This window comes from Canis lupus, chromosome 20 (assembly GCF_011100685.1).
Source record: "Canis lupus familiaris isolate Mischka breed German Shepherd chromosome 20, alternate assembly UU_Cfam_GSD_1.0, whole genome shotgun sequence".
NCBI classification, from domain to species: Eukaryota; Metazoa; Chordata; class Mammalia; order Carnivora; family Canidae; genus Canis; species Canis lupus.
In genome coordinates this window covers 47,883,143-47,955,231 of record NC_049241.1, presented here as the reverse complement: position 1 = coordinate 47,955,231, position 72,089 = coordinate 47,883,143, and the positions used below count along the sequence as shown (strand labels likewise).

The 72,089-nt window shown below is 38.6% G+C and overlaps 3 protein-coding genes and 2 pseudogenes across 3 annotated transcripts; 2 read left to right on the top strand and 3 right to left on the bottom strand.

The window, feature by feature from the left end:
- Positions 1-6,331: 6,331 nt before the first annotated feature.
- On the bottom strand, positions 6,332-7,279 carry OR7A58 (olfactory receptor family 7 subfamily A member 58). The gene has a single exon (NM_001388665.1). It carries the CDS (start codon positions 7,277-7,279, stop codon positions 6,332-6,334), a length of 948 nt encoding a protein of 315 aa, NP_001375594.1.
- Positions 15,779-16,358, top strand: OR7T1P (olfactory receptor family 7 subfamily T member 1, pseudogene; annotated as a pseudogene).
- On the bottom strand, positions 25,174-26,106 carry OR7A66 (olfactory receptor family 7 subfamily A member 66). Its single transcript, NM_001388664.1, is given in 1 exon segment — positions 25,174-26,106. A coding segment is annotated over 1 exon segment (933 nt).
- A 21,508-nt stretch (positions 26,107-47,614) lies between these two features.
- On the top strand, positions 47,615-48,544 carry OR7A74 (olfactory receptor family 7 subfamily A member 74). The gene is given in 1 exon segment (NM_001013422.1): positions 47,615-48,544. A coding segment is annotated over 1 exon segment (930 nt).
- Positions 64,474-65,427, bottom strand: OR7A280P (olfactory receptor family 7 subfamily A member 280, pseudogene; annotated as a pseudogene).

The following is a 72,089-nucleotide window of genomic DNA, read 5'->3' as shown; positions in this document are numbered from 1 at the left end:
CCAGGAACCTGGAGGCTCCACTGCCCCTCCTGCAATCTTGCCCGAGTTCCCTGCTAAGCCCCTTTCAGTCCGGGAAGAATCCCGTGTGGATTTTTTAAAGGTCCTGCTTTCCTGTCCTGGAGGCTTTTGCCTACCGGCCTTAGTCTGGCTCCTCGCAGTGCTCCTCCCAACTTGATTGTTTTTATTTTATTTTTTCCCACCTTCCTACCTTGTTAGAAGCGAAAACCCTTCTCTCTGTAGCATTCTGGCTGTTCTTTCTTTAAAGCTCAGGTCGAATTTGTAGATTTTCAGTATGGCTTGAAAGTTATCTAGGCTTGTTGGTGGGGCCAGGTGAGTTGGAAACCCTGCTCCTTCGCCATCTTGCCCCGCCTCTCTCTCTCTCTCTTTCTCTCTCTCTCTCTCTCTCTCGATTTTATTTATTTATTCATGAGAGACACAGAGAGGCAGGGACAAAGGCAGAGGGAGAAGCAGGCTCCCTGTGGGGAGCCCGATGTGGGACTGGATCCCAGGACCCTGCAATCAGGATCGCACCTCTGATGACTTTCTATTCAATTTTCCATCCCTTCCCCTATGATCATCTACACTGTTTCTTATATTCCACATATGAGTGAAACTATATGATAATTGTATTTCTCTGACTGACTTATCTCACCCAGTATAATATCCTCCAGTTCTAACCTCATCAATGCAAGTGGTAAGTCATACACAGCTGATAAATCATTGCACACTACATCTGAAATTAAGTATGTACTTGATGTTGGCTTATTGAATTTAAATTTTTTTAAAAAAGAAATAATATAGAAAACCAAAAATCTTAGGTACTGCACTCCTTGACTGCATGATATTTTGACCAAAACAATTAGAAATTTCGTAGTTAGATCACAAGCTAAGAACTGGCAATTATTCATTAAGAAATATTTATTAATTATAAGAGATATATTTACATTACATGCACCACGACCTAGCTTAGCACATTATATGAGGTGTCACATTTTTTTTTGACAAATATGCATTCTGTGAAGTAGTACCTTTATGAACTCCTTTCTCTATTGTAGAAATGGAGCTCAGAGGGATTTTATGTTTTGCTCTAATGTATAAACCAAGGAGGGGATGGAGTTTTGATTACAGTTATGTCAGGATCCTTTCAGTTCTGAAGTTCAGGCATGGTGGTTCTCAACTGGGACTATTTAGTCTGAAGGGCTGCTGCCAAACACTGTAACCCACAGGCCAGCACCCAGAAAAGTAATGATCCAGCCACAGTGTCAACAGTGAGAAGGTGGGAAATAGAATTCTAGACCAGCTCCTCTCTACCTTCATTGTATATACAAATCACCAAAGTTTGTAGTTAAGATGTAAATTCTGACTCATCAGGTCTCCAGTGGGCCAGAGACTCTACACTTTTTAAAAAGTATTTATTTGTTTATCCATATATTTATTTATTTGAGAGTGAGAGTGTGAGAAGGTAGAGGGTCTGAGAGAGGGAGAAGGAGAATGTCAAGTTGACCTGCGCTGAGCACAGAGCCCAACAATGGGCTCCACTCATGACCCTGAGTTCATGACCTGAGCCAAAACCAAGAGTAGGTGCTTAAAGGACTGAGCACCACAGGTGCCCCTAGAGATTCTGCATTGCTAATAATCTCCAAGGTGGTATTGATGCTGCAGGTTCTGGTCTGAGGAGCACAGTTTGAGAGCCAAGCTGTGGTCCTGTGTTAGAGCCAGGTGTAGTTAGTTTTAGATCTTCACCAGGGATCTTCCTTGCACATTTTTTGAAAGATTAATTTTTCACTCACTATGTGGGTGGTGAAAAATTCTGTGCTCGATTGTTAAATAGAAGGGCTATTATGGGATATCAAATAAATTATGTGAAAAAGATTTTGTGGTAAGCACAAGAAGGACCTCCAAAAGATGTCATCCCTAGGGGATCCCTGGGTGGCGCAGCGGTTTGGTGCCTGCCTTTGGCCCGGGGCACGATCCTGGAGACCCGGGATCGAATCCCACATCAGGCTCCCGGTGCATGGAGCCTGCTTCTCCCTCTGCCTGTGTCTCTGCCTCTCTCTCTCTCTCTCTGTGACTATCATAAATAAATTTAAAAAAAAATTAAAAAAAAAAAAGATGTCATCCTGAGGAATGTTTGAAACTGTTCACTTACTTAGCAGGGCAATTAAGATAGCAGATGGAATAAAGCTACTAGTCATTATCTTACAATAATAAACCTGGACTATCCACATTGGACTAGTGTAATAACAATGGTCCTTTAACTGTGGAAGAGCCAAGAACAAGAATGGAGTCAGAGAGACATTTGAAACTAACATTGTGTTGGTTTTGCAGATGGAGGAGAGGCCATGATCCAAGGAATGTGTCTCTCTTCCAGAGCATTCAGAAGGCTCACTGCCCTTAGACATCATTATTTCAGTCCAATGAGATACCTTTCATGCTTCTGATCTCAAAAACTTTCAGAGAATTATTTGTATTGAGGTGAGTGTAGATATTTGTGACAACAGCGAAATCTAATACAGATATCTTATAGGATGTTGTTCATAGGAATTGAGTTTAAGCCTCTCAAATCATTCAGTTAGCTTCCTTTGTGCCAAGGCATTTTATGTTGAAATCTCACATTAGTAGAGAATGTGGAGTTGTTTTGGATATATTTGGGTCTATTAGATGGTAGAGAGAATTTCCTACTACATAAATGTAAATATGGCCCTGACTTTGAGGCCTATGGGACGTTTAGATAGGAAAAGTAATTCATTATTAGAATTAAGTTGCCCTAAAATTTTTTTAAAGATTTATTTATTTGAAGGGCAGGGGAGAGAGAGAAAAAGAGAGAGTGAGCAAGGGAAGGGGCAGAGAGAAGGAGAGAGAATCTCAAGCAAAATCTGTACTGAGCAGGGAGCCCAACTCGGTGCTTGATCTCAAGATCCTGAAATCATGACCTGAGCAGAAATCTACAGTTAGATGCTCATGGAACTGAGCCATCCACTCACCCCACAATAAGCATATAACAGTGAACCTGGTGAAGAAGTACATAAATATTTGTTAAAATTTAGTAATGGTTTAAGAAAACAACAAGAAACCTTTTGCACACCCATCAGCCTGTGGAACAATGTAAAGATCTCACACTGATTGGGTTCAAAGTTTTAAAGTGCTAGCAAAAGAAAATTCTCTAATTTTGCTGGCAGAAATGTAAACTGTTACAATGTTGGGAAAACAACCTAAAGACAGGTATAAATATGAAAATAATTCATCATCATATTCATCAGCTCAGGGATTCTCAATCTCAGCACTATTGACATTCTGGTGCAGTCCATTCTCCATGGTGGTGTGTGTCTTGGGCTTTGTAGGATGAGAGCATCCCTGAGAATCCCTGGCCTTCCTGACACCTCCCATGTGACCTCCAAATTGCTCAGTGTCTCCCTGGGGAACAATATCTCCTCCAGTGGAGAACCAGATTTTTAACATGACAATCTCAAAATATTTTTGTAGAATTGTTTTAATAGCAAGGTACTGAGAAAGAAAACACTTTCAATGTGTGAGCGCCACAGCCAGATCGTGAAATATTATGCAAACCTTGAAATAAAGAATCAGAACCACCCTAGTTGATTGAGAGAAGTGCATAAGGTATTACTGAGTAAGAAGGAAGAATGGACACAGGTAGAAAAAAAAGACTACCTCAGAGATTAAAGAGCATTTATGATGAGCACAGGGTACTACTTACCCATTTGTATGGTCTGTAAATGTGTATGTGTGCATCATCTAGGAACTGAAGTTTTAAAAGACACTAAGAACATAAGGAAGAAAGGATGTCAGGAGGAATGAAATCAGGTCAAGTATAGTGGTTTCAAAACAACTATGTGGAACAAAATAATATGAGGATCTAAAACTCATGTATGTAGACATAAAATAATAATTGAGTGCTATCAAAATGAGTTACTGATTCCAGATTAAATGTCCAAAGACTTGGGATAAAAGAATATGAGAGAATGACCTTTACAGCTGAGGAGGAAGCAGGATCTAAGTGATAATGTTTTTCTTACATAAAGGTATATGGATTCAAATATACTTAGGGAAGGTAAAGGCAATGGGCACTTGACGGGATGAGCACTGGGTGTTATTCTGTATGTTGACAAATTGAACACCAATAAAAAATAAATTTATTTTAAAAAAGATATGGTCAAATGATGCAACTTTTAGAAATAGATCTCATCACAAATAGACAAAAATGTCATTGGGGAATGACATAAATGCAAAAGCAAATGGGAAATACATATAGAGGTGATTTATTAGTGCCCAATGTACAAAATGCCATTTATTTTCATTTTTTATTGCAAGGATTGGCAAACAAAGAATATTAGTGACAGTCAATTTTTAAGTAAGTATAATAAAATCAAAAAAGCAATGTAGAGGGCGGCCCGGGTGCCTCAGCGGTTTAGCGCTGCCTTCAGCCCAGGGCATGATCCTGGAGTCCCTGGATCGAGTCCCACGTCGGGCTCCCTGCATGGAGCCTGCTTCTCCCTCTGCCTGTGTCTCTGTCTCTGTCTCTGTGTCCCTCATGAATAAATAAATATTTTTTAAAAAAGCAATGTAAAGAAAACCATATAACTGAGTGACAGATTTGAGCCCATACTAAAACGCAATTCCTCACATATACATCTACACAATAGAACTCAATGCAAACAGCGAATTTGGTAAAATAAAAACAAAAACCCAATGCCTTGTTTGAAAGAATGCAATCAGAAAAGGGAAAGAAACCCTTGGACCCCTCTGTACAAATGCAAAGACCTGGTAGACACAATGCACTATACAGAAAACCAATGAATAACTAATCCACAAATATGTTCAGCTCCCAGGTGATGAAATCATTGCAAAGTAAAGTTCCTTCACATAGTTTTCACTTGTCAGATAATTGTTTTCAAGTGGTTACCCAGAGTACCAGGGGATGCTAAGTAAATGGATGACTCATGAATTACTGTTGCAAGGTCGGATCTGCAAGCCATGAATCAGTCTAGATCTTTCTCATCAATATGGAAACAGAAGTATGCTGCATTTAATGGTTAAAAAGAAATGCCCTGACTTCACTGGTCATCCCTCCATCCCTAATATTCCTATTCCCTTTAATTGCAAAACTCACTGATTGTGTTCTACTTTTACTGGAAGTATTTTAGCTCCTCACTTTATTGTCAACAATTACCCATGTGCTGCTAGCTCTGTGTCCACTTCTTTCTTTAATATCATCAGTGGATCCATTATTTCATCAGGTAAGCAAATGAGCATAGAGATCTCTAGGTTCTGGGCTAGGTTGGTGGCTGTCAGCTGACCTCAGGTAAATGCACCTGGCTTGAATCATCTCTGACCCTTTTCTGCAGGACCTGCTGGGCTCAGACTCACCTGTGTGGGAACTCTGAGGAAGTCTCTGTGTAGCAGTCTGAATTCCTCCTGGGTGGGAATGATGATGATTAAACTCTGTCCCCACACAAGCTTAGGACTCCAGAGGCAACTGCTAGGTCCTATCCAGCTCATGACTGGCACAGGCAGAGGGGCTGCCACACAGGAGATATTCAGAGCTTCCTCTGTCTATTCATGAGGCATGTTTCCCTCCTGCTCCTCCAACCTCTAAGTGCATGATTTCCCTGTGGGACACTGGTGGACACAAAGGAAAGTTTTTCCGGAGATTGTGTTCTCAAAAGACCAGGTTATAACCAAGTGAATCCAGATTTATTACTAATTCCTTAGGATCTCTGCTGTTCCCAGAGTTTGGACCTCTCAGCACCATATCCCAACCCTGACTTTAACTTTTCCACAAAGTCTAGGACTGAGCAATCCTTCTGGATTAGATCTCTCAGATCTCCAAAATGTCGACTGTGGTGAGCATACAACCCTGCCACCAACAGAATACTGCTGTTTTCCTTTTCAACAAGGAGAACTAACTTTGTTGACATAAACCTTGAGAAAGACATACCTTCGCTTCATGACACATTTGCCAAACTATTAGGAATTTCATACTTGTGTAATTAAGAGCTTTCATTTGGTCCCTCATTGTGAAGCATTTGTTAAAGATAAGAAGGATATTTCTTGCACTATTTTATAAGCTTGGAATAGAAAAGTAAATAGATTCTTCCCTGTAGCTTTGAGGATGAACCAAGCCCTGCAAACATCTTTTTACCCCAATGAGAACCATTTCAGGCTTCTGATTTCTCAAATTATAAGAGCACAAATGTGTGATAAAACACCAATGTAGTCACTTTACAGAGCATTAGGAATTGAATACAAACATTTGTCTAATAAAATTATGCTCAAGAACTGATATTAAGCAATCTTGGGGACTTGTTCAGTCCTATGACAATTGGCCATGTAGTGTCTCCTTTACTAAGAATGCTCTTAAAGCCTTCTTTATGTCTCTGTTCCTCAGGCTATAGATGAAGGGGTTCAACATGGGTGTGACCACTGTGTACATCACCGAGGCCACTGCACTTGAGTGAGAGCTCTGAGGAGCAGCAGAGCTAAGGTACACACCTAGGATTGTACAATAAAATAAGGAGACAACTGAGAGGTGAGATGCACAGGTGGAAAATGCTTTATACTTGCCCAGGGCTGATGATATTCCACATATGGTGGAAACAATCTTAGAATAAGAGTAAAGGATCCCAGCAAAAGGACCCCCACCCAGTAAGACAGCTGCAAAATACATCACCATGTTATTAAGAAAGGTGTCAGAACAGGCTAGTTGGATCATCTGATTGAGTTCACAAAAAAAGTGGGGGATTTGGAAGTGTGTACAGAAGGAAAGCCGCAACATCATTAAACTCTGTAACAAGGAGTTCAGGATACACATGATCCAAGACACCAGAACCAGAAGTCCACAAAGTCGGGAGTTCATGATGACTGTGTAGTGCAGGGGATAACAGATGGCCACAAACCGGTCATAGGCCATCACACTGAGGACAAAGAAGTCTGAGACAGCAAAGAGTATAAAAAAATAAATCTGTGTGACACAACCTGCATAGGTGATGACTTTGCTCTGAGTCTGGATATTCTGAAGCATCTTGGGGACAGTGGTGGAGGTGAAACAGATGTCTACAAAGGACAGGTTGGTGAGGAAGAAGTACATGGGGGTGTGGAGGTGGGGGTCACAGCTGACAGCCAGGATGATGAGCAGGTTTCCAAAGATAGTGATCAGGTACATGGAGAGGAAGAGCCCAAATAGGAGGGGCTGCAGTTCTGGTTCCTCTGACAATCCCAGAAGAAGAAACTCTGAAATTTCTGTATCATTGCCTTGCCCCATGTGGTGGAGATGACTTCAAGAAAAGAAGCAAATAGCATGACTAATTTTTATATAAACTTGCATTACTCACAGATTTGAAGTGCTACTCTTAATATTTTGTAGTCTAGAAATTCATTTTAATATGCTGTGCATGGATATAGTCCCCTGCAAGGCATCCTTGTATCAGCATAGTGATGGAAATTTTCTTCCAATCCCCTTTTTTCAAAAGGCCATGTATTCTACAGTTTTAATTAAAAAACTATTCCAAATTTCAGAAATATAATTGAGTGTTGCCATGTTTTAGGCATTGTCTAGGCAAAGAGTATAGGGTGCTAAAAACAAAATTTCCTATCACTCAATGATAGAGAAAGAATAATTAACAAATAAGAAAATTAAATAGCATTTCAGATAGCAGTAGGTGGTATGAAGAAAAAGAAAACAGGGATAAAGCAGAGAACAGAGCATGGTATTTAGGCCAATTCTGTTAACCAAGGTAACATTGCAACACAGACTTCAAGTAACAGAGGGAAGTAGATCAAAGATTATGGGGGAGTGTGTGCCCGATAGAGGGAATGGCCCAAGGAAGGTACTTGTTTCCAATGTTCAAGTCAAAGAAGCACAGCCAGTGCTGCAAGGGAATTAGCAGGAGGGAGACTGAGGAGAGACATTGTCAGACATACTGAGGAGGGAAGTGGCCTCTCTACTTCCTCTGGAACCTCATGGCACAGGAACTTCCCTGTCCACACTGCCTCTCCCACTGTGTTCATCCTGTTGCAAAGGCATCCCGGGAATTGAACCAGATCCCCTTCTTAATGGCCTCTCTTAACTGAGTCCTGGTCCCTGTATTGTGTCGCCTTCGGATTTATGAGGATTTCTCTGTCTCTGCACCAAGGACATTCTGGCCAGAGTCTGCGCTGGGGTGGGGTGTGTCCTGTGCATTGTAGGATGTTTAGAGAATATCTGGCCTACACCCACCCCTCTCCAGTATGACAGGCAAAGCTGGCTCCAGACAGTGATCAGTGACCCCCAGGGGGACAAAATGACACCCAATTAAAACCACACATTGAGTTTAACAATCTCAACTTACTTTTCTAACATTGCTATAATAGCAATTTAATGGTAAAGAATATGAAAGATCTTCAAAGTATGAGCATCAGCCACTCTCTGAAATTGACATTAGCACTGAATAAATTAATTATTTAATCAAGCCAAATAACAAACGCAGTGATCACTGGTTCTGGGCTAAGTTGAATTGGCTCTCAGGTGATGATGGATCCATGCTCTTGGCTTCCATTCTCTCTGACACTGCCATCCATAGTCCTCTGGGGTGTTGGACTCACCTGGCTGGAGTGTCTGACAGGAAGGTTACTTTGTGGAAGTCTGACTTCCTCCCTGGATGGCAGATGATAGGGACTCAAGCTCTGTCCTCAGTGGGGGCAGCAGGAAGGAGTGAAGCATCAGTCCCCAGCCAGAATTGGGACTCAGAACAAACAGACAAGAAGCATGGCCCTTCCTGTCCAAGGTTACAGGGGTAGAGGGATTAGAGATGAGGAGGTATTTACAGCTCCCTGTGTCTGCTCATTAGACAGATTTCCCTCTTGTGACTCCAACCTCTAAGCACATGATTCCCAAGTGGAAAATTCATCTGGACAGAAAGGATATTTTCCTAATGAATCCCAGTTCCCAAAAGACTAGGTGAGAGGTCAAATCAATTCAGTTTTAGGTTTTTTTTTCTTACCCCTTTCCTTTGACTTTACTCTCATCTCGATGTGTGAAATCCTAGCACCTTATCTCAGCTCTGAGTTATAATGTTCTCCAAGTCTAAGAATGAGGACTCACCTGGATTAGTTCTCTTTATCTTCAAAGCATTAACTTGTGGTGGGGAACTAGCCTTGCTATCTCCAGACAGGGTCTATTCTTCTTTTCAATAAAGCAGAGAAATAGATTTTTCTGGTAATAAACCTTGGCCACTACACACATTAGCTTCAATACAGACTTGCTGTTACCATTAGGTATTTCTTACTTTATACAAGTTAGGTGCTGTTACTTCTTCCTTTGCCATAAAATAGCTATTTATTATAACAGATGTCTTTAGATCTTTTCATATATTATAAAATGAGCTTCACATCTCATGTGGATTGTTTGATTTAATTCTATAAACATCTTCTCCCTGAGGAAGTACATTTATGAACTCCAATCTACATTGTTGACGTGGTGCTTGGTGCAGTCTTGTGATTTTTCCACATTTAATATCCAAGTTTGTGATGGGCCTTCAGTGTCATTCTGTCAGGATGCTTCTAGTTCTCAAGCTCTGGGACAGTTGTTCTCAACCAGAAATGAATTTGCCCCTGGAGATGTCTGGTAATGTGTGAAGTTATATTGTTGAACATGTATAATACAATGGAAAGCACTCCCCAAATTCTATCCTGTCACAAATGTCAACCATAAAAGGTGAGAAACCCACCTAGACCAGCATCAATGTGCCTGTGAATCCACATGGATCCCACTACAAATGCAGAATCTGATCACTGGTCCTGGTGGCTCTGTGATTCTGCTTTTCTAAAAAGTCCCCAGTGATGTTTATGTGCAGATCCTGGTGTTAAGAGTTCATGAGATAGGTAGTCAGGGCCAGGATCTCCAACAAGAAAATATGGAGTCAGGAGAACTAATATAAAATAGCACTGAGATCCGGTTTTTCAACTTAGGTAGGCACACTGATATTCTTCTTTGCACCCCTTGCAGAAATAACTTATGCAAAAGGTCCTATAATAAGACAATTAACCACATACATTTGTCAACATCATGGGCAAGTGGCAGGCAGGACATAAGCCCCCAGATGTCAGAAAAAAAGACTATCTTTTGGGTTTTCCGAATAGAGTATCATATCATCTACAAAGACTGAGATTTTGTCTTCTTTGCTAATTTGGATGTGTTTGTTTCTTTTTGTTGTCAGACTGCTGAAGCAAGATTTCTAATACTATGTTGAGCAAGAGTGGCAAGAATAGACATTGCTGTCACGTCCTGACCTTAGGGGAAAAGCTCTCAGTTTTTGAAAAACTTGGCCATATTAGCTGTGGGTTTTTCATATATGGCTTTTATGATATTGAGGTTTGTTCTCTCTGTCTTTACATTATGAAAACTTTTAATCAAGCAAGGATGCTGTACTTTGTCAAATGCTTTTTATGCATCTATTGAGAGGATCATATGGTTCTTGTCCTTTCTTTTATTAATATAGTGTATCACATTGATTGATTTGAGGATATTGAACCACATTGACAGCCCAGTACATCCAAGTTGGTTGTGGCAAACAATTCTTTCAATGTATTATTGGATCTTATTGGCTAGTATCTTGGTGAGAATTTTGGCATCCATGTTTGTGAGAGATATTTGTCTGTAATTCTCCTTTTGGGTGGGTTTTTTTTTTTGTCTGGTTTTAGGGTCAAGGTAATGCTGGCCTCATAGAAAGAGTTTGGAAGTTTTCCTTCTATTTCTATTTTTTGAGGCAACTTCAGAAGAATAGGTATTAATTCTTTAAATGTTTGGTAGAATTCCCCTGGGAAGCCATCTGGACCTGGACTTCTGTTTGTGGGGAGAGTTTTGAGTACTGTTTCAATTTCCTTCCTGGTTAAGGGTCTGTTCCAATCTTCTATTTCTTCCTGTTTCAGTTTTGGTAGCTTATACAGGTCTAGGAATGCATCCACACCCAAAATTGTTGAGACTCATACAAGAATTCAGCAAAATGGCAGGATGTAAAATCAATGCACAGAAATAAGTTGCATTTCTATACACTAAGATGAGACAGAAGAAAAATAAATGAAGGAGTCAATCCCATTTATAATTGCACCAAAGCCATAAGATATCTAGGAATAAACCTAACCAAAGAGGTAAAGGATCTATATTCAGAAAACTATAGAACACTCGTGAAAGAAATTGAGGAAGATACAAAGAAATGGGAAAAACTTTCCATACTCATGGAATGGAAGAACAAATATTGTTAAAATGTCTATGCTGCCTAGAGCAATCTACACATTCAATGCAATCCCTGTCAAAATACCATCAGCTTTTTTTCACAGAGCTGGAAGAAATAATTCTAAACTTTGTAGGGAACCAGAAAAGACACTGAATAGACATAAGAATGTTGAAAAAGTGAAAGAAAAGCTGATGGCATCACAATGCTGGACTTCAAATTGTATTACAAAGCTTTGATCATCAAGGCAGGATCAGCACACAGAAAGACACATAGATCCAAGGAACAGAATAGAGAACCCAGAAATGGACCCTCAACTCTATGCTTAACTCATCTTCAACAAAGCAGGAAAGAATATCCAATGGAAAAAGGACAGTCTCTTCAATAAATGGTTTTGGGAAAATTCACAGTTATTTTTAAGTATTCTTTATTGTTGGACATATAGGCTTTCTCACACTGGAATCCATTCATTATTGTTCTCAGATCTTTTCCTGATGTCTGTTTTATGTTCAGAGGATTAATATAATTGGTCTTTTAGAAGTCACTGTTATTTTACATTTTTTCTACAAGTTCATTTTAGTCATTTCATTTTCCACAAGTTCACTCACTTTATGCCAACAAGTTCTAGGCATTAAGATAGAAATTTAATGTTATTTTCCTTCTAACTAAGAACAAATTCTCCAAGCACTGTTTATTACCAAAACTTCGATTTCTTCATTGGTTTTGATTCCTTTTTTATAATATAACATTTTTTTCCTTGTAGGATTTGTGTTTTTCTATACTCCTATCTTGATACCAATTTAGGCTTAGGCATTCACAAAATTTTGATAAACAGAAGTTTATTGCACATTTTAATCATGAACAGAGGTTAGGTTACCTTAATATGGATTCTGTACTATTCCTAGTGACAGGACACTGATTTGATAGGGGTGGCAATATACTCAGATTAAAACACCAAAATATGGGTGATCATGTGCCTTGGCTGTTGCTCTTGTAACCACCAATCACAGACTTGGTGGCTTAAAAAAATACAAAGTTCTGCAGATCAGAAGTTCAAAATGAGTCTCCCTGAAATAAAAAGTTGTCTGCGGGGCTGTATTCCTTGCTAGAGACTCTAAGGGATTACCCACTAGGAGTCTTTTCTAAAGACCACCCTCATCCCTTGTCCCGCTCCTGCCCTCCATCTTCAATGCCTACAGTGCCTGGCTGAGTCTTTCCTGTGTCTCATCTCTTGTCCTCTTATTGCTGCCTCCATTCAAGGATGCTTGTGATTTCATTGGCTTCATATAGATAACCTCTATTTTGAAGTTGGGTGACTAGAAATCGTAAGTCTTTTGATAACTATAATTCCTTTTCTCTTATAATCTAATATATTAGCAGGTTCTGAGGATTGGGATGCAGACATTTTTGGAAGGCCATCATTCTGTCTCACATCCCATGTTGCACAAATTTGCCCAAATCTATGCAAGCTGAAGTCTGTTAGTGGAGCTTCTAGGAAAACATATGTTTTTCCTAATGAAAAAAAAAAATGTTTCCCAAAATGGTGAAATAGGAGTTTTCTTACATCTTTTTCCCTCAAAGTACCACTTTTGACAGTAATTAATGGTTGAGAGTACCTTTGGGGAAGTCCAGGGATCTCACTAAGAATCTCAAGTCCAAAATTGGTGCAAACAATACTCAATATTGACACATTAAAGAGAGTAAGAGGAACAACTGACCCATATACCCTCTATCACAACACAGCATGCTCAGTACAACAGATCTTCTCAGCCAGAGACTTCTTCTGGGGATGAATGTGAGAGTGTATGAGTGAACACTTGGCTTCCCAGCTGGGCAGGATACTGCCAGTGACACCCACTGCATTCCCAACCCACCTAGAAAACTGTCTCAGAGGCAGAGGAAACCTGGACTTACTTCCTGTCCTAAAAGAAACTTTTTTTGGTGTCATTATGAGCAGAGGAAATGTGGAACTTAGATGGTCACAATAGTCCCTATAGATGGAGCACCTACTCTGTGCCACGGAATTTCCTGTGAACTGTAAAATATACTAGTTCTCAGACTGAATCCTTAGATGGAATTTCTTCAGTTTACAGATAGGGGAACAAAGACTTGCAAGGTTCTTTTCCTGTTATCAGGAAAAAGAGACACCTGTAAATTGTATGACCACCTAAAGTCAGATCTGAGGTGGGTGAGGGGATTCTGGGAGAAGAACACACCTGATGCTGACACTGGACCACAACCTTTCCATGCAAAAATATCACATACCAAGACAGGCAACATCCATGTATGGGAGCTAGTTACAGCTGCAGACTCTTTGGGCCACCCTAGACATGCCAAATTAGTAGTAGCACTTCCCAAGCTATGACAATCAAAAATTTCTCCAGATGTTTTCAAGTGTCCTCTGGAGGCGGAATCTTCCTTGGTTGAGAACCACTGGCCTATTTGTTGCATTCCAGTCAAAACATATTGGTTCATAATGACCCAGTTCATACTTCTGGGTCAAATACTCAATGCTTCCAAGTCACATTTCTACAAATGTGGAATGAGGCTTATAATTTTACAGTCCTCATAGAATGGCTATTGCAAAAATAAGTGAGACAATCTTATAATATTCAAAGCTCAGCCCACAGTGCATTAAAAGGTCTAAATAGATCTCTTATAATACCAAATGTTTTATAAGTGAAGGACTAAATGTCAACTTTTAAGGTGTATTAAAAACAGTATAGACTCCTAATTGACTTGTCAAAAGAATTATGAATCCAAGGATTATTGTACCCATCATTTTATAGCAATGAAATACTTTCCTTGTTGGAGAAGAAAGATCAGTTTTCTAGAGCTATCAGGAGTTGTGCTCCCACCACAAGTCAATGGTTTGCAGACCCAGGGACATGGTCAAGACAGATTCCTCAGTCTTAGATTTGGAAAAAAAATTCACTCAGGGTTGTGGAAGTGTTCACTGTTAAAGTTCTGGAAGCCAAGCAAGTGCAGGGAGGAGTAGTAAACATTGGATGCATCTGAATTCTAAGCTGGTCTCTTGGGAACAGAGAATCTACAGGAAAAAAATTTCACTCTGTCCAGATAAGTTCCCATGAGGAAAGGTGCTCACGGGTTGGAGTAATAATGGGAAATGTGTGTAGTGAGCAGGGATAGGAAACACAGACTGCAAACAGAAGGAGCTATAAATACCTCCTCTGCTGCAGCCCTTGGCCATATTCAGACTTGAGCTGGAGGAGACATTTATTTTTATTTTTTTTATTGGAGTTCAATTTGACAACATATAGCATAACACCCAGTGCTCATTCCACCAAGTGCCCCCTCATTGCCCATCACCCAGTCACCCCAACACCCTGCCCACCTCCCTTTCCACTACCCCTTGTTCGTCTCCCAGAGTTAGGTGTCTCTCTCATGTTTTGTCACCCTCACTTATATTTTCACTCATTTTCTCTTTTCCCTTTCACTAATTTTTAATTTCCCCAAATGAATGAGATCATATAATGTTAGTCCTTTTCCGATTGACTTATTTCTCTCAGCATAATACCCTCCAGGTCCCTCCACATCGAAGCAAATGGTGGGTATTTGTCATTTCTAATGGCTGAGTAATATTCCATTGTATACATAGGCCACATCTTCTTTATCCATTCATCTTTCAATGGACACCGAGGCTCCTTTCACATTTGGCTATTGTGGACATTGCTGCTATAAACATTGGGGTGGAGGTGTTCCAGCATTTCAATGCCCCAAGATTGCTAGCACTCATACAGCAATTCGGCAGTGTGGCAGGATACAAAACCAATGCCCAGAAATCAGTGGCATTTCTATACACTAACAATGAGACTGAAGAAAGAGAAATTAAGGAGTCAATCCCATTTATAATTGCACCCAAAAGCATAAGATACCTAAGAATAAACCTAACCAAAGAGGTAAAGGATCTATACCCTAAATACTATAGAATGCTTCTGAAAGAAATTGAGGAAGACACGAAGAGATGGAAAAATATTCCATGCTCATGGATTGGAAGAATTAATATTGTGAAAATGTCAATGTTACCCAGGGCAATTTACACGTTTAATACAATCCCTATCAAAATACCATGGACTTTCTTCAGAGAGTTGGAACAAATCATCTGAAGATTTGTGTGGAATCAGAAAAGACCTCGAATAGCCAGGGGAATATTAAAAAAGAAAACCAGAGCCGGGGGCATCACAATGCCAGATTTCAGGTTGTACTACAAAGCTGTGGTCATCAAGACAGTGTGGTACTGGCACAAAAACAGACACATAGATCAATGGAACAGAATAGAGAATCCAGAGTGGACCCTCAACTTTATGGTCAACTAATATTTGACAAAGGAGGAAACACTATCCACTGGAAAAAAGACAGTCTCTTCAATAAATGGTGCTGGGAAAATTGGACATCCACATGCAGAAGAATGAAACTAGACCACTCTCTTGCACCATACACAAAGATAAACTCAAAATGGATGAAAGATCTAAATGTGAGACAAGATTCCATCAAAATCCTAGAGGAGAACACAGGTAACACCCTTTTTGAACTTGGCCTATGACCATTTTGTGGCCATTTGCCACCCCCTGCATGGTCATCATGAAACCCACCTACTGTGTACTGTTGGTTCTGGTGGTCTGGATGATAAGTATCCTGAATTCCTTATTACAAAGCTTAATGGTGTTGTGACTGTCCTTCTGTAGAGAGGTGGAAATTTCCAACTTTTTCTGTGATGTCAAACAAGTGGTTCAACTTGCCTATTCTGACCTTTCTTAATGACATGGTGATGTATTTAACAGCTGTGCTGCTGGGTGGTGTCCCCTCACTGGGATCATTTATTTTTACTCTAAGATAGTTTCCTCCATACTTGGGATCTCATCATCCCAGGGCAGGTATAAAGCATTTTCCACCTGTGCATCTCACCTCTCCATTGTGTTCTTATTGTATTGTACAATCCTGTACCTTAGCTCTGCTGCTCCCAAAAGCTCCCTTTCAAGTGCTGTAGCCTCGGTGATGTACACAGTGGTCATACCCATGCTGAACCCCTTCATCTATAGCCTGAGGAACAGAGATATAAAGAGAGATCTGAGTTGTAGGGGTTCCAGTGATGTAAGGACCAGTCATCCTGTAGCTGAAGACCCGCTCATGATTGCAGGGCTCACAGCCTCAGAACTGGGAACTACTATTCTTAGATCAGACTAGGGAACTAGAACATACACCTTCAGTTTATTTCCTAGAATTTCCATGTGTTTGAATTCTACATTGCCACACATTTAAGTAACTCACTTATTAATCTTCTGCTCTGTCTGATGTATAGACAGCATTCCACTCTGTCTGTTTTCATATGTTCCAATGTTTTCCCCAAACTTGGATCTCAAATGCCTGGAATTTTCTGTATCTTACATGGGGCAAATTGAATTTCTTAAAAATAATTTAATTTCAAATGACTTAAACTATGCCAAGTAAATTTTCCCTAGATTTAGCAAAAGAATAATCATGAGTTGTATTCTTCATATGGAAGATACTACATTGACCTCTAAGCTCTTCACATAACTTTACTGGAAAGGAGAATACAAAACCTCTGTTTTTTACCTAGAGTCTGTCAATATTTTTACATCTCTACTGTTACTCCTTTTTCTGATAATGTAGACTCTAGCATAGTTCCCTTTACATCTCAGGCAACTGACAGGGATACACTAGCTTGGAAAGTGTGAGCACTCCCCCTTCCCCATGTGTTTGTTGACATTGCCCCAGAGTCTTGCCTGACCAGAACCTCTGCTGAGGCTGCACCAACCCTTGGATTCTTATTCTGATGCAAGACACACCTCAGCAATACCCATCAGAGAATTCTAACAAAACCAGGTATATTAGTCACAGAGGCTGGATGACAGAGATAGAAAGTGCAGAGGTTAAGATTCAGAACAAGAGAAAGAAAACCTGGAACTGGGGGCCCTGCCTTTATTGGGGCCTATGTGTAGAGTGGCTAGGCATTCCTAGGTTCACTCTTTATTGACCAGTTTTAAAACATAAGAATGAAAGTCACTACTGGTTCAGTATCAAGGTTACCCAGAGCTTTCTGAAGAGGTACTTCATAAATGGAGGCAGCCTGAGTGCTTTTCTGGTAATAGTTTCCCGTATCTAATGATGTTTATTCAGCATGGTTGTCCTTGAAATAAATGCCTCAGAAATCAAAAGCTTCATGTCAGGCACTTTCTCTTCAAACATGCTACTATGCTTTAAAAATAGTCTTCTTGGGATCCCTGTGTGGCGCAGCGGTTTGGCGCCTGCCTTTGGCCCAGGGCGCGATCCTGGAGACCCAGGATCGAATCCCACGTCAGGCTCCCGGTGTATGGAGCCTGCTTCTCCCTCTGCCTGTGTCTCTGCCTCTCTCTCTCTCTCACTGTTTGCCTATCATAAATAAATAAATAAAAAATTAAAAAAAATAAATAAAAAAAATAAATAAATAAAAATAGTCTTCTTGTTTTATTCTAGTATTCATCTAGGTGTCCAGAATGCCTACCATAGCCACTAGAAAACACTGATTAGCAAACCTACATGTCCCAAAGGAGTCTACATGGAAAGACACATACGAATAAATAGATTGACCTGATATGTTCTTCATGTCAGAGAGGATCGCAAATATGAGGATGCATTTTATGAAGTAAATACTCAGTAATGGGATCCCTGGATCACAGGATCTTTCTATTTTTATTATTTTTGTGGAACTTCCACACTGTTTTCTGAGTGGCTGTACCAATTTTCATTCCCACCAACAGAGCAAGAGGATTCCCCTTTCTCCACATCCTCTCCAACATCTGTTGTTTCCTGTGTTGTTGATTTTAGCTATTTTGACAGGTGTGAGGTGATACCTAATTGTGATTTTGATTTGCATTTCCCTGATGGTGAGTGCTGTTGAGCATCTTTTCCTGTGTCTTTTGGCCACCTGTATATATCTTCTTTGGAGAAATGTCTGTCCATGTCTTCTGACCACTTTTTACTGTAATTATTATTAATTATTTTAGTATTAATATGTATAAGTTCTTTTTGTATGTTGGATTTTTAACCCCTTATTGGATATATCATTTGAAAATATCTTCTCCCATTAAGTGGGCTGCCTTTTTGTATGGTTGACTGTTTCTTTTGCTGTGCCAAAATGTTTATTTTGATGTAGCCATTTACAACATGGATGGATCTAGAGGATATAATGCTAAGTGAAATAAGTTAGTCAGAGAAAGAAAAATACCATATGATTTCATTCATATGCGGAATTTAAGAAACAAAACAAACAGACAAGAGACAAAGAAAAAAACAGATTATTCAATATGGAGAACAAAGCAATGATTGCTAGAGGGGAGGTAGATGGGGGAAGGGTAAATTAGGTGATGAGGATTAAGGGTACACTTATAGGGTTGAGTACTGAGTAGTGTATAGGGTTGCTGAATCACTATATTGTACACTTGGAACTAACCTGTACAACTATAACTTGGTGGAATTTAAAAAATAAAATATTTAAGAACTAAAAAAAATAGTTAAGAACTACAAAAATATAAACAAATAAAATATTTAAGAGGGTGCAACATTTCAAATCACCCATTTTATTACTATCCAAAATATTTTTTTTGCAGGCCATGCATCCATTTATAATGATGCTTGTCCTTCTCCGATTGATCTACTTACTTCACTCAGCATAATACCCTCCAGTTCCATCCACGTGGAGGCAAATGGTGGGTATTTGTCGTTTCTAATGGCTGAGTAATATTCCATTGTATACATAGACCACATCTTCTTTATCCATTCATCTTTCGATGGACACCGAGGCTCCTGCCACAGTTTGGCTATTGTGGACATTGCTGCTGGAAACATCCGGGTGCAGGTGTCCCGGCGTTTCATTGCATCTGTATCTTTGGGGTAAATCCCCAGCAGTGCAATTGCTGGGTGGTAGGGCAATCAGACAACAAAAAGAAATAAAAGGCATTCAAATTGGCAAGGAAGAAGTAAATTATTTTTTGTATATTTTTTATTGTAGTTCAATTTGCCAACATATAGCATAACACCCAGTGCTCATCCTGGTGTTTCTAAGGCTCAACCATGATGTTGTGTGTGGCTGTAGTGCTCTTCTGTCCTCAGCTGATATGAGTTGGTTTTTTTTTTAAGATTTATTTGTTCATGAGAAACAGAGAGAGAGAGAAAGGGGCAGAGGAGAAGCAGGCTTCACGCAGGGAGCCTGACGTGGGACTCAGTCCTGGGTCTCCAGGATCACGTCCTGGAGTGAAGGTGGCGCTAAACCGCTGAGCCACCTGGGCTGCCCCTGATATGAGTTCTTACTACTACATTTCCATATGTAGATTAATCTTATATTCATTGAAAAACTTGTTTATCATGTGATTTACTTAAATATAATTCCATTGTTCATACATCCATTTTTTTACTTTTTTTAATCTACTTTTATTATTTTTTTATAATAAATTTATTTTTTATTGGTGTTCAATTTGCCAACATACAGAATAACACCCAGTGCTCATCCTGTCAAGTGCCCCCCTCAGTGGCCATCACCCATTCACCCCCACCCCCGCCCTCCCCCCCTTCCACCACCCCTAGTTCGTTTCCCAGAGTTAGGAGTCTTTATGTTCTGTCTCCCCTTCTGATATTTCCTACCCATTTCTTCTCCCTTCCCTTCTACTCCCTTTAACTATTATTTTACTTTTTTTTAATTGGAGTTCAATTTGCCAACATATAGCATAACAACCAGTGCTCATCCCGCCAAGTGCCCCCCTCAGTTCTTCCCCATTTTAAGTGGTATTGTTGTGCCCAAGATTGTGAATCCGAGAAACCACCAAGGAGCCGACACCGATGCAAGTGCAGGAGGGTTTATTTACAAGCTTGAGCTTGGGTCCAAGTATACCCGACACAGCGGAGCAGGAACTTGGACCCCTAGACTAAGAGGTGTAGCAGCTTTATAGGGACCAGTGGCCAATGGGATACGCAGAAAGTTGTACAGTCATGTCGGTCCACCCGCAGGTGGCCAATTGAATTACATCTAATAAGCAGATCGTGTGGGGGTGATACAGGAGGTGGCAGGTGTAGCACAAAATGGAGTTAGTCCTGCTCTGCTTGTCCAGGGGTAGGGGATTTTTGTTAAATTTCCTGGGTCCAACAGTATCTCTCACCCTTCTTAAGTGAGAATCAGTTATCTGTGTTCTAGATCCTACCGGTACCCACGCACCGTTAGATTTTTTCCACTGAGTAAAATCATTGGAGTATAGTAATACACAATAACCTGCCTATGTAAAGGGTATGCTGTGGTTAATTAATGTATCTACACAAAAATGAAAAGTACATATTGCAAGTTTCTTTTCGTGCTTGATTTAAGACTATATATAAGGTTTAACTGGTTTGTTAGGGAATTATTAAAATTCAAGCATCCTGAGTATCATTTTCTGAAGGTAATGTGGGATTCTAAACATAACTTCAGGGCAGCCTGGGTGGCTCAGTGATTTAGCCTAGGCCTTCAGCCTAGGGTGTGATCCTGGAGACCCGGGATTGAGTCCCATGTTGGACTCCCTGCATGGAGCCTGCTTTCTCCCTCTGCCTATGTCTGTGCCTCTCTCTCTCTCTCTCTCTCTCTCATGAATAAATAAATAAAATCTTTAAAAAAATAATAAAATAATAAACATAACTTCATATGGACATTGTGGGGAATGAATAAAATTTATGGAACTTCCTTTTTTACCTCAAAGAAAACATTTGAGGATAATGGTTGTATCTTGGGTATGTGTGTGTCTGCGTATATTTTCTTTCAAACAAGCTCACTCACATGTACACACAGAGATGCATTTATGATTTCATCTTCTTTGTTGAAGGGAATCTTGAGAAAGCTGGAGAGGATAGCACTGAGAAGAATGAACTTTTGAATGTACGTAAAATATGATGCAGAAATACAAAGATGTAAATTACAAAGAGTGATATTAACTTTGATCCTGAGTTCCTTTCTCTTTGTCATTGCCTCAAAGGCCTCAGAGTCAGACCACACTCACCTTTATGTCATAAGGATTTCATGTACCAGCTGGTGGGACAAAATATCTCCAAATCAATTTAATTTTTTTCTACTTAATTGGGTTCCTAGAATGCAAATTGCTCTTATCCAAGCAAGATCCCCATTCTCTGTAGCTTCTTTATTTTTTTTCTGTAGCTTCTTTAATTCATTAAATTGTACACTCTAAATATGTAGTATACTGCATGTCATTATATTCCAATGATTTAATTAAGTGGGAAAATATCTATGCTGTGACAAAGGGAAGGATCTAGAGCACAAGTAGCTGAATCTTCATTGAAGATTTGTGATAGAGCTCTTTTAACAGGGAAGGATAGCAAGTGTTGTATGGATGTAGGAACAGTGGGATGAAATTCAAATAATTCACATGATAACTTCATTTAATTTGTAAATAGAGGAATACCTTACATATAGAAATGTAGTAGCAAGAGCTCATAAATAGCTGAGACAGAAGAGCACTACAGCCGCACATAACATCATGGATGAAACTTACAAACACAATAGTCATTCATACTTGACTTCAAAAGATATCAGAAATGCTTCCCAGATGATGGGCACCGAGGGGGCACTTGACGGGATGAGCACTGGGTGTTATGCTATACGATGGCATATCGAACTCCAATAAAAAAGTATACCAAAAAGGAAAAGAAATGTTTCCCAGAATACAATGCCATTTGATTGTAAAGGCATTACTAATAAGGAGAACAAAGGCAAGAGAAATTTAACTAAAAGTCAATTTCCCTACAACTTGAAGCCCACTGGTAAATCCCTGAGACATGCAGACCATCACACTCCTCCAGGAACTCATAGCTTCCTTAAATTTGATTTTTTATTAGAGACTAAAATTGAGATTATCTTGACAATAGGCCACCCTCACATTCAGCATACAGAAATTCCTTAGAAATTTACATTAGCTCTACCTCTCTCCATCCACAAACTTCAAGGTACAGAATCATTCTCTCCTACAACCCTGGTGCAGCTCTTTCTGCCCACAGGTTCTGTCCCCATGCTATAATAAAAAGCACCTTATTGCAACCATATAAATGTCTCAAGAATTCTTTCTTGACCGTTGTGCTCAGCCACCCTGCATCAGTATGATATCCCATTTGACAATGCCTACCTGTCACAGAGCAAGAGCTGACTGACACAATAATCCATGCAAACATTCATGAAGAAGTTAGAATATGTGCTGCTTTTTATTTGTGGCATATGACCTGACAAACAGACATGATCATTCTATTAGTCAAGTTTCTTTCCAATTACTTTATAAACAAGTGACTACATGGGGGCTCCCTTCAGAGTCACTGGGAGAGTTTGAACAACATGCACATTTGTGCAGAAGAACTGATAATCCTGAACCACACGACCAGCAGGATATCCAGCTCTCCTGTGAAGCATTCCAGTGGAAGAAATTTCTAAGTGGAAAGGAGGCACAAAATGGATGATACTAATATTGTTCATTCACCATTTCTTAACATTTGTGACAAATATTAGGAAAAGGGAGTTATTTTGTGGAACAATAGAGAGAATCATATTAGCAGGCAGCACTGGATGTTTTCAAATAGAAACAGGAAGACAATTTGGTAATAAAACATTCAAGATGGCAAACCACAATGAGATACCACCTCACACCAGTAAGAATGGGAAAAATTAACAAAGCAGGAAACCACAAATGTTGGAGAGGATGTGGAGAAAGGGGAACCCTCCTGCACTGTTGCTGGGAATGTGAACTGGTGCAGCCACTCTGGAAAACTGTGTGGAGGTTCCTCAAAGAGTTAAAAATAGACCTGCCCTACGACCCAGCAATTGCACTGCTGGGGACTTACCCCAAAGAAACAGATGCAATGAAACGCCAGGACACCTGCACCCCGATGTTTCTAGCAGCAATGTCCACAGTAGCCAAACTGTGGAAGGAGCCTCGGTGTCCATCGAAAGATGAATGGATAAAGAAGATGTGGCTTATGTATACAATGGAATATTACTCAGCTATTAGAAATGACAAATACCCACCATTTGCTTCGACGTGGATGGAACTAGAGGGTATTATGCTGAGTGAAATAAGTCAATCGGAGAAGGACAAACATTATATGGTCTCATTCATTTGGGGAATATAAAAAATAGTGAAAGGGAATAAAGGGGAAAGGAGAAAAAAGGAATGGGAAATATCAGAAAGGGAGACAGAACATGAAAAACTCCTAACTCTAGGAAATAAACTAGGGGTGGTGGAAGGGGAGGTGGGCGGGGGGTGGGGGTGACTGGGTGACAGGCACTGAGGTGGGCACTTGAAGGGATGAGCACTGGGTGTTATTCTATATTTTGGCAAATTGAACACCAATAAGAAATAAATTTATAAAAATAAAAAAAATTAAAACATTCAAGATACTAAACAATCCTTCACTTCAATGAATAAACCCCTCAGTTGTGGACTGCAATCTTCCATGCTTCCACAAATACATGAACAGCATGAACTCTGATGTAAAATAAAGCAAAATAAGAAAAAATGAATATTTGTGTAGTAACAAAATGAATGTTTTTAAATTTTGCTTCACCGTATCTATGGTCATCCTCACACTAATTACATATCAGGTCTATGTGTTTATTCAAATTTTTCTTTCCATATAGACTCCACTGGGACATACATGTTTGCTAATCAGTGTTTGCCAGGGGCCATCGTAGGCTTTCTCAAGGAACCTTGCTGAATCACAGAATAAAATCAGGAGACCAGTTAGGACTGATTAAGCTTTTTTATTTTAATGTAAATGTCTGACATTAAACTATTGACCCTGAGGCATCCATTTCAAAGACAATAAGGTCAGTAAACATATTGTCAAGTGCTGGACACAATTAACAGATTAAGGTTTAGTATGCTCCCAGCCATGAAGTACCTCTTCAGAAAGCCCTGGGTAAACTAGATACACATGAGTGACCCTACTTTCCCCATCAGCACCCAAATCCTACTCATATAAAATTGTCCTTTAAAGTGTGAACCCACAAACCCCTAAACACTCTGGCCGTGGACCCCAATAAAGTCTGATCCCTCAGCACGGCTCTCTCTCACTCCCTCTCAATACCCATGTCTCGCCTTCTGAGACCTCCCCTAATGGTCTTTGGCATCCCAAGTGCCCTCCACCTCCTGTAAAGAATAAACCTTGTTTTGTTACAATTCTCAGGTGGGTGTTGATGAGGCCTGTCTCACAGTCACAGTAAGAGCCCAAGGACAAGTCCAGCCACAGCAGGAGCTCTGGTCAGAGAAGTATCTGTAGGAATGTCCATAAGCACATGGGTGCAAGGGAATGACCAGGATTTCTAAGCCTGAGCATGCTTGTCAGTAGCCTGAGATGTAAAAGGACCAGTGTTGGAGTCCACATCATCAGAAAGAGGAGTGAAGGTAATGGTGGAAAAGACTGACAGACTTGAGGTAAAAACTGTGGTTCTGTATTCTCATCTACAATAAAATTATGTGAAGGCCTTAATGGCCAATGTAGTATCTTCCATATGAAGAAAACAACTCATGATTAGTCTTTTTGGGGGATCTAGAGAAAATTTACTTGGCATGGTTTAAGTCATATGAAATGAAATTATTTTTAAGAAATTTAATTTGCCCCATGTAAGATACAAAAATTTCTAGGCATTTGTGACCCAAGATTGGGGAAATCTTTAGGAATGTATGAAAATAGACAAAAGATAACCTGTGTATCAGACAGAGTAGAAGCTTAACAAAATGTATTACTTAAATGCATGGAGAAGTTGAATTCAAACAAATGGAAATTCCAGGAAATAAATGGAAAGAACAGATTCCATATCCCCAGTCTAATCAAAGAATGGCAGTTCCTGACTCTGAGGCTGTGAGCCCTGCAATCATGGGCACTTCGTCAGCCCCAGGACGATTGGCCCTTACATCACTGGAACCCCAAAGATTCTTTTCAGAGCCCTTTTTATGTCTCTGTTCCTCAGACTATAAATGAAGGGGTTCAGCATGGGTGTGACCACTGTGTACATCACTGAGGCCAGTGCACTTGAGTGGGAGCTCTGGGGAACAGCAGAGCTAAGGTACACTCCTAGGATTGTACAATAAAATAAGAACACAACTGAGAGGTGAGACGTACAGGTGGAAAATGCCTTATACTTGCCCTGAGCTGATGAGATCCGAAGTATGGAGGAAACTATCTTAAAATATGAGTAAATGATCCCAGCAAGGGGACCACCAGCCAGCAGCACAGCTGCCAAATACATCAGCATGTCATTAAGAAAGGTGTTTGAACAGGCAAGTCGGACCACCTGATTAATTTCACAGAAAAAGTGGGAGATTTCCACCTCTCTGCAGAAGGACAGCTGCAACACCATTAAGCTTTCTAATAAGGAATGCAGGACACTGATGATCCAGGACACCAGAACCAACAGCACACAGAGCTGGGAATTTATGATGACTGTGTAGTGCAGGGGGTGACAGATGGCCACAAACCTGTCATAGGCCATCACAGCCAGGAGAAAGTCATCCCACCCTGCAAAGAGTAAGAAAAAGTATATTTGAGTGACACAACCTGCATAGGTAATAACTTTGCTCTGAGTCTGGATGTTTTGGAGCATTTTGGGGACGGTGGTGGAGATGGAACAGATGTCTACAACAGACAGGTTGGCGAGGAAGAAGTACATGGGGGTGTGGAGGTGAGGGTCAGAGGTGACAGCCAGGATGATGAGCAGGTTTCCAAACACAGTGATCAGGTACATGGAGAGGAAAAGCCCAAATAGGAGGGGCTGTAGTTCTGATTCCTCTGATAATCCCAGAAGAAGAAACTCTGGAATTTGTGTATCATTTCCAGGTTCCATGTGATGGTGAGGACTACAAGAGAAGAAAAAAAAATAACATAACAAATTTTAAACAAATGGGCTCCTTTTTATTTATTCATTGCCCTTTATTTTTTTCATTTTTTTCAAGTTTTTATTTCAATTCCAGTTAATTAACCTACGGTGTAATATTCATTTCAGGTGTACAGTATAGTGATTCAAACTTTGATACAACAGGCAGTGCTCCTCACAAATGCCCTTCAACCCCATCACCTATTTCACCTATCCCTCCACCACCACCTCTCTGGTAACCAGAAATGTGTTCTCTATAGTTAAGAGTCAGTTTCTTGCTTGCTTTCTCTCTCTCTCTCTCCCCCACTCTCTCTCTCTTTTCCCTTAGCTCATTTGTTTTGTTTCCTTAAATTCTACACATGAGGGCACCTGGGTGGTTCACTGAGTTTGGTGTCTACTTTCAGCTCAGGTCATGATTCTGGAGTCCCAGGATCAAGTCCCACATCTGACTTCCCTGCTCAGTGGGGAGTCTACTTCTTCTACCTGTCACCTTGTTCCCACTCTCTCTCTCTCTCCCCCTCATTCTCAAATAAATAAATAAAATCTTTAAAAAATTCTACACAGGAGTGAAATCATATAGTACTTGTATTACTCTGACTTATTTTGCTTAGTTTAATACTCTCTAGCTCCATTTGTTTCATTCCAAATGGCAAGATTTTATTCTGTATTATGAATGAATAATATTCATGGAATATTACCATATATTATATTACTATATTTTATATATATATATATATATATATATATATATATATATCACATCTTCTTTATCCATACCTTTTATTGGCTGACACTTGGGTGTTTTTATAGTTTGGCTATTGTAGATAATGCTGCTAAAAACATTGGGGTGCATGTATCCATTTGAATTAGTATTTTTTTATTCATTGGGTATATACTTAGCAGTGCAATTGCTGGATCATAGGGTCATTCTATTTTAACTTTTTGAAGAACCTGCATACTGTTTTCCTGGGTGACTGCACCAGTTTGCATTCTTACCAACAGGGCAAAAAGGTTCCACTTTCTCCACATCTTCACCAACAGCTGTTATTTCTTGTGTTGTTGGTTTTAGCCATTCTGACAGTTGTGAGGTGATGCCTCATTGTATTTTTGATTTGTACCAAATGGGCACTATTAACAGAATTACATGGTAGAATTTATATTTTGCTATGAAGAAAGAAATACCTATTTTTTTATAGATCTGATCCCATTTAATGGATGTCCCCTCACATCTTTAATTAGGAATTCCTATCCACTCAGCCTTTTTCCTAAGAAGGCACTTAATACAGTTTTATTTGGAAATGCTTTATTGCATTTGAGCAATATATGTTGAATACTGATGTCTTTTGGACAAAGAAGCATCAGGTACTAAGAAAGAACAGTTCATACCTCCTTTAGATAAATACCTAGGAGTTCAATAGCCGGATCATAGGCTGTTCTATTTTTGACTTTTTGAGAGACGTCCATGTTGTTTTCCAGGGTAGCTGTACCAGTTTGCATTCTCACCAACAATGCAAGAGGTTTCCTCTTTCTCTGCATCCTTGCCACCATCTGTTGTTTCCCGTGTTGTTAATTACAGCCATTCTGATGCTGTGAGGTGATATCTCAATGTAATTTTGATTTTATTTCCCTGATGAAGAGTGATGTTGAGCATTTCTTCATGTGTCTGTTGGCCAGTTGTAGGTCTTCTTTGGAGAGATGTCTGTTCATGTCTTCTGCTCATTTCTTAACTGGATTATTTGTTTTGGGGGTATTGAGTTTGATAAATTCTTTATAGATTTTAGATACTAACCTTTTACTAGACATGTCATTTGGAAATATCTTCTCCCTTTATATAGGTTGCACTATTAGGTATTTATCCAAAGGATACAAAAAAACTAATTCAAGGTGTACATGCACCCTGATGCTTATAGCAATATTATCAACAATAGCCAAACTATTGAGAGAGCCCAAATGTCCATAGAATAATGAATGGATAAAGAAGATGTGGTATAGGAACGCCTGGGTGACTCAGTGGTTAAGCGTCTGCCTTTGGCTCAGGGCGTGATCCCAGGATCCCAGGATCAAGTCCCACATCAGGCTTCTTGCATGGAGCCTGCTTCTCTCTCTGCCCATGTCTCTGCATGTCTTTCATGAATAAATAAATAAAATCTTTTAAAAAGATGTGAGATATGCATGCAATGGAATATTACTCATCCATAAAGAAATCTTGCCATTTGCAATGATGTAGTTGGGTATAGTATGCTAAGTGAATAAGTCAGTCAGAGAAAAAAACATCATATGATTTCTCTCAGGTGTGGAATTTAAGAAACAAAAAAACCCAAACATAGCAAGGGAAAGCAAGAGAGCCAAATGAGGAAATAGACTCTTAACTATAGAGAACACACTGAGGGTGGCTGGAGGGAGGTGGGTGGGGAGATAGGTGACACAGATGGTAGGGATGAAGGAGGTCGCTTGTGGTGTGAGCCCCTGGTTTTGCATGGAATTGCTGAATCACTAAATTCTACCCATGAAACTAATATTGCACTGCATGTTAACTAAGTGGAATTTATTTTTTTTGAACTTTGTCTTTTTTATTTTTTATTTATTTTTTATTGGTGTTCAATTTGCCAACATACAGAACAACACCCAGTGTTCATCCCGTTAAGTGCCCACCTCAGTGCCCATCACCCATTCACCCCCACCCCCCGACCCCCTCCCCTTCCACCACCCCTAGTTCATTTCCCAGAGTTAGGAGTCTTCATGTTCTATCTCCCTTTCTGATAGTTCCCACTTATCACACTATGTCAGATGGTGACAGGTGCCATGAAGGAATGGATGGGGAGATGCTAAGTTTTAATAGGGGTCTAGGGTGACCTATAGGGTGACATTTTAACAGAGGCTTCCAGAGAGATTAAGCAGGAAGCAGGAGGATATCTCCTGCAGGGCAAACAGAGCAAAGGCCCTGCACAAGGCCCTTACTTCAGATATACCAATCTCAGAATGAAGTCAGAGTGTGAGGGGATGAGCAAGAGGGAGACAGATGAGAGGTGGTGGAAGAGAAAGTTGAGGAACAATGTGCCTTTCCTGCCACTGATGAGACTTCAAGACACAGGGAGTCCTTCCCTCACATGGTGTTCTTTGCATTTTACTAATTATGTTCCAAGGAATTCTATAAATAGAAGTAGGTCCTTTCCTTTTTTTCCATCCATTTTTTTAACATTATAGAATTTAAGAATCACATATTGGAGTATATGAAATTGGGTACCATTGCCCTGAGATCTGCTCATGCCCCACAACACACAAGTATATAACCAAACGTACACAGCACCTTCACACATACCACCCCCCAAACACACAGTGTGCTCTGGCCTCCTGCCACTGGGTTACTATCATGCATTTCTCACTCTCAGCCACAATAATTTTGAAAGAAATGATAAGAGGTAAGCTGTCAATATCTGATTACCTTTACCCTGAAGAACGTATAAATATACTTAAATTCTAGTTAATAAGCCATCTGTGGACATGGAAACACAGGGCTCCATTTTATTTTATTTTATTTTTTTATAATAAATTTATTTTTTACTGGTGTTCAATTTGCCAACATACAGAATAACATCCAGTGCTCATCCCGTGAAGTGCCCCCCTCAGTGCCCGTCACCCATTCACCCCCACCCCCCGCCCTCCTCCCCTTCCACCAACCCTAGTTCGTTTCCCAGAGTTAGGAGTCTTTATGTTCTGTCTCCCTTTCTGATATTTCCCACACACTTCTTCTCCCTTCCCTTATATTTCCTTTCACTATTATTTATATTCCATTTTAAAATGATCTCTTTGTGTTCTGTATTTAAAGAAACATAAAAAAGTGGAACCCAAAACACATAGAGGAAAGAAATGGACAAAGAGGGTAAAAGATATCTAATAAGCTCAGGCAGTCCCTGAGAGACTGTGATGAGCAGAAAGTTTCCCTGGTTCTGGCAGCCCCAGTTCACATCTCTTTGCTGCCCAGAATAATTAACAAAGCAGGAAAAGACAACGTATCTAAACAAGAAAGGAGTCGTATTTTTATGATGTCAAGATATTTTACTGATGGAATATCCCTCTAAAAATGTGCAAAGGGAATAAACCTACATTTTACAACAGAAAATATACAATGTATGACAATAGAAGGGAATTTTTGAAAATGAAATAATGAACTTTTCTGAATGATTTTAAGTGCAAAATTTTTGGAATCAGAAAGGCAGGTTTTGAATGTCAGATTTACCACAAATAAGCTGTTTGAACTTGGGAGAGACAATCAATCCATTCCAAATGTGAATATCCTTACTCAGGTAGTGGGGACAGCAGTACCCATCCTCCTAGGATGGCAGACAGTGGTCATCAGTACATGTAAATAGCTTACAGTATAGTTCTTTCCTGTGAGTAAAGCAGTGATTATCACTAGTGAAGTGACTTGACTGAGTTTCTTCTACCTCACAAATGTCTCCACCATTTCCACATCTCTTGGTAATGAAGTATTACAAAGTAAAGCAGTTAGCAATATCTCCTTTTGCATATTAAATACAATTTCTTATGTGAATACTCAATGTGAAAGAAGATTCTGAGAAATGTATGTCTCATGAACGATGCTGTTAGCTGCCTGCATGGGTCTGGGGCTTTCTATAAATACAGAACATGCTCACAAACACCATCTTAAAAAGTTCATCACACACATCCCCAACCTTAACACTAATTTCCTACTCCCCTTAGCTGCAAAACTCATTTCATATATTCTAATCTCACTAGAACCATTTTATGTACTCCAATCCCTTCTTTATCTCATCCAACTGGACTTCCATTCCCACCATATACTGTCAACAACGATGTCTGTATTGCTGAGTCCAATGGGCACTTCTCTTTTGAACACATTACATAAATTAATTATAAATGAGTCTCCCTAGGCTCATTTGACCACAGGAAATGTTCTCAGCTTTCATTCTCTCTGATCCTTTCTTGAAATACCTGCTGAGCATTCAGACTCACCTGGGGGTCTATTGCATGAAGATCTCTGTGTGGAGGTCCAAATTCCTTCCCGGATGGTTAGTGATGGAAACCAAAGCTCTGTTTCCAGACAGGACAGCAGGAAGAAGTGAAGCATGAATCCTCCATCCAGACATAGGAACGGAAAAATAACCACCATGCCTTGACCAGTCCAAGGCTTCACATGCTGAAGTTCTGCAGCAGAGAAGATATTAACAGCCCCCTATCTCTGCTCATTAGACACATTTCCATTGTTACTCCCATCTCAAAATACTTCATTCCCCCTGGGCCACTGGTCTGGACAGAATGGAAAATCTTCCTGCTAATATTCTGTTCCTGGGAGACCAGATTAGAAGTCAAGTGAAACCAGTTTTCATTTCTCATTTTCATGAACTTGACTGCTTTCCAGAGGTCTAACCTCCTTGTACTTTTTAACCTTGAGATGATATTGAATTTATTTAGCTGAGGGTTTACTTTACCATTTACAGCTTATTTTTAATAAATAAGCCATGTGATTCTCCTCATGTGTGGTTTTGAAAAAAAGTCTAAGTACCACCTTAGAGTCTGACATATATTCTATCTTTGATTCTTCAAAGGGAAAGACCCTGAGTTGACATCAAATATACCTCTGAAAAAGAGTTTTATTAGGCTGAATAATGTCCTCAAAGTATTTCCACATCTTAACCTATAGAATCTTTGGATGTGTCCTGTGTCATGGCAAGGGAACATTAAGGTTACAAATGCTATTAACATTGTTAGTCAGCTGATCCTAGGATAAAGTTACTCTGATGAACAGATGGGCTCAATAGAGCACAAGGGTCCTTCAAATGTGGAAGAAGGAGGCAGAAGACTCAGAGTCAAAGAAAGATTTTGAGGTTCTATGTCTGTCACTGGCCTTTTTCTCCTCTAGGATTTTGATGGATTCTTGTCTCACATTTAGATATTTCAACCATTTTGAATTTATCTTTGTGTATGGTGAAAGAGAGTGGTCTAGTTTCATTCTTCTGCACATGGCTGTCCAATGTTCCCAGCACCATTTATTGAAGAGATTATCATTTTTCCAGTGGATAGTCTTTCCTGCTTTGTCGAATATTAGTTGACTATAGAGTTGAGGGCCCATTTCTGGGTTCTCTATTCTGTTCCATTGATCTATGTGTCTGTTTCTGTGCCAGTACCACACTGTCTTGATGATCACAGATTTGTAATACAGCTTGAAATCCAGCATTGTGAAGCCCCTGGCATTGGTTTTCCTTTTTAATATTCCCCTGGGTCCTCAAGGTCTTTTCTAATTCCATACAAATCTTAAGATTATTCGTTCCAACTCTCTGAAGAAAGTCCATGGTATTTTGATAGGGATTGCATTGAACATGTAAATTGCCCTGGGCAACATAGACATTTTCACAATATTTATTCTTCCAATCCATGAGCATGGGATGTTTTTCAATCTCTTTGTGTCTTCCTCAATTTCTTTCAGTAGTGTTCTGTAGTTTTTATTTTTATTATTTTTAAGATTTTATTTATTTATTCATGAGAGAGAGAGAGAAAGAGAAAGAGAGAGAGAGGCAGAGACACAGGCAGAGGGAGAAGCAGGCTCCATGCAGGGAGCTGGATGTGGGATTCGATCCCAGCTCTCCTCTCCAGGATCAGGCCCTGGGCTAAAGGCGGCACTAAACCGCTGAGCCACCAGGGCTGCCCCTCTGTAGTTTTTAGAGTATAGATCCTTACCTCTTTGGTTGGGTTTATTCCTAGATATCTTATGTTTTGGGATAAAATTATAAATGGGATTGATTACTTAATTTCTCTTTCTTTAGTCTCATTGTTAGTGTATAAAAATGTCACTGATTTCTGTGCATTGATTTTATATCCTGCCACATTGTGAACACAGGCAACAGACTTTTTGAACTTGGCCACAATAACTTCTTGCAAGATACATCTATAAAGGTAAAGGAAACAGAAGCAAAAATGAACTATTGGGACTTAATCAAGATAAAGAACTTCTGCACAGCAAAATAAACTGTCAACAAAACTAAAAGACAACCTACAGAATGAGAGAAGATATTTTCGAATGACATATCAGATCAAGGGCAAGTATCCAATATCTAAAAAAGAACTTATTAAACTCAACACCCAAGAAACAAAAAATCCAATCATGAAATGGGCAAAAGACATGAATAGACATTTCACCAAACAACACATACACATGGCCAACAAGCACATGAGAAAATGCTCCGCATCACTAGCCATCAGGGAAATACAGATCAAAACCACAATGAGATACCACCTCACACCAGTGAGAATGGAAAACATTAATTAATAAGACAGGAAGCAACAAATGTTGGAGATGATGTAGGGAAGGGGGAACCCTCTTGCACTGTTGTTGGGAATGTGAACTGGTACAGTGACTCTGGAAAACTGTGTCCAATTTCCTCAAAAAGTTAAAAATAGAGCTACCCTACAACCCAGCAATTGCACTACTGGGCATTTACCCCAAAGATTCAGATGAGGTGAAATGCCAGGATACCTGCATCCCAATGTTTATAGCAGCAATTTCCGCAACAGCCAAATTGTGAAAGGAGCCATGATGTTCTCTGACAGATGAATGGATAAAGAAAATGTGGTCTATATATACAACGGAATATCACTCAGCCATCAGAAAGGACAAATATCTACCATTTGCTTTGATGTGTATGGAACTGGAAGGTATTATGCTGAGTAAAGGAAGTCAGTTGGAGGACAATCATCATATGGTTTAATTCATATGGGGAATATAAGAAATAGTGAAAGCGGTTATAAGGGAAAGGAGGGGAACCGAGTGGGAAAAATTAGAGAGGAAGATAAATAATGAGAGGGTCTTAACTCTGGAAAATGAACAAAGGGTTGTGGAAGAGGAAGTGGGTGGCAGGTTGGGGTAACTGGGTGAGCACTGTGGAAGGCACTTGATGGATGAGTACTGGCTGTTACACTGTATGTTGCCAAATTGACTTCAATAAAAACAAAAAATAAAGGGCAACCAGCAGAAAGGGACAGAGACTGACTGGGCAAACGGAGACAGTAGGACAGCTGCTATTGTAGATTCAGAGAAATTTGTCCCCCTAGAGCATTCCAGGGGCTGCAGGAGGGTACTTGGTAATGTATACAAATAAACACAATGCTAAGAACTGGTTTCCTTTAAAAAAAAAAAAAAGAAAAAAAAGAAAAAAAAATGAAGATAAAGAGAGAGCACAAGAGCCAAGTAATATCGGTGGCTCTAAAGCTGGATTAGGAAAAATAACATATTCACCCCCCAGACCTGCAGAATGAACTCTTCTCTGCAGACAGTGATTTTAGCCCAGGGAGGCCTATTTCAGACTTCTGACTTCCAGATATTTTAATGCATTTATATTTCTAATTAAAATATAACCCAAAATAAGGACAATAGGGACTGTCAGAAAACACACTGGTTTGTTTTAAGGCAGCAGCATGGTAATTTGTTACAACCACAATAACAATCTAACCAATACATTTATCCAATAACACTGTTCAAGGGCAATGAATTCAGCCTTGGATCTTATTTATTTATATTCTCTTGGGTAAGGATATTTGGTGTTGAAATCCCACTTTAGGTAGAAAAAGCAATCTGAAGTCACTTTGGAGTTGTCCACCCCAATAGCTGGTACAAAAAAATCTCCCATGCCATGAGACCTACTGACTTCAGTCACTAAGGTAGAAAAATTAATCATCAAGGCCACTTGTTCTATCTTAAATCTGTGTGTCCAAATAATTACATACTTTGACTTTCACATTAATCCAAATGTTCATTCTTTCAATTCTTATCCTCTCCCACTTTCTCCAAATTTACCTGTATGTGAAAGGGATCACCTAATAATGAATCTGTGTGTGTGCATATGAATGCCTATGCTTACCTGAAAGAAAAATGTGCATAAACACACACACACACACACACACACACACACACACACACACATCTTACTCTTCACCATTGAACATTTTCTTGTTCTTGAACATACAAAATATGACCACACATTTATTTATTCCCACAGTAGCCCTCTGAAATGAGTTTAATTATCCCATGTTATCTTCAGAAATAAGAAAACTGAGGCTCAGGGGCATTAAATTTTAATAAGTTACAGAACAAAGTAGTTCTTATTGTACACTTTCTGGACATGGAATCAGGTAAATGGAATCATTCTGAATATGCTTCTAAATTTTGTATGATACCTTCAATGCAGCAAGTTGTATATTTTATTTTAAAAATTCTTCTTATTGAAGTAGAGTTTCCCCAAAATATTACCTTGGTTTTATTTATTTTTTTTTAATTTATTTTTTATTGGTGTTCAATTTACTAACATACAGAATAACCCCCAGTGCCCGTCACCCATTCACTCCCACCCCCTGCCCTCCTCCCCTTCTACCACCCCTAGTTCGTTTCCCAGAGTTAGCAGTCTTTACGTTCTGTCTCCCTTTCTGATATTACCTTGGTTTTAGATGTTCAACATAGTAATTCAACCTGCAACTCTTTATGTTATGCAGCGTTCACCACAAGTGTCAAACAATATACTTTTGTAGGTACAGTTTATCATAAATAATTAAGTTTCAATGATACAGTTGAAAGGGAAAAGCTAGTGGACCATGGCTGAGGATAGGATCTGGAGCACTAGCATAGCTGATTCACATCCAATGTGGATGGAAGATATCTCTTCTGACTAGAAAGAAAGCAAAGGGTCTATATGGATATGGGACCAAAGAAATTAACTTAAGGCAAATCACAACTGGGAGCCATGCCTTTATTGGGGTCCATGGACCTAGTGGCTAGGGTTCCCTGGTTCACTCTTTTTTGACAAGTTCAAAACATAAGAGTGAAATTCTGGCACAGAAAGGAAAATCAGGTCATTCATGTGTCAGTATCTTGGTTATCCTGGGCTTTGTAGAGAGGTACTTCATGGCTGAGGCAACCTGAGTGCTTCTCTGATAATAGTGCTCCACACCAGACAGTGTGTTTATTCAACATGATTGTCCTTGAAATGGATGCTTCAGAAATCAAAAGCTTCATGTCAGGCACTTTCTCTACAAACATGCTACTGTGTTTTGTAACTAGCCTCCTTGTTTCATTCTGTTATTCACCTCGGTGTCCAGAATGCCTACAATAGCTACGGGCAAACACTGATTAGCACACATATAGAGTCTACATGGAAGACAAATATGAATAAATAGATTGACCTGATATGATCTTAGTGTCAGAGGTCACCTCATATATGACAATGCATTTTCTTTGGATAAATACCCAGGAGTGGAATCCCTGGATCACAGGGTCTTTCTATTTTGTGTGTGTGTGTGTGTGTGTGTGTGTGTGTGTGTGTGTGTGTAACCTTCACACTGTTTTCTGAGTGGCTGCATCAGTTTGCATTCTCACAAACAGTCATAGAGAGTTCCCCTTTCTCCACATCTTCAGCAACATCTGTTGTTTCCCATTATATAGACATTAGCCATTCTGACAGATATGAGATGATATCTAATTGTGATTTAGATTTGCATGTCCCTGTTGATGAGTGCTGTTGAGCATCTTTTCATATATCTGTTGGTCATCTGGATGTCTCCTTTGGAGAAATATCTGTATATGTCTTCTGGCCATTTTAAAATTGAATTATTTTTTGGTGTTAACTTATATAGGTTCTTTAAGTATTTTGGATATTAACTCCTTATTGGATATATCATTTGAAAATATCTTCTTCTCCCATTAGGTAGGTTGTCTTTTTGTTTTGTTAACTGTTTCTTTGGCTGTGCAGGAACTTTTATTTTGATGAAGCCATTTACAACATGGATGGATCTAGAAGGTATAGTACTAAGTGAAATAAGTCAGTCAGAGAAAGACAAATACCATATCATTTCACTCACATATGGGATTTAAGAAACAAAACAAAACAAACAAAGAAAAAGAGGCAAACAAAAAGTCGGACTCCTCATTATGGAGAACAAAGTGGTGGTTACCAGAGGGCAGGTGGGTGGAGGGGGTGGATGAAATAGGTGAAGGGAATTAAAGTACACTTATCAAGAGGATTCTGGGGGGCTCAGTTGGTTTGTCATCTGACTTTTGGTTTTGGCTCAGGTCATAATATCAGGGCTGTGAGATCAAGCCCAATATCAGGCTCCTCTTAAGTAAGGAGTCAGCTTCAGATCCTCTCTCTCCATCTTCCCCTCCCCATGCTCTCTCTCACTCAAATAAATAAATAAATACAATCTTTTTTTTAATAAATACAATCTTAATTTAAAGAAAGTACACTTATGATGACGAGTGTGTAATGTATAGAATTGCTGAGTCACTGAAACTAGTATAACACTGATATTAATTATACTGGCATTAAAAATAAAAATATTTAATAATTATAACAGTGCAACATTTCAAGCCTCTGGTTTTAGTACTATCCAAATTTTTCTTTCATGCTGTGCATCTATTTATTGAAGCATAGATAATTTGTGTCCACAACTGAGGGGATTTATTCATTGATGTGAAGGATTGTTTAGTGTCTAATATGTTTTATCACCAAGTTACCTTCCCCTTTCTACTCGAAACTTCCACCCGTACCTCCTAATATGACTCTCTCTATTGTTACATGAATTAACTCCCCTTTCCCAATACTTGTTACAAATGCTAAGGAATGGCAAATGAACAGTATCATCATCACCCATTTCATACCTTCTTCCTGCCCTCAAATCTCTTCCACCTGTATGATCAGAGGATGCTTCACTGGAGAGTTGGAAGTACTGCCATTCCTGTGGTTTAGGTTCACCAGTGTTTCTGCAGAAACATGCATGTGCTTCAAACTCTCCCAGTTACCTGGCAGGGAGCCCACATATAGTCACTTGTTCATAAAGTCATCAGAAATAAACTTGAATCACAGAATGATCATGACTGCTCTTCTTAAAGTCAGATCATGCAGCACATGTTCTAACTGCCTCATCTCTGTTCACTCGGATTATTGCATCAGTCAGCTCTTGCTGTATAACAGACTGTCCTTGGCAAAAGTGGTATCACAATACCTTTTATAATCAAATGGAATTACATGCCAGGGAGTGTTTCTGATCTCTGCTGGGCTTCTCATGGATCTGGAGTTGAGTCAGAATCTCTACATAGTTTTTCTAAGGGTGAACGATGGTGCTGTGTGTGGCTGTCATGCTCTTCTGTCTCAGCCAGCATGTATGCTCTTATTGTTACATTTCCATATGTAGATTAATCTTCTATCCATAGAAAAAAATGGTTTATCATGAATTATTTAAATTTAATTCCATTGTTGATACATCCATATTAATTCTTGACTTTCTTCCCCATTAAAAGTGGCATCTCACACCCCTTTAAGTGAGAATGAGCAAAAAAAAAAAAAAAAAAAGTGAGAATGAGCTACCTTTGTTCTGGATCCTACCTGTATCCAGGCACCATTAGATTATTTCCACAGAATAAATCATTGGAGTATAATTACACCCAGTAACCTACATATGTCAAGGGTACTCTTCGGTGAATTAAAGGGCCTATATGAAAATGAAGAGTACACAGTGCAAGTTTCTATTGTGTATAATTTAAATCTGTACATAAGTTTTAACTCCTTTGTTAACTTGTTACTAAACCTTTAAGAATCCTGAGCCTCACACTCCTTATTTCTGAAGGCAACGTAGGCTTCTAAACAACTTATATGGACATTTTTGGAAATGAATAAAATGTGCAGAAGTTCAACGTGGGATTCTAAACAACTTATATGGACATTTTTGGGAATGAATAAAATGTGCAGAAGTTCCTTTTTACCTTAAAGAAAACACTTGAGGGTAATGGTCGTTTCTTGTATATGTGTGTGTTTGCAGACACTTACTTTCTTTTTTTTTAATTTAAATTCAGAGAGGGAGAAAAAACCATGACATACTCTTAACTCTAGGAAACAAACTGATGGTTGCTGGAGGGAGGAGGATAGGGGGATAGGGTAACAGGATGATGGGCATTAAAGAGGGCACAAGATGTTATGTGTCTATTTACTTTCAAATAAGCTCACTCACATGTGTACATCCTCAGATGCATTTATGATTTCATCTTTTTGAACTAGGGGTGGGGGAAGGGAAGGTGGGCGGGGGGTGGGGGTGACTGAGTGATGGGCACTGAGGGGGGCACTTAATGGGATGAGCACTGGGTGTTATTCTATATGTTGGCAAATTGAACACCAATAAAAATAAATTTACAAAAATAAAAAAATAAATAAAAAAAGATTTCATCTTTTATGTTGATATGAATCTTGAGGAAGCTGAAGAGGATAGCACTAAAAAAGAATGAAATTTTGAATTTATGTGAAATAAAAGGATGCAGAAATACAGACAAAGATGCAAATTACAATGAGTGACCTTAATTTTGATCATGAGTTCCTATCCTGCACTGTCTTTAAGGCCTCAGAGTCAGATCACACATTTATGCCACAAGGAATTCACTGTGTGAGCTGATAGGGCATAATGTAACCACATCGATTTAAAATTTCCTTTCTATCTACTGTGGGCTTTTAATATAAATTTCTCTTATCCAAAGGAAGCTGATGAATGAATTGAGAGGCTTAAACTCAGTTTCCCCAAATAATTTTATTGACTATGTCCATATGAGATTCCTTCTGCTGATACAAAATATCCCCCACATTAGTTGCTTAAAACAAACATGTAATGCTCTTATGGTTATGAAGTCAGAAGCTTGAAAGGAGCTTCATACTGCTAATAGCAACACGTCTGCAGTGTTTAATGTCTAGAAGCTCAAGGAAGAATCGATTTCCTTCCAATTCCAGTCTCTCTTGCTGGCTCCCTGCATTCCTGGGTTCGTGGCTCTGCCTCTACCTTCAGAGCCACCAGGGTATGATTTTCAAAATCTCTCTGACACCAACTCTTTTGTCTCCCTTGTCAACATTTGGAGGACCATTATGATTACCTGAGTCCCACCTGGACAATAATAGCTAATCTTTTTATCCTTTTGTCTTTTTGAAAATTATTCCTTATTTTTGCTTTTAAAAATTTGTTAAAATATATTTAACATATGGTGTTTTATTAGTTTCAGGAGTACAATATATGATTCAACAGCTCTAGACATTTCTTAGTACTTATTAAGTGTGTTCTTTTTTAAACTTTTTATTTAAATTCCAGTTAGATAACATACAGCATAATAGTTGTTTCAGGTGTAGAGTTTAGTGATTCAACACTTCCATACATCACCTGGCGCTCATCATGGCAAGTGAGCTCTTCAATCCCAATGATCTCCTTCACCCACCTCTTAACCATTTATTTTTTTAAATTTTTATTTTTTTTATTTTTACGTAGTCTTCATGCCCAACAGGGAGCCCAAAGCAGGGCTTGAATTCATGACCTTTTTCATGGAGATCAAGACCTGAGTTGAGATCAGGAGTCAGAGGCTAGATTGACTTAGCCACCAAGGTGTCCCTTAACCAATATTAAGTGCACAACTCAGCAGGAGTAAATACATTCATATTGTTGTGCAGCTGGGACCACTATCTATCTCCAGAACTTTTTCATCCAGTGAACCTGAAGCTCTATATCTAACTATATACCTTTTAATTACCCAAATATTTTATAAATTTAGACAAAACAACAACTCTTACTTTATCTTAAAGCATTGAACTCTTAATTGTTTTGGCAAAAGTGTCATGGAAGTCAAGGACCATAGTACTCATCGTTTTATGCCAAAGGAATATAGTTCTTCACCTGTTGAAGAGGGGAGTAGCAATCTTCTGGAGATACCAGTGCTGTTCCCACCATGAGTCAATGCTTGGGAGACCCAAGGAGCCTCATAAAGTAAAGCTCGTCACTCTTAGATTTGGGGAAATTATTAACTCAGTGTTGGGATAAGGTGGTAGGAGGTTAGTTCTGTGGGAGGCAGGTGAGTTCAGGGGACAATAAGAACTGGATTCACCTGACTTGTAAGCTGCTCTCCTGGGGCAGGAAACTGCAGGAAAAAAGTTCATCTGTCCAGAGAAATTTCCCATGGGAGATAATGTGCCCAGGGGTTGGAAAAACAGGATGGAAATATGCCTAAGAAGCAAATGGGAAGCGGTATATATCTCTTCTGCTGTTGTCCCTCAGCAGGTACAACCTTGGGCAGAATGGGACATGGGTATTTCTTCTGGAGTCCTAAGTCTAGCTAGGAGACTCCTGCTGGATTGTTGGAAAACAGAGCTTCAGTAACCATCATCAATCATTGAGGGAGGAATACAGACTTCCACACAGAGATCCCCATGCAGGTAAGTCTGAAAACTCAGCAGGCAGTATAGGAAAGAGCCAGAGAGAATAGAAGGGTGAGAATGTTTACCTGAAGCCACCTAAGAATCAGTCCAGCCTAGCCCAGCACCGGGACATCACTGCAGTTGTTGGCTTGCTCGAGTAAATAATATATTTATGATCCTCAAAAGAATAGTAAACATTGAAATCAACCATGCAGGGGAAATTGTTGAGGATTAACTAGTGCTGAAGGAAAAGCGGTGATAAGTGGCACAAAGTGGTCCCAATAAAATACAACACGAGTCCAAGAATCTTTGCAATGAAGGGGAGTAGAGATTTATAGTATAGCTACAAGGGATATGCAGTCAAGGGAGGGCATTACTTTTATTCTTTTAAGCCAGGGAAAATTCAAGTATGTTCCCATATTGATGAGAAAGATCCAGATCAATCGATCATGAGACATACATTCACAGTGTCATTTTTCATGCTGGGTATTCCAATCAATTTTTTTTAAAAAAAATACGTAAGGTAAAAAGGGATAGACTATAAAAGTCTTGCATTGTGATTATTTCTTTTTTTTAATAAATTTATTTTTTATTGGTGTTCAATTTACCAACATACAGAATAACACCCAGTGCTCATCCCGTCAAGTGCCCCCCCCTCAGTGCCCGTCACCCATTCACCCCCACCCCTCCACCGTCCTCCCCTTCCACCACCCCTAGTTCATTTCCCAGAGTTAGGAGTCTTTATGTTCTGTCTCCCTTTCTGATATTTCCCACACATTTCTTCTCCCTTCCCTTATATTCCCTTTCACTATTATTTATATTCCCAAAATGAATGAGAACATACACTGTCCTTCTCCGATTGACTTACTTCACTCAGCATAATACCGTCCAGTTCCATCCACGTTGAAGCAAATGGTGGGTATTTGTCGTTTCTAATGGCTGAGTAATACTCCATTGTATACATAAACCACATCTTCTTTATCCATTCATCTTTCTTTTTTTTTCCATTCATCTTTCGATGGACACCGAGGCTCCTTCCACAGTTTGGCTATTGTGGACATTGCTGCTAGAAATATCCGGGTGCAGGTGTCCCGGCGTTTCATTGCATCTGAATCTTTGGGGTAAATCTCCAACAGTGCAATTGCTGGGTCGTAGGGCAGATCTATTTTTAACTCTTTGAGGAACCTCCACACAGTTTTCCAGAGTGGCTGCACCAGTTCACATTCCCACCAACAGTGCAAGAGGGTTCCCTTTTCTCCACATCCTCTCCAACATTTGTGGTTTCCTGCCTTGTTAATTTTCCCCATTCTCACTGGTGTGAGGTGGTATCTCATTGTGGTTTTGATTTGTATTTCCCTGATGGCAAGTGATGCGGAGCATTTTCTCATGTGCATGTTGGCCATGTCTATGTCTTCCTCTGTGAGATTTCTGTTCATGTCTTTTGCCCATTTCATGATTGGATTGTTTGTTTCTTTCCTGTTGAGTTTAATAAATTCTTTATGATTATTTCTTTATTAGTGAGCATTAGTATATTTGTAGATTTCTTAGATGTTTTCTTTCTCTGTTGCAAATTGCACCAGTTGTGTGTTTTTGTTTGGTGGGGTTGGAGTGTTTAAATTCCTGTTGTTGATTGCATTTTTTTCAAACATAAGAATTGGAGTTTTCCACCAACTTTGCTGTTTGATGTTCAGTTCCTTTATGTACATGTAGATGTATCACAGGGTAGTAGGAAAGTTAATATATTTTGCGTGCTCAAATTTATCATTTGGTCATATTTTCCTTCTCTCTCTTGCTTAAGTGTAGAAAGTTCTTCTGCATCATTTGGATTAATGTATAAAGTATCACCTTTTATACATACTTCCAATCTGTCTTCAGATTTCTGTTATTTCTTATTAAACCTTTTGGCCTCTCATGATTCCATCTATTTCTCAAAGTCACGTCACCTGCCAGCATCATTTGGAAGATATTCTTCTTTATTGTTTGACTAACATTCACCTTTTCTTTCTAAATTTTTTTTAAATTTTTATTTATTTATGATAGTCACAGAGAGAGAAAGAGAGAGAGGCAGAGACATAGGCAGAGGGAGAAGCAGGCTCCATGCACCGGAAGCCCGATGTGGGATTCGATCCCGGATCTCCAGGATCGCGCCCTGGGCCAAAGGCAGGTGCCAAACCGCTGCGCCACCCAGGGATCCCTCACCTTTTCTTTCTAAACAAATATGAATTCATATATTTCTATTTGACGTGAAAGCATCACTTTTGATAATGCTTCCTACCCGCTTTTTTTGTTATATTCTTTTACTTCCAAATTTTATGTTTTTTTTAAAGTAATCTGCACATCCAGGGTGGGGCTCAAAGTCACATGCCCAAAAACAGGAGCCACATGCTCTACCAACTGAGCCAGCCAGTCCCCATTTCCAAGTCTTTAGCGCTTTAATCTTGAATTAGTGATCCATGTGATGTTATTACATTAATACTATTTTATGCCTCTCTATAAATTTGGTTTGAGATTGTCATTGTGTTTCAGTCTGTTTTTGAGATAGCTCCATACTTAAGCTTAGTCTCACTCCTACTGCTCTCCTTTGTTCCATAGGCTCTTAGCTTCTTTTAAAACTTAACATTCATTGGGGCACCTGAGGGGTTCAGTTCATTGAGCATCTGACTCTTGATTTCAGCTCAGGGTCATGATCATGATCTCAGGGTCATGAGATGGAACCTTGAGTTGGGCTCTGGGCTGATTGAAGAGCCTGCTTGCGTTTCTCTCTCTGCCTCTCCTTCTATCACTCCCCTACCTAGCTTCTGTGCTCTTTCTTTCTCTCTCTCTCTCAAAAAAAGGTATGTTTCTATATTATGCACACACAAATATTCATACATTCTTTTTAAAATTTTTTGTATATATTTTTAATTGGAGTTTGATTTGCCAACATATAGCATAACACCCAGTACGCATCCATCAAGTGCCCCCCTCAGTGCCCATAACCCAGTCACCCCAACCCCCCGCCCACCTCCCTTTCCACCACCCCTTGTTCGTTTCCCAGAGTTAGATGTCTCTCATGTTCTGTCACTCTCACTGATATTTCCCACTCATTTTCTCTCCTTTCCCCTTTATTCTCTTTCACTATTTTTTATATTCCCCAAATTAATGAGACCATATGTTTGTCCTTCTCTGATTGACTTGCTTCACTCAGCATAATACCCTCCAGGTCCATCCACGTTGAAGCAAATAGTGGGTATTTGTCGTTTCTAATGGCAATATTCCATTGTCATACATTCTTTTTTTAAAAAATGTTTTATTTATTGAGAGAGAGAGACAGAAAGTGAGAGAGAGAGAGAGAGCACAAGAGGAGTGGAGGGGCAGAAGGAGAGGGAGAATCAGGCTCCCCACTGAGCAGAGAGCCAGATACTGGGCTGGATCCCTGAACTCTGACCCCTGGATCATCACCTGAGCCAAAGGCAGATGCTTCACCAACTGAGCCACCAGGCACACTATTATACAAATTCATAAATAAATTCTTATGCACTATTCATTTACTTTTATACAAATTCATAATAGAATCTTATGCACATTATACATGCTTTTAATGCTCTGATCCAATTTTTTAATAGCTTATTTCCCTCAGCAATACCTTACAGACTTGCCTCCATCATCTAATATAATGCTAATGTATTATTTCAATGATTGCATAATATTTCAGTGTGGCTGCGTCATTTACCCCTTTGAGAATTTTTCATGTTCTTTCTCATCAAATTGCTGTTATATCAATTATACAAAAATATTTTGAGATCGAGTTAAAATACTGGTTCTCCACCAGGAGCTATTTTGTCTTCCAAGGACATTGAGCAATGTCCAGAGACATATTAGCCTGTCAGATAGGGGAGGTGTCACTGGAGGCCAGGGATGCTGTAAACATCCTACAATGCCCAGGACAAACCCCAGCACAGAGATTAATCTGGGCCAGAATGTCAATAGTGCTGAGATTGAGAAACTCTGAGATAAGGCATATCTATATTTTTAATACTTCTAACTGTTTTTGGATTATTTTCCCCAAATTTTATATAGCACATCACATTTCTGCAATGAAAATTAAAGAGTACCACTCTGCTGCCTGGTTAAAAGTTCCAAACCCAATTAGTATGACAGCTTTTTAAGTTTTTTGACAGGCTGGTGGCTGTGGAAAGGGGTTTTTTGTTGTTTTCATAAATGATTTGTGAGTTTGAGCAAAATTAGTATATTTGGTCACTATTTTTATTTGGCCATTATTATCATATGCCCATATATTCTATGCCCCCTTTCTATAGCTATCAGCATTTCAAAGGATTTTTACAGATCCTTGTTTCTCTATTGAATTCTATAGAGAGATTTTGGCCATAAAAATATGTTTTAAATTGGGCAGCCCTGGTGGCCCAGCGATTTAGCGCCCCTTCAGCCTAGGGTTTGATCCTAGAGACCCAGGATCGAGTCCCATATCAGGCTCCCTGCATGGAGCCTGCTTCTCCCTCTGCCTGTGTCTCTGCCTCTCCCTCTCTCTCTCTTTCCGTCTCTCATGAATAAATAAAAATTTTAAAAAATGTTTTAAATTCTATTAGTTAATATGTAACTTCTTTCTTCTCAGTTTCTTGTGTTAATAAGGATGATTTTGCCTGTATATTTTATTTGGTTTTTTTTTTTGGAGAGTTTTTGGTAATTTTAAGGACTTTAGGCAGATTCTTTGTATTTTTAAATTTTTATTTTTAATTTCTGTATAACTGACATGCAGTGTTATATTAGTTTCAGACTTACAATATAGTGATTAGACAATTGTATACATTACTCAGTGTTCATTGTGAATAAGTCTACTTTTAATCCCCTTCACCAATTTCACTCATCTCCCAACCCACCTCCCCTGGCAACCATCAGTTTATTCTCCATTTTGAAGAGTATGGGTTTTTGTTTTTTTATTTTTTTGTTGTTGTTCATTTGTTTTCTTTCTTAAATTCCATATATGAATAAATACATATGGCATTTGTCTTTCTCTGAGTGACTTCTTTCACTTCTTTCACTCTAGATTCACCCATGTTTTTGCAAATGGCAAAATATCATTTGTACCTGTTGATACCCTTTCTCTACCCTGAAAAATACCCTTCTGGCAAATATCAGTTTGCTCTCTGAATTTAAGTGTCTATTTTTCTGTTTGTTTGTTCAATTGTTCTGTTTTTAGATTCCGCATATAAGTGATGTCATATGGTATTTGTCTCTCGCTGACCTATTTCACTTACTATAGCATCCTCTAGATCCACCTATGTTGTTGCAAATGGCAAGACCTCATTCTTTTTTATGACTGAGTAATATTGCATTGTATATATATGTACACAAAAAAATCTTATCCATTTATCTATTGATGGACACTTGGGCTATTTCCATGTCTTGGCTATTGTAAACAATGTTGCAATAAATGTGGGGTACATATATATTTTCAATTTAGTGTTTTTGTCTTCTTTGGGGAGTGGAATTACTTGATAATGTGATATTTGTTTTTTTAATTTTTTAGAAACATCCATACTTTTTCCACAGTAACTGTACCAGTTTGCATTTCTACCAACCATGCACAAAGTTTCCCCTTTCTCCATATCCTCAATAACACTTATTACTTCTTGTCATTTATACTAGCCATTCTGACTGGTGTGAGGTGATAGTCTTATTGTTTTGGATGTCACATACCTGTAATTATTTTATTTCCTATTCATATTATTCACTGTATGTAGAAATGCAACTGATTATTTGATGGTTGCCTTCGTATGCAGTTACTTGGCTGAATTAACTTATTAGTCCTATTAGTGCTTGTATGACATCTTTAGGATTTTCTACCCATAATATCACACAGTCTGCATACATAATGATCTCTTCCTTTCCAGTTTTGTTGCCTTTTATTTCTTTTACTTTCTTTAATTGTTCTGGCTAGAACTTCCAGTGTTATGTTGAGTAGAAGTTGTGAAATCAGACATTCATTTTGTGTTCCTGGTTGTACAAGAAAAATGTTCACCCTCTCTATTAAGTATCATGCTTGCTGTGGGTTTTTCATAAATGGCTTTATGTTGAGACAGTTTCCTTCTATTCCTGGTACTTAGTGTTTTTATCACGTTCTATAAACAAACATAAAAATTAACTTCTTGATGCAAAATATTAACAATAATGTATCTTCCAGGTTAGTAATGCATGATTGTGTCATGTTTTTCTCTTATTTTGGTAGTCTTGTCCACTACATGGAACTAGAGAATGATACACGAATTCCAGAATTTCTCCTTCTGGGATTTTCAGAGGAACCAAAATTGCAGCCCTTCCTCTTTGGGCTGTTCCTGTCCATGTACCTGGTCACCATACTTGGGAACCTGCTCCTCATCCTGGCTGTCAGCTCTGACTCTCACCTCCACACCCCCATGTACTTCTTCCTTGCCAATCTGTCCTTTGTAGACATCTGTTTCACCTGTACCACCATCCCAAAGATGCTGGTAAATATACAAACACAAAGAAAAGTCATAACTTATGAGAGCTGCATCATACAGATGTACTTTTTCATACTTTTTGCAGGTATAGACAATTTCCTCCTGACTGTGATGGCCTATGATCGCTACATGGCCATCTGCTACCCCCTGCACTACATGGTCATCATGAACCCTCAGCTCTGTTCACTACTACTACTGGTATCCTGGATCATGAGTGCCTTGCATTCTTTGTTACAAACCTTAATGGTGTTGCGACTGTCCTTCTGTACACATTTCCAAATCCCCCACTTTTTCTGTGAACTCAATCAGATGATCCAACTTGCCTGTTCTGACACCTTTCTTAATAACATGATGTTGTATTTTGCAGCTATATTGCTGGGGGTTGCTCCCCTGGTTGGAGTCCTTTACTCTTATTTCAAGATAGTTTCCTCTATACGTGGGATCTCATCAGCTCACAGCAAGTATAAAGCATTTTCCACCTGTGCTTCTCACCTCTCGGTTGTCTCCTTATTTTATTGTACAAGCCTAGGAGTGTACCTTAGCTCTGCTGCTCCCCAGAGCACCCACACAAGTTCAGTGGCCTCAGTGATGTACACAGTGGTCACCCCCATGCTGAACCCCTTCATCTACAGCCTCAGGAACAAAGACATAAAGGGAGCTCTAAATGTATTTTTCAGAGGGAAGCCATAAAAGAACCATTTTTCAACAAGTGTCTATGATTGCAGGCTTAATACCTAATAGCTAGAAATTGTGATACTGCAATCAAATCATGAAAGAACTTAATCCCTCTATTTATATCCTGGAGTTTCAATGTTTCTAAATTTCAACTGCTTTATTGGATATAATAAGTTCCTTTGTTGAACTTTCTGGTCCTACTGGTAATGAGCAATTTCCCTTTTGTTTTCTTAATTTCCAAAGTGAGTACCAACCTTCAATCAGAAAGAATTGGAGATATAAATTTGCCTCATTTACTGATGAATTGTCCTAGTTTAATAAAATAAAGTACATTTGGCAACTGAGACCATTTCTATAATTTTATTGTAGAGGAAATTTTGAGATCACACTTTATCATTCTGAATATGCCATTCCTTTCTACACTACTATCTTAAATGCTCTTCTTGATAATATAGACTTTAATCCACTAGTTTGTTTGTAGCTAGTCATGAGGTTTATGGTCCTTATTAGGATCCCATTCTCTTATCAGTTCAGCATCCACAGTATCCCTGGCACTGAACAGTAAGGCAAGAACTGCTTTTGAAAAACACCTTCCAAGTATAATCTACAGAAAGAGAAATTTGCATAAGCCATTTGACTTAGCATGAGTTCAGTATCAGGAAGACCCAAAAAGGCATGAAGTAAAATTTTCTATCACAGGATATTTTATTGTGGAAGATGTGTTTTTGGTGATGAATGTATAATCATTGAAGTGTGGAATATATGGTGTCCATTAAAGGATTTTATTAATTAGAATGAAGAATTTAATGGCAGATTTTGTATCCTTTAATTGGATGATTTTGCTGTTTTTCTTTGAAAATTTCAAGCCCTGTCTACAAATATGACTCCTTCCATTACCTTAAGCCTAAAATCTCCCCTTTTGAAAATGTTATCATAAATGCTATAGTGTGAGTGAACAATAAATGTATTCACTCTGTCATTAATCTACATTTTTTATGTTCTAAACTCTCTTCAAATCCTATGATCAAAGGATGACTCAGACAAGAGCTGGAATTCCTACCCAGTAATGCTATGGATATGGAAACGTGTGACTGAGGTTACCACAAGTTATTCCTGCAAAAACACAGAGACCTTTTCAACCTCTACCAGTTATCTGGAAGGGAATCTCCATAGTAGTCACTTTTTAGTACAGTTATCTGAAATAAGTATGAACAGCCAGGCCATTATGCATACTCCTTTCAAATATCAGAAGAAATATAAAAATGAGAATCATTGATTATTCTTAATATTTTCAGTTCTGTTTACATTGATTATTGTATCAGTCAGCTATTGCTGTGTAACAAGTCATGCCAAAGGTAAAGAATATAAGATAATTTTTTTTAAATCACATGTTGGAGAAATCTGGTTTCTGCTGGTATCCTCAGCAGAGTGTATCAATGGAGTGTATCACATTTATTGAACTGCTTATGTTGAGCTATCCTTAGATCTGACTGATAAATCCCATGTGATCTTGGTATATAATCCCTTCAGTGAGCTCTTTAATTCAGTTTCCTAATATATTTTTTTAAATTTGTATACTGGTTTACGGTTTTCTATTTTTGTACTGACCTTTTCTGGCTTTGGTATCAGGGTAATGCTGGCCTTGTTAAATGAAGCTGAGAATGTACCCTCCTGTGTAAGTTTCTGGAAGGGTTTGAAAAGGATTGTCATTAATTCTTCTTAAGTGATTAGTAGAGTTCACCTGTGAAGCTCTCTGGTCCTGGGCTTTTCTTTGGTGGGAGATTTTTTAATTACTGATTTAATAGCCTTGTTCATTATTGGTTTGTTCATATTTCCTATTTCTTCCTGATTTAGTCCTGGTGGCTTATAAGTTTATAAGCCTTTATCCATGTCCTCCAGGTTGTCCAATTTGTTGGAGGTAAATTGTTCATAGAGGTCTCCTATGATTATTTGTCTTTCTATGATATTGGCTTAAGGTAACATATTTTCTGTGATTTTATTTTTATTTATTTTAACAATTTTTAAAATATTATTTATTGATGAATTATTAAAAACTATATCTGAAACTAATGATGTACTATATATTGGCAAATTGAATTTTTAAAAATTAAATTAAAGAGGCAATATGTCAGACCCTGGGAGAGAGGGTTATTTATTTATTTATTTATTTGAGAAAAAGAGAGAGGCAGAGAGAGTGGGAGGAGGTGCAGAGGAAGAGAGGTAAGCTGACTCCATACTGAGCATGAAGCACAAAGCAAGGTTTTGAGATCATGACCTGAGCCAAAACCAAGAAGTCAGGTGCTAAATTGACTGAGCCACCCAGGTGTCCTGCTACTGATTTGATTTATTTGCATGTTTAGCCACCTCTTTTCTTTGGTCTGAATGTTTGTCAATTTTGCTTAGCTTTTCAAAAAATTGGCTTCTAGCTTTTTTGACCTTTTCTGTTGATTTTCTAGTCTATATATCATTTATGTTTGGTCTGATATTTGTTATTTCTTTTCCTCTTCTCCTTAGGACTTAGTTTATTCTTCTTTTTGTAGGTATGCAAATCATAAAGTACGGTTATTTACTTAAGCTCTTTTATTTTTATAATGGAGTCATTTATTACTATAAACTTCCCTCTTAGAGCTGCTTTTGCAACATCCCAAAGTTTTGATAGGCTATGTTCCCATTTTCATTTGAAAAATTGAAAATTTTTAAATTTCCTTTTTTGGTTTCCTCTTTCACCCAGCTGTTCATGAGTACATGGTTAAATTCCCACATATTTGTGAATATCTCAATATCTGTACCCTTACATTCATTGCAGCATTATTTACAACAGCCAAAACAAGGAAACAGCCTAGTCCTTTGTCAGATGATTTAATAATGATGCCATATTGATACAATGGAATTCAATATATAAAAAAGGAAGACATCCTTTCCTTTGCTAAAACATGGATGAACCCTGAGAGCATTACACTAAGTGAATTAATCAGAGAAAGACAAATACTGTATGATTTCACTTACATGTGAAATACAAAAATCTGTACTCATAGAAACAGAGATAGGTTGAAGTTTGTCTGTGGCTGGGGTTTAGGGAAATGAGAAGATGCTGATGAAAGCCTACAAACTTTCCGTTATAAACTGAATGAGTTCTGGGAAGGTAATGTACAACATGGTCATATGGTTAACTATATTGTGTTGTAGATTTAAGTGTTTCCAACAGCATATAGCAAATATTCTTAAAACAAACGAAATGGTAACTATGTGAAGCGATGGATGTATTCAGTAATCTATTGTGGTGATCATTTCACTAGTACATTATATGAAATCACCATTTACAATTTTATATGTCAAATACATTTCAATAAAACGGGAAAAATGAAGAAAAAATATTTCTATGTCTCTGTCTTCTATTTGAATTCCAAATGTTACCTGCCTCCAGCAGAGCCATCTCCATAAAGAAATAAAACAGTAATGGATGAAAACTACTAAACGTGTAAATTGCCCTGGGTAACATTGACATTTTCACAATATTAATTCTGCCAATCCATGAGCGGAATATTTTTCCATCTCTTTGTGTCTTCCTCAATTTCTTTCAGAAGTGTTCTATAGTTTTTAGGGTATAGATCCTTTACCTCTTTGGTTAGGTTTATTCCTAGGTATCCATTATGAATATGTCACTGGGAAGGTCAATCAGTAGGAAAACAGTATCTACATAAGGATGCCATGAGATGGCATCAGTCTACAACAGTTCTTAGCTCCATCAATCAGTGAGTTAGATATGAGGTCCCTGGTCTCTCTGAGGCATCTGGAAAGAAAACCTTTTATTTCTTTGAGCTTTTCTTAGGCTAGGAATAGTGATCTACAGGCAAGGGGCAGGGAGGAAATATTTACCTTTGGAGGAAAGCCCGACCCTTTGAGTAGAATTTCCATAACTACTCAGTAGACCCATAATTCAGTCTCACTCTCTTCTCAGAGATCATTCCACTGCTGAGGGTGTAAGTGAAAATGACACCTTTCAAATTGAAATTTACACCAGTGGTAGACTGTTTGCAGAGATGGCCCACATTCCTGTCTTTCTCTGCAGCTATGCGAAAGGCAATATGGGCAGCACCTTCCAGCAGGACTATTCTTCCACCTTTGATCCTGGCTGAAATAGGATTTTTTAAATCTTCTGTGACCACTGGAATTTAATGGGCGAGACAGTGGACCTTAGACTTGGTGCATTTCTGCTGTTCTGTCTTGGAACTTTCCCCACAAAAAGTAAATTAAGCCAGGTGGGCTGCCAGAGAAAGTGAGGAAACATGGAGCAGAGCCCAGTTATCCAAACCAAGGCCACCCTGGGTCAGCCTCAGCTAAAGATCCAAGCCCTAATTATATTAGAATACCTTGGAGAGGGCAGCCCCGATGGCTCAGCAGTTTAGTGCTAGCTTCAGCCCAGGGTGTGATCCTGGAGACCTGGGATCGAGTCCTATGTCAGGCTCCCCGCATGGAGCCTGCTTCTCCCTCTGCCTGTGTCTCTGCCTCTCTCTCTCTCTCTGTGTGTCTCTCATGAATAAATAATTAATATCTTAAAAAAAAAGACAATTCACTTTTGATAAACTCTTTTTTCCCCCTCGTAACTAGAAGATTAGCCTACAGATATAAAAGGAGTAAAAGACAGAAATTGGTTCAAGGCAGAAGAACAGTACAGCCACACAATTCCTGGAGGATCCTTAGAAACACAATGTAGAGATTCACAGCTGAGAAAGGACACAAGAGGAGCCCTGCAGAGATCAGAATAACTCCCTACCCTACAATCCTCTTTGACAATAAAGAAATTATACTAAATCATTTTGTTTTACGATGCTTTGAATGCAGCAACAGATAACGGTTTTTTTTTTATTTCAGTTAACCAACATAGAGTACATCATTAGTTTAAGATGTAGTGTTCAATAATTTATCAGTTACATGTAACACCCAGTGCTTATCACATCACGTGCCCCCCTTAATGCCCACCACCCAGTTATCCCAACCCCCCACCCACCTCCCCTCCAGCAACCCTTAATTTTTTTCCTATAGTTAAGAGTCTCGTGGTTTGTCTCCATCTCTGATTTCTTCCCATTCAGTTTTCCCTCCTTCCCTATGATCCTCTGTGCTGTTTCCTATAGTCCCCACATGAGTGAAACCATATGGTAATTGTCATTCTCTGATTGATCTATTTCACTTAGCATAATACCCTCTAGTTCCACCCACGAGAATGTAGATGGTAAGGATTTATCCTTTGTGATCACTGAGTAGTATACACACACATACACACACACACACACACACTCACACACATACACACACACACACACATCTTTATCCACTCATCTGTCAGTAGACATCTTGGCAACTCACACGGTTTGGTTTTTGTAGACGTTGCTGCTATGAACTCTGGGGTCCATATTCTTCTTTGGATCATTACATTTTTATCTTTGGGGTAAATACCTCATAGTGCAATTGCTGGGTCATGGCGTAGTTCTATTTTTAACTCTTTGAGGAACCTCCACACAGTTTTCCAGAGTGGCTGCACCAGTTCACATTCCCACCAACAATGCAAGAGGGTTCCCCTTTCCCCACATCCTCACCAACATTTTTTGTTTCCTCTCTTGTTAATTTCAGCCATTCTCACTGGTGTGAGGTGGTATCTCATTATGATTTGTATTTCCCTGATGCCAAGTGATGTGAAATATTTTTTCATGTGCCTCAGCCATTTGTATGTCTTCTTTGGAGAAGTGTCTCTTCATTTCTTATGCCCATTTCTTAACTGAATTGTTTGGGGTTTGGGTGTTGAGTTTGAAAAGATCTTTATAGATCTTGGATACCAGTCCTTTAACTGATACGTCATTTTTGAACATCTTCTCCCATTCTGTAGGTTGCCTTTTAGTTTTGTTTACTATTTCCTTTGCTCTGCAGAAGCTTTTTATCTTGATGAAGTCCCAATAGTTCAATTTTGCTTTTGTTTACCTTGCCTTTGGAGACATGACTAGTAAGAAGTTGCTGTAGCCAAGGTCACAGAGGTTGATGCCTGTGTTCTCCTCTAGGATTTTGATGGATTCCTGTCTCACATTTAGGTCTCTTGTCCATTTTATCTACACAAGTGGTATAGAGAATCACCCAGTTTCATTCTTTTGCATTTGACTATCCAATTTTCCCAGCAACATTTATTGAAGATACTGTCCTTTCCATTGGACATCTGTCTTGCTTTGCCAAAGATTAGTTCCCCATAGAGTTGAGGGTCCATTTCTGGGTTCTCTATTCTGTTCCAGTGATCTCTATGTCTGTTTTTGTGCCAGTACCATGATGTCTTGATGATCATAGTTTTGTAACAAAACTTAAAGCCAGACATTTTGATGCCCCCAGCTTTGGTTTTCTTTTTTTTTTTTTAATTTTTTATTGGTGTTCAATTTACTAACATACAGAATAACCCCCAGTGCCCGTCACCCATTCACTCCCACCCCCCGCCCTCCTCCCCTTCTACCACCCTTAGTTCGTTTCCCAGAGTTAGCAGTCTTTACGTTCTGTCTCCCTTTCTGATATTTCCCACACATTTCTTCTCCCTTCCCCTATATTCCCTTTCACTATTATTTATATTCCCCAAATGAATGAGAACATATAATGTTTGTCCTTCTCCGACTGACTTACTTCACTCAGCATAATACCCTCCAGTTCCATCCACGTTGAAGCAAATGGTGGGTATTTGTCATTTATAATAGCTGAGTAATATACATAAACCACATCTTCTTTATCCATTCATCTTTCGTTGGACACCGAGGCTCCTTCCACAGTTTGGCTATCGTGGCCATTGCTGCTATAAACATCGGGGTGCAGGTGTCCCGGCGTTTCACTGCATCTGTATCTTTGGGGTAAATCCCCAATAGTGCAATTGCTGGGTTGTAGGGCAGGTATATTTTTAACTGTTTGAGGAACCTCCACACAGTTTTCCAGAGTGGCTGCACCAGTTCACATTCCCACCAACAGTGTAAGAGAGTTCCCCTTTCTCCGCATCCCCTCCAACATTTGTTGTTTCCTGCCTTGTTAATTTGCCCCATTCTCACCGGTGTGAGGTGGTATCTCATTGTGGTTTTTTTTTTTTATGATAGTCACAGAGAGAGAAAGAGAGAGAGGCAGAGACATAGGCAGAGGGAGAAGCAGGCTCCACGCACCGGGAGACCGACGTGGGACTCGATCCTGGGTCTTCAGGATCGCGCCCTGGGCCAAAGGCAGGCGCCAAACCGCTGCGCCACCCAGGGATCCCTCATTGTGGTTTTGATTTGTATTTCCTTGATGGCAAGTGATGCAGAGCATTTTCTCATATGCATGTTGGCCATGTCTATGTCTTCCTCTGTGAGATTTCTGTTCATGTCTTTTGCCCATTTCATGATTGGATTGTTTGTTTCTTTGGTGTTGAGTTTAATAAGTTCTTTATAGATCTTGGAAACTAGCCCTTTATCTGATATGTCATTTGCAAATATCTTCTCCCATTCTGTAGGTTGTCTTTGAGTTTTGTTGACTGTATCCTTTGCTGTGCAAAAGCTTCTTATCTTGATGAAGTCCCAATAGTTCATTTTTGCTTTTGTTTCTTTTGCCTTCGTGGATGTATCTTGCAAGAAGTTACTGTGGCCGAGTTCAAAAAGGGTGTTGCCTGTGTTCTTCTCTAGGATTTTGATGGAATCTTGTCTCATATTTAGATCTTTCATCCATTTTGAGTTTATCTTTGTGTATGGTGCAAGAGAGTGGTCTAGTTTCATTCTTCTGCATGTGGATGTCCAATTTTCCCAGCACCATTTATTGAAGAGACTGTCTTTCTTCCAATGGATAGTCTTTCCTCCTTTATCGAATATTAGTTGACCATAAAGTTCAGGGTCACCACTGCTATTCAACATAGTACTGGAAGTCCTAGCCTCAGCAATCAGACAACAAAAAGACATTAAAGGCATTCAAATTGGCAAAGAAGAAGTCAAACTCTCCCTCTTCGCCGATGACATGATACTCTACATAGAAAACCCAAAAGTCTCCACCCCAAGATTGCTAGAACTCATACAGCAATTCGGTAGTGTGGCAGGATACAAAATCAATGCCCAGAAGTCAGTGGCATTTCTATACACTAACAATGAGACTGAAGAAAGAGAAATTAAGGAGTCAATCCCATTTACAATTGCACCCAAAAGCATAAGATACCTAGGAATAAACCTCACCAAAGATGTAAAGGATCTATACCCTCAAAACTATAGAACACTTCTGAAAGAAATTGAGGAAGACACAAAGAGATGGAAAAATATTCCATGCTCATGGATTGGCAGAATTAATATTGTGAAAATGTCAATGTTACCCAGGGCAATATACACGTTTAATGCAATCCCTATCAAAATACCATGGACTTTCTTCAGAGAGTTAGAACAAATTATTTTAAGATTTGTGTGGAATCAGAAAAGACCCCGAATAGCCAGGGGAATTTTAAAAAAGAAAACCATATCTGGGGGCATCACAATGCCAGATTTCAGGTTGTACTACAAAGCTGTGGTCATCAAGACAGTGTGGTACTGGCACAAAAACAGACACATAGATCAGTGGTTTTCTTTTTCAACATTCTTCTGGCTATTTGGGATATTTTCTGGTTCTATACAAATATTGGGATTATTGTTCCAGCTCTGTGAAAAATGTTGATAGTATTTTGAGAGGGATTGCATTGAATGTGTAGATTGCTCTGGGTAGCATAGCCATTTTTACAATATTTATCATTTGAATCCATGAATGTGAAACGTTTTTCTATTTCTTTGTGTCTTCCTCAATTTCTTTCATAAGTGCTCTGTAGTTTTTGGAGTATTGATCAGTTACCTCTTTGTTTAGGTTTATTCCTAGGTATCCTATGGTATTTGCTGCAATTGTAAATGGGGTCAATTCTTTAATTTTTCTTTCTTCATTAGTATATAGAAATGCAACTGGTTCCTGGGCATTGATTTTGTATCCTGCTACATTGTTGAATTCCCTTATGAGTTCTAACAATTTTGGAGTCTTTGAGATTTTCCACATAAAGTATGTCATCTGCAGAAGAGTGAGCATTTGACCTCCACTTTGCCAATTTGAATGTCTTTATTTCTTTTTTTTTGTCTGATTGCTAAGGCTAGGACTTCTAGTTACTATGTTTAACAACAGTGGTGAGAGTGGGCATTCCTGTTGTGTTCCTGACCTTAGGGGGAAAGCTCTGTTTTTCTCTATTGAGGGTGATATTTGTTGTGGGATTTTCATAGATGGCTCTTACGTTATTGAGGTATGTTCCATATATCTCTACACTATAGAGAGTTTTATTCAAGAAACGATGCTGTATTTAGTCAAATGCTTTTTCTGCATCAATTGACAGGATCTTAAGGTTCTTGTCCTTCCTTTTATTAATGTGATGTATCACAATAATTAATTTGCAGATGTTGAACCATCCTTGCAGCCCAGAATAAATTCCACTTGGTTATGGTGAATAATCCTTTTAATGTACTGTTGGATCTTGCTGGCTAGTATCTTAGAATTTTTGTATCCATGTTCATCAGGGATATTGGTCTGTAATTCTCCTTTTTGATGAGGTCTTTGTCTGGTTTGGGGAATCAAGGTAATGCTGGCCTTATAGATGAGTTTGGAAGTTTTCCTTCCATTTCTATTTTTTGGAAACTGATTCAGAAGGATGGATATTAATTCTTCTCTAAATGTTTGGTAGAAATACCCTGGGAACCTATCTGGCCCTGGACTCTTGATTGTTAGGAGATTGTTTATTACCTTCTCTATCTCCTTTCTGTTTATGGGTCTACTCAGGTTTTCTATTTCAATTTTGGTAGTTTATAAGTTTCCAGAAATTTGGTAGTTTATAAGTTTCCAGAAATTTTTCATTTTTTCCAGGTTGTCTAATTTGTTGGCATATAATTGCTCATAATATCTTCTTAAAATAGCCTGTATTTCCTTTGTGCTGGTGGTGATCTCTCCTCCTTTGTATAATTTTATTAATTTGGGTCCTTTCTCTTTTATTTTTGATAAGTCTGGCTAGGGGTTTACTAATCTCATTAATTTTTTCAAAGAATCAGTTTCTAGTTTCATCAATGTGTTATACTGTTTTGCTTTTTATTTCACTTTCTGTTCTAATCTTTATTATTTCTCTTTTCCTACTTGATTTAAGCTTTATTTACTGTTCCTTCTCCCTGTCCTTTAGGTGTAATGGTAGCTTGTGTATTTGAGGCTTTTCTAATTTTCTGAGAGGGACTTGTATTGCTATGTACTTCCCCTTAGGACTACCTTTGCTATATCCCAGAGGTTTTGAACAGTTGTGCTTTCATTTTCATTTGTTTCCATGATTTAAAAATTATTTAATTTCTTGGTCGACCCACTCATTCTTTAGTATGATGCTCTTTAGCCACTAAATAGGTGCTAATTAGATGCTAATTAGAATCTAATTAGATGACCTTAAACTAAGATGGATGAAGATTATGCAGGTGAAACTAATCTAATCACCACCGTCCTCTGAATGTGGGAGAAGAAGACAGACTAGTTGGATCAGAGAGGGATGTGAAGATGCCATGTCACTGGCTCTGAAGATGGAGAAAGGGCAATGAGGGAAAAGAATGCTTGGTGTCACTAGACTGTGTTAGGAAAGAAGAGTCTCTCCTGGAGCATCCAGAAGGAATCAGGTCCTGCAGACATCTTGATTTTAGCCCACTGAGACTTATTTCAGGCTTCTGTCCTCCAAAACAGAGCATAAACTTGTTTCATTGACACCTCTCATGTGGTAATTTGTTACAGCAGAAATAGGAATGCAAACTGGTACAGCCACTCTGGAAAACAGTGTGGAGGTTCCTAAAAAAGTTGAATATAGAACTACACTATGATCTAGCAATTGCACTACTGGATATTACCCTCAAAGATACCGAGGTAGTGAAATGCCGGGACACCTGCACCCCAATGTTCATAGCAGCAATGTTCACAATAGCCAAACTGTGGAAAGAGCCATGATATTCTTCAACAGATGAATGGATAAAGAAGATGTGGTTTATATATACAATGGAATATTCCTCAGCCAAAGGACAAATACCCACCATTTGCTTTGACATGGATAGAACTGGAGGGTATTATGCCAAGTGAAATAAGTCAATCGGAAGCCATCATATGGCTTCACTCATATGGGGAATATAAGAAATAGTGAAAGGGATTATAAGGGAAGGAGAGGAACTGAGTGGGAAAAATTAGAGAGGGAGACAAACCATGATAGACTCCTAACTCTGGGAAATGAACAAAGGGTTGTGGAAGGGGAGGTGGGTGGAGGGATGGGAGATGGGCACTGAGGAGGACACTCGATGGGATGAGCACTAAGTGTTATACTATACGTTGGCAAATGGAACTTCAATAAAAACAAATGAAAAAAAAAGGAATGTAATATAGACTTTTAACAAATAAACTTGCTTTGGAGAAAAAGCAAATTTTGTGTCTCAATTAATTCATTTCTCTTCACTAGGGTAAGAGCATTTTGTGTAGAAACCCAACCTTAACTGATAGGAGAAAAAAAATAATAAAGTCAGAGCTTCTGCACTGTTGCTGAAATAGAATGTAAAAAGTGAATTCCCCATTGCTAAAATATAAATGTGACTTACTTACTTAGTTTATGTATTTATTAAAGATTTATTTATTTATTTTAGAGAGAGAGCACGAGAGAGAGAGCATGCATGTGCAAGTATGAGGGAGGACAGGGGTAGAGGGAGAAAGAATCATGAAACAGACTCCCCACTGAGCATGGATCCTGCCGAGGTGCTCAAATCTAGGACCCTAAGATCATGTCATGAACCAAAATGAAAAGTCGGACCCTCAACTGGCTAAGCCACCCAAATGCCCCTTTTATGTATTTTTAAAGTAATCTCTGTGCCCAATGTGGGGCTTGAACTCATGGCCCAGAGATCAAGTGTTCCATGCTCTGCTTGCCAGGCTGGCTCAGTTGATGGAACATGTGACTCTCGGTCTCAGGATTTTGATTTTTTAGATCCACATTGGAAGTAGAGGTTACTTAAAAATAAAATCTTAAAAAAAATCACTTGCCCCACTGAGACAGCCAGGTTCCCATGACATGAGAGATTTAAATATAAAATTTTTAATATAAATTCTGACCTTGAGCCCTTTGTGTTTTAGGTTTTAAAAAAAGGAATTTATTACTAAAATTAACTTTGCCCATTCTACTTTAAATTTTTGTGTCTAAATACCAACATTCTTTTGATTTCATGCTAATTCAAACATTCACTCTTTATTTCTATCCTCTCCAAATTTCTTTCAGATTTAATTTCAACATAAAAGATGGGATTATTGAATCTGTGTCATACATACATGTGTAAGAGTGTATTTGTAGGAAGTAATGTACAAATGCACACATATATACAAGTGCATACACTCTTTACCCATTGAAGACTTCCTGGATTCACCAAATATTTCCAAATACTGTATTGATTCCTAACAACATCCACCTGACTTAGAAATAAGAAAACAGAGATTTCAGGTTGATTACATTTTTTACAATTATATAACAAACTTTAAAGCTTTTGTACAATTTCTTGAATTATACATAAGTGGATTTATGTGGTGTCTTAATTTTTGTATGATTACCTGAATTCAGAAAATTTTACATTTTAAATGTGTGTTTTCTTACGTGTCATTGCAATTCAATTCTTTGTGTAAAAGAAAAAATCCTGGGGGCACCTGGGTGACTCAGTGGTTGAGTGTCCGCCTTTGGCTCAGGTTGTGATCCCAGAGTTCTGGAATCAAGTCCCACAACAGCCTCTCCCCCCGCCCAGGGAGTCTGCTTCTCCTTCTGCCTATATCTCTGCTTCTCTCTGTGTGTCTTCCATGAATAAATATATAAAATATTTTTTTATTTTTTTATAATAAATTTATTTTTTATTGGTGTTCAATTTACCAACATACAGAATAACACCCAGTGCTCATCCCGTCCAGTGCCCACCTCAGTGCCCGTCACCCATTCACCCCCAAACCCCGCCCTCCTCCCCTTCCACCACCCCTAGTTCGTTTCCCAGAGTTAGGAGTCTTTATGTTCTGTCTCCCTTTCTGATATTTCCCACACATTTCTTCTCCCTTCCCTTATATTCCCTTTCACTGGAGGGTATTAAGCTGAGTGAAGTAAGTCAATCGGAGAAGGACAAACATTATATGTTCTCATTCATTTGGGGAATATAAATATAAATATAAAATATTTTTTAAAAAAGAGAAAAAATCTGTCAAAACTAATCAATGAATCCAACAGGATATAAAGTCAAAATACAAAAACTGGTTGCAACTTTATACACTAAAAAAAAAAACATCAGAAAAAGAAATTAAGAATCCCATTTACAACTACACCAAGAAGAATAAAACACCTAAGAATAAATTTAAACAAGGAGGCAAAACATCTGTACACTGAAAATTATAAGACACTGCTGAAAGAAATGAAAGATGACAAAAAGAAATAGAAATATATTTCATGTTGATTGGAAGAATTAATACTGTTAAATGACCATATTCCCCAAAAGCAATCTGTAGATTCAGTGTAATCCCTGTCAAAATTCCAACAGCATATTTTACAGAAATAGAACAAATGCTCCTACAAATTTTATGGAATCACAAGACCCGAATAGCCAAAGTAATCATGTGCTGGAGGCAGCACACTCCCTGATTTCAAAGTGTATTACAAGCTATGGTAACCAAAACAGTATCATGTTAGCATAAAAAGCACACAGTTAAATGGAACGAAATAGAGAGTCCAGAAATAACCCACAAATCAGTGGTTAATTAGTTTATGACAAAGAAGGCAATAATATATAAAAGGAAGGATCAGTCTCTTCAATAAATGGTCATATGCAAAAAAAATTCAATTGGACCACTATCTTACACCATAGGCAAAAATTAACTCAAAATGGATTAAAGTCTTGAATATAAGACCCAAAGCCATAAAACTCTTAGAAGAAAACATATTGGTCTTGGCGATGAGTTTTAGGATTTAACACCAAAAGCAAGAGAACAAAAGCAAAACTAAACAAGGTCTACCTCAAAGCAGATGGTTTCTTCATCAACAAAATGAAATGGCAGGGAATGTTTGCAAATCATGTATCCAAGGGGTAAATATTCAAAATATATAAAGAACTCTTACAACTCAACAGCAACAAACAATCTGATTAAACAATGGGCAGAGGATCTGAATAGACATTTTTCCAATGAAGACATACTGATGGCCAACAGGTCCATGAAAAGATGACCAACACCACTACTCATCAGGGAAATGCAAATCAGAAGCACAATTAGATATCACCTCATACTTCTTGGAATGTTCAGTATCAAAACAACAAGAAACAGCAAGTGTTGATAAGGATGTGGAGGAAAAGGACCCTGAATACTGTTGGTGCAGTTGTAAATTGGGGCAGCCACTATGGAAAACAGTGTGGAGGTTCCTTGAAAAATTAAAAATAGAAATATTACATGATCTAGCAATTCTGCTTCTGAGCATTTATCTGAAGAAAACAAAGACAGAAATTCAAAAAGATATGCAAACTCCATTTCATTACAGCATAATTACAATAGCCAAGACATGGAAACAACCTTGATGTTTGTGAGTGGATGAATGGACAAAGAAAGGTGCTGCACTGAGTGATGTATGGATATATTGAATGCCTACATTGTACATCTGAAACTAATGTAACACCATATGTTAACTCTACTGGAATTAAAATTATATATATATATATAATTTCTAATATATATTATAATATATATATATTACAATATTATTTAGCCATTAAAGTGAATGAAATGCTGGCATTTGTGACAGCATGGATGGAACTTGGGGGCATTATGCTCAGTAAAATAAGTCAAACAGAGGAAGATAAAAACCATATGATTTCACGTAAGTGTGGAATCTTAAAAAACAAAACCAAGTTTGTGGATACACAGTACAGACTGGTAATAGCCTGTGCTAGGGGGTGGGGAGTGGGTGAAATGGGCAAAAGTGTCAAAAGGCACAAATTTCCAGTTATAAAATGAGCAAATCTTGGGGATATCATGTCCAGCATGGTGACGATAGTTAACAAAACTGTACTGTAGATTTGAAAGTAGCTAGGAGAGGGGATCTTGACAATTATCATCATGAAAGAAAAGTATTTTTTTTTACAGATGATAACCGAACTTATTTTGATCACTTTGCAATATATAAAATATTGAATCATTCCATTGTACACCTGAAATCAATGCAATGTGAAGTCAGTTATATTTTAACGACATCATCAACAACAGCAACAACAACAATAATGACAAGGGACAGTTCATCCATAACATTGGCTCAGGGTTGAGTCACAAGTATCATGGGCCTAGGTGAGCATCCCAGGCATTCTTAGCCTATAGGATCGCTATTCATAGGCTGAGGCTTAGGAGGACAACAATAAAATCTATCTCATCAGGAAGAGCAGATAGGGAGGAAAAAGGAATGACAACAAACCCAATGTGAAAACTGATTTTGTATTTTCTTCTATGATGAAATTATATAAATGGCCTTATGCCAAGTGCAGTTTTACCCATCTGAGTTATACAAGTCATGGTTATTCTTTCAAGAAGTCTAGGGAAATTTTGGTGTGATATATGTCATTGAAAAAACACTTGAAATCATTTTTAAGAAATCGAAGAGGTCCTGTAAAAGATATAGAAGTTTTCAAATCTTTCTGATCCAAAGTTGGGAAGAGCTGTGGGCACATATGTAAATGGCAAAGGAAAAACTGTATATATATCACACAGATCAGAGAGCTTAGTAAATGGAGTTTTCTGAAGTTGTATAGAGAGGTTGAATTCTAAGAAATGGAAATTTCAGGAAATATGTAGAAGCAAATTCTATTTCACAGTGATCAAAAAACATGACTTTGAGCCCTGCAATCAAGGGCACTTCTTCACCACCAAGACAATGTTCTTTTTATAACTGCCCTCCTGAAAAATCTCATCAGAGCCTCCTTTATATCTTTGTTCCTCAGACTGTAGATGAAGGGGTTCAGCATGGGCGTGATGACCATGTACATTACTGAGGCTACTGCACTTGCATGGGAGCTCTGGGTAACAGCAGAGCTAAGGTACACTCCCAGGACAGTGCAATAAAATAAGGAAACAACCAAGAGATGAGATACACAGGTGGAAAATGCTTTATACTTGCCCTGAGCTGATGATATTCTATGTATGGAGGAAATAATCTTGGAATATGAACAAAGGATCCCAGCAAGGGGACCGCCAGCCAACAGCACAGCTGAAACATATATTATTGTGTCATTAAGAAAGGTATCAGAACAGGCAAGTTGGATCATCTGATGGAGTTCACAGAAAAAGTGAGGGATTTCCACCTCTGAACAGAAGGAAAGCTGCAAAACCATTAAGCTCTGTAATAAGGAATTCAGAACACTGATGATCCAGGACACCAGAACCAGCAGTCCACAGACCCGGGGATTCATGATGACCATGTAGTGCAATGGGTGACAGATGGCCACAAAACGATCATAGGCCATCACAGCCAAGAGAAAGTCATCCCAGCCTGCAAAGAGTAAGGAAAAGCAGATCTGGCTGATGCATCCTGTATATGATATAAATTTGCTCTGTGTCTGTATATTTATCAGCATCTTGGGGATGGTTGTTGAGGTGAAACAGATGTCTACAAAGGACAAGTTGGCCAGAAAGAAGTACATGGGAGTGTGGAGGTGAGAGTCAGAGCCAACAGCCAGGATAATGAGCAAGTTTCCAAACACAGTGATGAGGTACATGAAGAGGAAAAGTCCAAATATGGGGAGCTGAAGTCCTGGTTTATTTGACAATCCTAAAAGAAGAAATCTTGAAATTTGTGTATCATTTCCTGGTCCCATGTGGTGGTTGTGATGATTAGGAATTAGAAAAGATGATTAAGTTTTACAGAAATGGTCATTAGTAACATGGTAAAAATGCTATAATTAAAATGACATGTGGGGGAAAATGAGGCATACAAGCAAGTGGATGAGGTGTTATCTTTACTGGGAGTTCAGGAAGACCTAAAACAAGGTGATATTTGAAAAAGACCTCAGGGAAATCTGTAGGAGAGACACAAGTATATCTGGGGACATGTGGGCCCTAGAGGAGAAAGAGCCAGTGCAAAGACCGGAGCAAGACACTTGTTTTGGATGTCCAGGATTCAAAATAGAGCCAGTGTGATCGGGAAATGAGCAAGAGGGAGAGTGATTACAGGTGGTGTCAGGAATGTTGAGGAACAAGGTTGCCTTCCCACTGCAGCTGAGACTTCAAGACACAGGGAGTCCTTCATTCATAGTGTTCCTTGCACTTCAATAATTTGTTTCCAAGGGATCCTGTCAACAAAAATAGATCCCTTCCTTATTTCCAAGTGTTGGTTAAGATCCTGGAGTCTGTATTTTAAAGGTCCCATATTGGCACACTATGGACTCCTGGGGCTATGTGACTACCAGGCTCTTCTCAGCCCCAGCTACAATATTTAGGAAAGAAATGATACCAGTTAGGCTCTCAATATCAAATTATCATTATTATAACATGTATAGAAAAATCCTCAAATTCCAGTTGGTAAGACTTCCATGAACATGTAACTTGGTGCTCTAATTTAATGACCATTTTGTCTTGCATTTAGCTAAGAATAAAAAAATTCAAAAGGAAGAGAAAAGAAAGAGGATGGAGAAAGGTCTAATGAGCCCAAATGGTTCCTGATAGATAATGATGATGAAAAAGCTTCCCTGGTTCTGGCTGCATTCCAACCCTAGATATATCCCTTTGATGACCAGAATAGCTAATAATGCTGCAAAAACCAATTTCTCCAAAAGAGAAAAAGGTGATGTATTTATGGTATCAAGACAGCATAATGTATGAACATCCCCTAGAAATATGAATTAAAGGAATACATCCACAATTGACTGAAGGAAATACACAACATACAAAAATAGCAGGAATTTATCAAGATGAAATAGTGAAAGACTTTTCTAAATGATATTAAATACAAAATCTTAGAATCCATGGATGAGTTTTGAATCCTGGATCTACAACACATGAGATGTTTGAATTTGGGAAGAAAAAACTATTCTAAAATGTTAATATTCTCACCAGAGTAGTGGGGGTGGTGGTATCCATACGGTGGTCAATGGATTGACTCCATATATGTAAAAAGTTGAGCATAGTTCCTTCCTATTAGTATATGAATGGTCTTTCTCTCTGTTCAGTCAAGTTTGTATGTGTGTGAGTGTACATACACGTGTATTTGTGTGTTTGCATGTGTACACATTCTCGGTCATAATGCAAAAGGTATATTTACTGTGGGTAGTTAAAAAAATTAGAATCCACTATAGTAAAGGAAAACAATGGTTTTAATATAAGGCCAGTGCTTGCTAATGTGATGAAAATGTATGAATGAAGAGTCCATTGGAAGACCAGGTTGCAGAGGGAAAAGGCAGTCAGCGTGGGTGCTGATGTGACATCAGACTCCAAGGAGCCCATGCTGACTCAAGCTCCTAGTCTAATTGTTATTCCTGTCCTTACTCCCAGTTTATTTGGCTACACTGATTTTTATGTTTCCTGAAGGTGGATGAGGCTGACTTCTTCTGTTACTTTCCTGGGTGTCATTCCTTCCTTTGTTATTTTGGGCTTTGGGATTTGATCTTTGTTTGACACAAAATCCAATGGGTATGTGCCAATCCTGGTTCTCTCTTCCTTGTCTGCCATGCAGAACACTTCTAAGATCATACTCTGCTAAGTCTTGCAGAGTCTTGTTCTGTGACAATATATCCCCTTTCTGTATATAATTTATCCTTGAAGACCCTGTGTAATATGAGCACTTATTTCCCTGTTCTCCATTATAACGTATGCTCCAAAGGAGTAGCAGCCTCACGTACTTTGTTCATGTCTTTGTGTTGACAATGGTACACATTTGTATAGAAGCAATAATTTTAAATGAGAGTTAATTAAATGGAGAGAATGGCAGGGGAAAAATTATGTTAAATATGGTGGATTTAAGTAATTTTCTTAAAATTAAACAATGTCTGGGAAGCCAGGTTGGCTCAGCAGTTTAGCGCCACCTTTGGCCCAGGGTGTGATCCTGGAGACCCGGGATTGAGTTCTATATCAGGCTCCCTGCATGGAGCCTACTTCTCCCTCTGCCTGTGTCTCTGCCTCTCTCTCTCTCTCTCTCTCTCTCTCTCTCATGAAAAAATAAATAACATCTTCAAAAATCTAAACAATATCTAATACTAACATCTTACAGAAAAGATATACAATAGCAACCCTCATATCAATATGGGTCACTAACTCAGGATGAAATGGCTAAAGGCTTTGAAACAAAAGACTAGGAAAACATTATTTTTAATACACAGTGGGAAGCAGTAGCTAATGTTATAATTTTATCATATGTAACCACAAATAGACTCAATCATGCATATGAAAGGATGCAGAGGATCTTTAGTTGAATACAAAGAACATGTTTCACATGATGACAGGAGATACTGTTTTTTTTTTTTTTTAGGAGATACTGTTATTTTAAAAAACAAACCTAATTCCAAAATATAAAATGATAGAAATAAGGACAATTAGATGTGTAGTAAGGTGGCAATATGTATAAAAAGCAATTCTTACTACGAAGAATGCAGAAGAATTTCAGCATTTTAAGGCAATGAGGGAAACAGGAATGAGATCAACTGATAGATTTGATCACACAAAATACATAGGCTATCACTATTCCATCAATACGTCTATACACAATACAAGGGTTTAATGGAAAACAACAAACCTATTGAAAGTATTGCCATTCTTTTTTTTAAAGAATGGGATCAAAACACATTAAAAACACATAGATCCCAGTACATGGCAGCAAGTTACTTGCAAAAACAATTTGCATATAGGAAGTAAATGACTAACAAAGTAAAAAATATATTCATTCTCATTAGTAATAAAATCATTGCAAAGTAATGCTCCTTGGCATATCCTTACATGCATATTAAGTACATTTTCCCCCTGGTGAATACTAATGGGAGAGATGATACTGTGAAATGTATGTCTCAAAAACTAGTGTCACAAGGTAATATTTCCCTCCATGGGCCTGGATCCTTCTAATAAATACAGAACAAAGTAAATGCACCCCAGCTGAAAAATCTTGAAAAATGCTCACTCCACTTCTTTTTTTTTTTTTACATTTTAAAATTTAGATTCAATTCAACATATAGTATAACACCTGGTGCTCATCTCACTCCACTTCTCACATTTCTAAGACTAATACTCTGTTTTCCTACTGTCCTTAGCTCCAAAACTCCCTGAACTTGTTCTCATTTCACTGGAACTACTTTATGCCCTCATTCCTGCCTTTGTGTCATCCAGCTGGACTTCCATTCCTACAACATATTGTCAACAATGACGCCTGTATTACTGAGTCAAATTAATGTTTCTTTTATAAATATATTAAATAAATTATTTTTAACCTTAGTAGTCAACCTCACAAGCAAACATGAAATTCTGGACTCTGGGATAGGCTGATTAGGCTCTCAGGTGACCTCAGGTAAAGGTTTTCGGGTTCCATTCTCTCTCTGATCCTTTCCTGAAATTCCTGTTGAGCTCTCAGACTCACCTGGATGGGGCCTATAAGATCAAAGTCTCCATGTGAAGGTCCCAAGTCTTCCCTCAATAGTTAATGAGATCAGAGCTCTGTTCCCAGACAGGACAACTGGAAATAGTAAACCATGGGTCCCCCAGCCAGACCTAGGAACTTAAAAGCAACATTCATATCCTGTCCTGCACAAGGATGTACCTGGGAAGGGACTGCAACAAAGGAGGTATTTACAGCTACCTGTGTCTCTTCATTAGGAACTGTTTCCATTGTTACTCCCACCTCCGAGCATATTATTTCCCCATAGACCTCTCATCTGGACAGAAAGGACATTTTTCCTGTGGATTCTTTATTCCTAGGAAACTATATTAGAAACCAGGGGAATCCAGTTTTTAATTACTTCTTCCCCATGATCTTGCCTGCCTTTCAGAGCTCTAACCTCCTTGCATTTTTCCCAATTCTGAGTTCATGTTTTCTCCAAATCTAAGACTGAGGAACCTACTTAAACAAGTCTCTTGGACCTTCAGCATACTGCATATGGCAGAGAAGATCTCCTGATAGCTCTATAAAATTGCTATTCCCTCTTCAACAAAAGAGAGTGATACATGAATCTACTATAAACATATTGGCAGTGTGCTGTTGCCTTCATGATGCTTTTAACTAACCAATCAGGTTATTCATGCTGATAACACAAATTCAGAGCTGTCATTTAGTGCTCCAATTTAAAAAGTTTTTCAATTATGGGATATTTAAATCTTTTTAGGCATCACACATGGAGTTGAGAATCCCATGTGGATTGTTTTATTTCATTTCTATAAAGGTCCATTCTGTAAGGTCTGTACTATAATGAACCTTAGTCTACACTTTTAAAAGTGGGGCTCAGAGTGTGCAATGAGCTACCCAGTGTTATGAGCTGAGGAAGGGATGTGCTTTGACTTTAACTCCAAGAAGTTATTTTCAGTTCTCATGCAACTGGAAGCAGCTTACACTGAGCCTGGCTCCCTGGCAAGGCATGGTGCAACTCCACCCAGGCAAAGACATCTGAGAATCAGTGCAGTAGGCCCCTCCCACAGAAGACCAACTGGAAGAACAGGTGAATAGCAAGTTTATGGACCATACAGGACTGCAGAATTCCAGTCCTAGGGGAAAATAGTACATAGAACTCAAGGTTTTTTCTCATGATTCGTTTATCATTCAGTTTAAAATTTTCTTTTTTTTTCTTTTTTCCCTTTTAACTAGTTTATTTTATCAACTCTTTGTTTTTAAATCTTTTTTAAGCTTTCATTTTTTACACTTACATTTTATATATACAGCCTTCATTTGTGACTTCACTTCACTCTATTCAATTTTATTTCTGTAAATCTATGTGTATATATACACATATATACTTCTGTAAATATATATTTTTTCTATATATATATATATATATATATATATATATATATATATTTCTTTACAATTGTGGGATTTATTGTCTTGTAACACAGACCAAAATACACTCAGGACCATGCAGATTACCCGGTTTCTCCACCCTGTGAGATTATATTCTATCACCTCATTTTATTTCCTTTCAGCTTTTTGTGTTTTTTCTTTTTCTTTTTCTTTTTCTTTTCTACTGTCTGATCTCTTCAAATTTCTCTAGTGTGTATTTCACTTGGGTTGAGGTTGATATTTTTCATGGTGTTCACTTGTTCATCCATTCTTATCTGGATAAAATGATGAGAAGGAGAAATTCACAACAAAAGAAAGAACCAGAGATAATACTCTCTGCCACAGATGTCATCAAAATAGATATAAGTAAAATGTCAGAACCAGTCATTCAGGATAACAATTTATATAGTAGCCGGTCTTGAAAAAAAGCATAAAAGACACTAGAGAATCTCTTAGTGCAGAAATGAAATTGAATCAGGCCAACATAAAAATGCTCTAAATGATATGCAGTTTAAATTGGATGCTCTAACAGCTAGGGTAAATGAGGCAGAAGAGAGAGTAAGTGAATAGAAGACAAGTTGATGAAAATAAACAAAGCTGAAGAAGAGACAAAAACAACTAATAAGGACACATCAAGAAATCAGTGATGCCATAAAACAACAAAAAAACGAGAATTATTGGAAGTACTGGGGGAGAAGAAAGACAGAAAGAGAGAGAACCAGTGAGAATGGGGAAAATTAACAAGGCAGGAAACAACAAATGTTGGAGAGGATGTGGAGAAAGGGGAACCCTCTTGCACTTTTGGTGGGAATGTGAACTGGTGCAGCTACTCTGGAAAACTGTGTGGAGGTTCCTCAAAGAGTTAAAAGTAGATCTGCCCTACGACCCAGCAATTGCACTGCTGGGGATTTACCCCAAAGATACAGATGCAATGAAACACCAGGACACCTGCACCCTGATGTTTATAGCAGCAATGTCCACAATAGCCAAACTGTGGAAGGAGCCTCGGTGTTCATAAAAAGATGAATGGATAAAGAAGATGTGGTCTATGTGTACAATGGAATATTACTCAGCCATTAGAAACGAAAAATACTCACCATTTGCTTCGACGTGGATGGAACTGGAGGGTATTATGCTGAGTGAAATAAGTCAATCGGAGAAGGACAAACATTATATGGTCTCATTCATCTGGGGAATATAAAAAATAGTAAAAGGGAATAAAGGGGAAAGGAGAGAAAATGAGTGGGAAATATCAGGGAGGGAGAAAGACCATGAGAAACTCCTAACTCTGGGAAACGAACAAGGGGTGGTGGAAAGGGAGGTGGGCAGGGGGTGGGGGTGACTGGGTGACAGGCTGAGGGGGGCACTTGATGGGATGAGCACTGGGTTTAATGCTATATGTTGGCTAATTGAACTCCAATAAAAAAAAAGATTTAATCCTAGGTATCATATGCTTTTTGGCACAATTGTAAATGGGATCAGCTTCTTAATTTATCTTTCTTCTGTCTCATT

Bases quoted from the DNA above. Each gene is read 5' to 3' on its own strand.
- OR7A58 (NM_001388665.1), bottom strand. From the start codon at position 7,279: ATGGGGCAAGGCAATGATACAGAAATTTCAGAGTTTCTTCTTCTGGGA.